Consider the following 72,089-nt stretch of genomic DNA (forward strand, 5'->3'; position numbering starts at 1 on the left):
TACAGAACACTTGTTCGACCCATTCTTGAGAACTGTTCATCAGTATGAGACCCTTACCAGGTAGGATTAATGGGAGAAACAGATATGTTCTAATGAAGAGCGGCACGTTTCGTCATGAGAGCATTTAGTCAGTGAGAGAGTGTTAACAGAGATTTTCCATAAACTCCCGTGTAAGACGCTACAAGAGATGCATTGTGCATCACAGAGACGTTCTTTGCTGAAATTCTGAGAGAGTATGTTCTGGAAAGAATCGGAAAGCATATTACTTTCTCTCACATACGTCTTAAAAACTCTCCACAGAGGAAATTCGAGAAATTAGAGCTAATACACAGGTTTAACGACAGTCATTCTTAACATGTGCCATTCATGAATGGAACCAGGAAGGGGGGCAGGGGGAACCAGTTAGTGGTATTGGAATTACACTCTGCCTCACACTGTCAAGTTTTTTGTGGAGTACTGATGTTTATGTAAATCTAATCCACCTGACCAGCGATAACATACTTCAAAATCCTCAAAAGTCACAAGTTTGGATTGCATAGGAGTTATGTAACTGAGAATGCTATATACGCATTCACCCATCAAATTTTACAAGCATTGAATAACAATACAGCACCGTTTGGTATTTTCTGTTGACTGTGTGAATCACACTATTCTACCAGATGAGCTGAATATTTAAGAAATTTATGCTGTAGGCAACCTAGGAATAATGCTATTTCCAACCAAAAGAATACAGAAAGTTGTACTTAATAAATAATTCAACCAGTGTAAGCAAGGGAGATTTTTCTGACTGAGGAAAAAAAATGTTTAAGAGGTTCCACAAAGCTCTACCCTGGGTCCACCATTATTTCTCATAGATGTAAATGACCTTCTGTCTAATATACTATACAAAAAACAGAATTAGTTCTTTTTGTGGATAACACTAGTATTGTAATCGATGGAAACATTTATACAGCAACTGAAGAAACAGTAAATAATGTTCTGAAAATTATTATTGAGTGGTTTTCTGCAAGTGGCGACTCCCTCAATTTCAAAATGACTCAGCATATTCAGTTCTGCACGTATAGATGCTACTACACTAGAGATAAGTGTAACACAGTAGTATGTTGTATCTTGCATTTACTCATTGAACAATGTCACATGTAATAATATTCTAGGGTAACTCATCTTTAACGAAAAAATTCGTCTTTGCTCGAAAAGATGTTGTAAGAATAATGAGTGGTGATTACACACAAACATTTGTTTAAGGTTGTAGGTATTTTGACTTCTGATTCAAAGTGTATTTATTCCCTCATGAAGTTAGTTGTAAATAATCCACTGCATTTTAAACGGAACAGTGATGTACAAAATTTTCAATGCCAGAAGAGGAAATGATGTCATTACTCCACATTAAGGCTGTCTGCAGAACAGAAAGGTATGTACAGTGTTGCAATCAAATGTTTTGATCACTTTCCCAATGATATAAACTGTCTGACAGACAAGTTAAATCGGGAACAGACTGCAAAAGTTTCTCCTTGACAATTCCTTCTGTTCTGTACAATAATTTCTACTTTTGTAAGGTGTAAAAGCTGGTACATATAAATCAACTAGCTCACAACTACATCTAAAAAAATCTTAAATGGTCAGCATGTAGCCATATTAACACTGAATATCGTATGTAATGTGAATGTAAAATGACTTTTTCCATATCATTACGATTAATCTTACAAGTAATCCATAGAAGATGAAACTAACCAACTAAGTAACTAACTCTGCTCTCATAATTTGTATAGGGGCCTTTCATTATTCAGTGCCACTGCAAATAATTTAGGTTTACTCTTTATAATTACTTCTTTTTTTTGGAAACAAGGAAAATAAACACATTTGGATCAGACTGAGAATAAAAATGTCCTTTGTTACAATGAGAAGCACATGCAGCGTTAACTGATATTACTTTCAGTTATTGCGCTGACGAGGACTATCCAATTACGGAGAGGAAGATCGACCTTGTGCCATTGCTGCCTGTCCGACCAAACGTTTCACACTCCATTCCTCTTAATCTCAGAATGTTGTGATTACCGTTGAAGTTCTACTGTCTTTCTTTTTCTTCTCTAGATAAAAATTTATTTTTGAACATGTGAACTGGATCAGGAGCGCGCATTGGCTTGAGGTACGTGTTAAACTTTATACCTCAAAATCCAGGCTCTGTGATGACGATTTCGCTGAAGTTCAATGAACATCTCGCTTTTAGGATGTTGTGCATCGAGGGGCTGAAGCGTTCAAGGCTTTAATGAGAATTATACTTGCAGCGAAAATAATTCCCAGCTGGTCTTATCTTTTTAATAAGGGACTCATACTCCTCACGGTATGATTATTTACGGTATGGACTTCCATTGTCGTTTGAATTTTGCCGCCTAGTCAGACAAAGATGGAAATTTAATGGTCATTCATTTTTCTTACAGTCCAGCCAACGTGTCAATTGTCAGAATTTGACTATTAGTGCCGTAAAAGTGCATGTGTGTGTTGTGCATTAATGAAGTTGTAAATTCTAACTAATTTCTGCAGTAGCGAAAACATCTTCTGAGACTGTTAACTAGTAAGCGTCCAGGCACAATAGTTCAAATTTATGTTTAGTTTCCGGCACTAATCATCTGTTTCGGCATCTAGAAGAACTGCATCTCGGAAGAATAAACAACGAAGATACTGCATTTCGAAATTCAAGTTAATGATTGGTTGAGCTTCGTCAAACTATAAGTTAACCAATATGGAGTGTGTTGGTATGAATATATTTATTTGCATAGTGATCTATTGTAGCGTTTTCTCATACGATTGCTCGTCTGTTCGGCAGCGTAGTTTTAAAATGTAAACAAATTAGACCAATAGTTAATTCTTTTTATCTGCTGTTTCAATCCTTTGTCAGTCATGCAGCTTTTCAAATAGTGCATGTCATTTTAGAGTAATATCAGGACAAAAGCAAGACGATTTTTACTGTAAAATTAAAATTAATTTTAAGTTGTAACCGATTATAATTTCGTATTTACACGTTACGGACGCTACGGCTGAAATAATACGCCGTAGTTGATGGGCTGTTTTTTCCCAGTGTTTGTACGTTATAACGCATAGTAGGACTGAAGGGTTACTTTCATTTTATTTGCATTTTTAGGGGCAGAAAAGGGTGATTGTAGTAGTGAAAACTGTAGGCCTAATGCAGAATGTTTGCAAGAGACAGAAAAGGAAAGTGGTACTGTTCCTGATGGTGATGTGAATGTTGAAAAAGTGGACTTCAAAGTAATATACAACAAGACGAAATACGATATTAGTTTTGGTTTAGATAGCACTGTCGGGCAGCTGAAGGAACACCTGCAGGATGTCATAGGTAGGTTCTGTGTGTTTTATTACGCTTAAATCTTAGTACTATGTTTTGGCATGATACATGTAGGCTAGGTTATTTTTCCCTGTTTAGTGTTTAGCACTATTTTCTCTCATATTCATAATATTTATAAGATCAATTGGTTTAGTTCATTGTGTTGCTGACGAATGTTTAGAAACTTGCTCATTTGTGCCACCTGTAGTTTCTAACCCTTGATTTATCAATTTTGCAGAGTCATTGATCATACAACTAGTAGTTTTATAAGAATGTGATCCTTGCTTCACCACTCAAATATTTTGTCAATTGTAGCAGGAAAACTGACGGTAAAAATGAGGTTGGGTATAGGTATAGATCTACTGTGGTACAATCTTGTGTAATTCGCGAAAAAATGACACATATTACATTAGTATAAAATTAGTATCTGTTTAAACCAACAAACTTGTGGGAACAAAATGTCAGCATCTGTATTTTTCTGACATTTAGTCTATTTGTGTATGCTTTCCACAGTGATATTTTGAACATTATTGTTGAAACAAGAACCATTTGTTTCATTTATATTGATTGCTCTTTCGAACAGAACACTTTTGTTATCCACTTATTGATATTTAGGCTAGAGTATGGCATGCTGTGTTTTTACTGAAATATTTGTAGATCAGCCATGATTTGATATTTTGTGTTAAAGGCCTATGCAGTTAGCGCACACACCCTACTATTTTGAAAACTACAACACGTTTATAAAACTGATGGGGAAAATAAATGTTTGTCAGCAGTCATGCTGTGGTTTCGGTTATTAGAGAAGTAATAAGTAACTGAACAAGTTTTGCAAATATTTTTTGTTATAATCAAATAAATAGACATCATTGCTTGGTCATTTCAAGAAAGCCTTGTAGTGCACTACAAGCACAATTAATAATTAGTGTTAGGCCTTCCTCACATTTGACTGACTGTAAGCAGAGAGATACGTTAGACTGCTTTACCAGTTTTCTGTAATGAAATGATTTTGATCAGCTGATAAATTGCCGCACTTAATATTTAGTAATTTCTATTTTTCTTATGTTGAAATTGTGTTTTCTTCTATTGATAAAATGGAAATAATTCTGTGTTGAAATGAGCATCTGATAAATTCTGATACATCGCGGCCGAAGTAATCATGTAATTTCAACACAGTTAATGGTGCAGAAAAGGTAATAACTGGGTTATGAATTTTCGAAGCCAGTGAATGTAAATGCCAAATACGTGTTGTGGTAATAATGAACTGAAGTGCTCTGGTATGTTTACATTCTCTGTGCACTTTTCATCATTAAAACAAAAACTGCAGAGTACTTTTCGAAAACATATGTTAGATAATGGACGAGTCTCAATGTACTTCGGTGCTTATTATGTGCATATATCGTACATAAACTACGACAAATACAAGGGCAGTACACTACCTAACTGTTTCCTAGTTCGGGCTTATAAGTTAATTGGAATGTTGTGGAGTTCAGTGTGTATTTAAATAGGGTACAACTTGTTGTGGACTGTTTCAGTTAACTTCTACGCTTTTTATGGGTAAGTCAAAAATTACAACTACCATCTTAAAACTGACAACAGTATTGAGCATATATATCGATCAGTTGGATGGAATTCAACTTGTCATTCTGTGTGTATTTTCCACAGTAAAAACAAAGATTTAAAGATCAGCAAATACCAGACTTTAACATTTCTATGGAAGCAGTTGTCGAAATTTTTGACGTAAACGCCATACGAAGTGACAAGCCAAAAAATGTAATACCATATGATAAATAATACAACAAATATTATATGAAAGTGATAAGGTTTAAAAATTACCATTTGTGGTGTCTTTGTTTATACTCTGTGGGGCCACTGGGGTGATTTTTAAATAATTCTTGAAAGGTTGCGATGATATTCAAATATTTTTTGACTTAGTCCCAATTTTTTATTCACAGCTTCAAATGGATAACAGAAAGCAGGGAAGCTTTTTGAGGGTCCCTTGTGTTCTGAATCACACCGAAATTCCATGTATTTGTCTGCCTGCTCAACTGAGTGGTAATGTGCTTCCCTAACATGCAGCGGGCCCAGGTTCGATTCCCAGCCAAATTGGATATTTTCCCCAATCGTGGACTGGGTGTTGTGTTGTCCTCATCACTGCACACATGTATTTATTGGTTGAAAGTATAACTTTGGGTTGGGCACCAACAACTTTTCTGTGTTTCCATGGCTGAGAGACTTTTCCTCTAATGAGTTTTTGATAATTGTTTCATCCTCTTGTAACAGTGTTTCTTAAGTTTTATCTTTGTTGTTCGAAGATCTAAAATCTTGATCATTGGTAAGAAGCAGATCGGCTCTTACAAGAAAATAATGTGTTATCTTGTTGAAATGCCAAAAGTCTGAGAGAGGGAAAATTGAATCATTGTGGTTACATTTGTGTCCAGAGCAGCCATCAGAAAAAATATGTACTTAATGAACATGCTACGAACTTCTGTTTCCTTTCTTTGCTTCAGTTTCACCAAACAGAAAGAACATATTTTTTATTTGTTGAATTTTTAAAATTATTGTTTTCCATTGTTTATATAAGTAGGTGACGTCTAGAGGGAGTATTTTTGGTCATGATAGATTCTACATGAAGTCAAAATTGTGCAGTGTCACCATGTTGTAAGCACAATTTAGTTCTGGGCTTCAGTTTCAGACGACAGTTCATATCAGTTCAAGGAGGAAAAAGGGAAAAAAATATTTCTTTAAAGTGTCAGGTGTTACTGCATTTAAGATGTATTAAATGAAGTACTAAACATATATTTTTACGTTCGACCCAGAAATATTCCTGTCCTGGGAGACAGGCTGCAAACAGTGGCACCTAATCAAATTCAAAAAGATTTTTTCCCGGTAAACTGCTTTTATTTTCCTTTTTCTCTTAATCAGTATTGTGCAATATTACTTTCCATATAGCAGTGAACTTCAGTTTTTCAATGAAACGGATTTTATAAAAATGGAAAATAATTCCACTCATTAAACCAGTTCCATTAACATATCTTCACATATTGAGTGTATGAATAAAAATAGAGTTTTATTTGACATAGCATTTTAATCCTTGTTACATACTGATAGACATGGTTGTTGAACATACAAAAACTTCAAAAACAGGTGTGCAAATTGTAACACATGCTGGTTCCAGACAATAGCACTTTTATGATTCCCACTTAGGACTGAAATTATCAGTTAAGTGAATTCAATGTAGCTTTGTCAGTTTCTTCCTTTGATAGTGTGTGATGCATAATCAGTCTTCAAAAATGTCTTACCAATCTGGCTATTTCCTCGGTTTCTCACATTAATTACATCCTTTACTTTTATCTGTTATCCTTTGCAGTTTAAAGTCTACTGCTCACTTTCGTGTTTTTTGCTCACCTTTCTTTCTTTTGTCAAAATTTTCGATAGTAGAGCAGTTTGTTTGGGAAGGATTGCATCTTATTCATGATGTGGTCACCTACACATTCTCAATACACGGAAAACTCCTCTGGCCTAGAAGCCAACACAGTAGCCAATGGACTCTGATCAATGGACAGCACAGTGACTGGGTGATGCCCATGAGGAGAGCCCTCAATCAAAGTAGATGACATTGTGGTTCACACCTCACAAATTAAAAAATTAAACTTACACCAGATAATAGCTGTCTAGAACTGGCTGTTGCAGTGGCTGGAAGAAGAAAATTTATTGCAGCAACCTGCAATCTCTCAGCCTTCAGTTCTATGGCCATGTCTTATATATACAGATTGCAGCTACACAGGGTGTTACTGTGGTTTGCACACTGTGGTAAAATTCAGGTGGAATGGGAATCAAATCCCTATTCATTTTCCCTGTTGTAAATTTTCAGTATTTTGACTAAATCACTGACACACATGTCAGAATGGTTCCTTAGACAAAACTGCTAATTTTTTCTCCCTGGGCCAATTGTAAAGACTCCATAGGGCCAGTCCATGCCAAGTGATCTAATTTTGGAAAAAGTTACTGCATGACCATCACAGATGTTGCTGAAGTTTTGTGTGAACATTCACACATAGTCCCAATGAACATAGGTAAGATTTTACATTTGCCAATATAATAGTTACAGAGAGATAATCATTTGTTTGTCCCTGTAGTACAGTATTTAACAGTGTATCCCCTGAGTTTTTTTAACTTTGAGACATAAAGTCTCTGGTAGTATTTTCGTGAAAGAAACAAAACTTGGCAAACTTTTACAGCCTTTTGCACTCTTGGAAAATAATAAAAACAAATTTCTTGAGCAATTTTCATATAACTTACCAGGACAAGATCTTAGAATATAAAATTTCATTCTCCTACTGCATTCTCATAGTTTACAAATCGAGGAGGGCAAAATTGGCTTTTTTTTTTAAACACCAAAATGGTTATTGTTAAATAGTTTAAAAAATAATAATAAGATGGAGATGCACTGAAAATGTGTCCATATTTTGCTGAAACTCAAATTAAATCTGACATCTTTGAGTATGTTCTAAAATTGTTTAGTAATCTCCGGGGAAGGCAATATAAAAAAAATGTTGATGACTCGGAAGTGAGATAAAGCATGACTAACTAGAAAAGCTTCAAAGAAAGATGTCTTTTGTCATGACTCATCATGACATATTTCAGTCTGTTATTCTGCTATGATTACTGCAGCTTCAAGCTGATTATAAACTTCAAAATTTAACTGTGCATTACCAAGGTACTGGAGATCATACCAGTAAAATTCTTGAGTAACAGTTGCAACATACATATTCCAAAGTGCTGAAAAGTTTTACATCATCGTTACAGTGTGTAAATTTATATGAAGTTTTCACAATGAAATGCGGTTCCAAGTTTGAGTCTTGGTCTGGCGCACAGTTTTAATCTGCCAGGAAGTTTCTTATTTGAAGTCCATATCAAAGTGAGAAAAGCAGTATTCCCACTGCCATGGTGGCCATGCCCAACAGCTGTCAGTGGGTTTCTGTATCAAAGGTTCCCAAGCCCGACAAGGGTTTTGTTACACAGGATCACAAGCATGATGGTATATTTAAATGTTAAGAGGCCAAAGTTAGAAAAGGTCTATTTTTGGATCCTAAGCTTAAGCCACTTTAATTTTTTTACAGGTTTCACTAACATGCCGTTGAATTTCGACGAAAAACATATTGCCAGCCAGATGATGTCACTGATGATGTTGGAATAAGTGTGATAATGTGGTGATGTGATGTGATGTGCTGTGCTGTTCCAGAACCCAGCACTTTTCACTCCTTGGTGGCCAATGAAATGAATTTGCTGGGCCATGTGGGTGCATAAAGCTTTTTAAAGCATACTTCTACTAGTGGAAGCTCCACAGATATTTGCAATCCACCACTCTTCTTGTTAAATGCATGCAGCATACCAATGGTAGGCCATGAAAAGCATAAACTCCATTTTGTTAAATTTTACAGATGAAGCAAAAATTGTTCCTTAAAAAATAGTTTAAAGTGACCCAGAAAGTTGCTGCATGTGTAATGGTACAGTAGAAGCCTAGCTATTGACAGATTAGACTAATCCACCCACTTTCAAATCTCTTTGTAGTTATGGTGTTACTGGGCACTGGACTTGCAAGTTTTCACAGACGGATGAGTTAGGCAACGAAAACCTACCATTAATATTGCTGTGGCTAGAGGTCTGAGGTCACCTTCATCACTGTCACTAATTTTGGCCAGAAAAGATAATGAATTATTTGGAAACTTGCTGACCTGATTTGTTTTATCAGTTGGCAAAATGGCATTAAATTTGCTTTCATCAGCACAGCAGAAATGGAATGAAATCAAGGAGTGACAAATCCTGGGTTCCAGAATAGCATATTACTAAAATTATTCCAGCATCATCTGTGACATCATGTGGCTTGCAGTGCGGTTTTCATCTTAACATCCAACAGCAAATTAATGAAACCTGTAAAAAAAAAGGGGGGGGGGGGGGGAGAATAGTGGTGTGAAGTAAACATAAATGTAGGATTGTAAAAGAGACGTCTTCTAGCTTTAGACTCTTAACATTTAAATATATCATCAAGATCAGGATCCTGTATAAAGAAGCCCTTATTGGGCTTGGAACCCGTTTGGTAAATTAACCCACTGGCAGCTGCTGTTGCACAGCTGTTGAGTGTGGCCTCTATTAAAGTGAGAAAGCTGGTTTTCTCACTTTAAAAGAAACCTGCAGTGATTAAGCATCCATAGACCACTGTAACTCATTTATACAATATTTTATCAGTACAGTAATGTTCCACAAGAACTACAACTACGCAAACACAAATATGCTATATTTTAAACCAGAATCAAACTAGCAAATCAGTAGCATTGTACAATAAAAAAGATGTATCCAGAATTCTTTACAGCATAAATTTTATCAAAAAAAAAAAAAAAGAAAAAAATCTGGCAGACTGCTGTGAATTTTATCAAAATCATACAATGTGACAGTAGTGTAAAACTTGAAGGCAGTTTATAGGGTGTATGTTGCAGCTGTTATGCAATAATTTTTCTGGTATTATCTGCAGTGCTTTGGTAATGTACAGAAGTTTTGAAATTATAACCAGTTTGTTTCTGTAGTTGTCGTAGCAGAAAAACAGGCTGAAGTATGTTGTGAGGAGTTGTGACGAAAGGCACACTTTCCTCCTCCCCCTCCTGAGTTGTTCCGACTCAATCTCACTTCGTAACCAACATCTTTTGATATTACCTTTCCTAGAGGGTACTAAACAATTATAGAACATAACAAAAGACATCAGATTTGAGTATCTGTGGAATATGGGCACACTTCTAATTCACATCCACCTTGTTATTGCTTTTTAGGGCCTTATATGCTTGCGTTGCAAAACCAAATCTAATTTTTTTGTGGTTTAGAAATCGGCTTTCTAATGAAATTGGTTTAAAAGAGTTTTCGGAATACTCTTTTTGTAAAAGTGGGGCATTTTTGCAAAAAATAAGAAATGTAAAGTTTTCCCTTAATTTGTAAACTGCTGGAAAGCAGTGGGAGAATGAAATTTTATTTTCTAAGACCTTGTATTGGTAAGCTGTTACACACAAAGTTTCAGATTTATGTCACAATTGCTTCCAGAGATACTTTGTATTTTTTTTTCCAAGCGTCTGTTTTTTTTGGCTGACTTTGCTTCAAATCATCTATATGAAAATTGCTCAAGAAATCTGTTATTATTTTGCTCAATAGTGCAAAAAGTTTTACAAGATGGCTAAGTTTTGTTTCTTTCAAGAAAATATTGCCAGAGATATTGTGTCACAAAGTTGCCAAAAAAACTCAGGAGTACTTTTTGGGATGAAACAAATGAGTATGTTGCTGCAAGTATTACATTGGCAAAAGTAAAACTGTACCTATGTTCATTGGGAACATGTCCAAATGTTCACACAACATTTCAGCAAAATCTGTGATTGTCCTGTGGGGAGCTCTATACCACTTGGCATGGTATGACTGGTAAAGGTTGAATGAATCACATTTTCCAACAGTGAAAAATATCATAAAATCATTAATGTAACATGATCGCCACATGGTAAGTTTCATGCGTCCATGTTTAATTCCAACAAATTTACTTTTGTGGAGAGGAACATCAACAGTATTTAAGAGGGTGTGATAGGTACCCTTTAGAGGCTCATTGCTGGAGTATAGATCAAAATTTCTGTCATAGTTACTGCAAATAGCAATTGGTATACAGATTTCAGTGGTACCACATTGAAAATTAGCTCAGGTAATTGTGACAGCAGTTTGATCAAAAGTAGTGCCTATAATTGCACTTTCCTGTTCAGTGTTTCTCAATTCAAATTCTTCCAAACTTGTGATCTGTCTCCAGGTCACAGTATGATCATTTACAGTATGGTGTGACACTTGATTTATAACTATGAAATAATGTTAAAAATGTCAGACAACAGTTTATGAAGTTGTGGTAATTTGACTGGAAACTCATGTTAGGTAATACCTGCTAGTGCAGTAATTGTAGTGTATTGAAGTGCTTTGTTGCAGATTGTCAGGTGCTACCTGTCTACTTTTAGACTTCAGGAAGCTCTTCAGTTGCTGTGAGTTTAGGATATATTCTTGCATCTGTGATAGCCAGGTCCACATGGATCCAGCAGTAATAATGATTGCATGTGGCTCAATGTGACTTGGGTGTCCCTAGCATCCCCCAATTATCCGCCCCTTGTGCAGCACCTACTTCCTTTCTTGTTCTGGAATCCCCCATCTCAGACTGTCCTTGTTTCTCATATATGCCTTCCCATGGTGACAGTGTTTGATGTTAACCCAGCTCTGTCTCTAGCTTCTGTTGCTTTACATCTTTATGCATTTCCTCTGCATCAGTTTTTCAGCAGAAGTAATTTCTGGTCCCTTTTTGCCTTTGACCTCCATTTTCAAAATTTTTTCTATAGTGTTTATCGGATGGGGGAAGAATAGCTTAAATAGCACAAACTTTTTACGCCGCTAAAGATTCCCTGCCCACAGTGACTACCTAGGCTCATTTATGCACTTAAATGCCAATGCAGTAGCCAGTCTAATTTGATAGGGATCATTAATGTACCACTTTGACAGGCTTGTGACAACACAGGGATCACACTTCTGATGCCTGAGCTGCTAGCTCCCCATGCATGTGTAGAAATACATACCCAACTTCTTGGGGCATTGGGACTCCTGTCAACAACCTTTAAGCCAGATGACCTTTGCTGTGGCTAGGTGGCATCTGTGTGGAGAGCCCTTTATCAGAATATGTGGAATCAGTGTTGATGTTTCACACATGAAACATTTCAAACTACATCAATGTAATGGCTCTATTGATATGGCTGTCTCAACTAATAGGTATTGCCACTTTATTACAGTTATGTAGGATATAACATACATGGTAAAGCAGAACAAACACAGAACAAGCAGCCAGAGGTGTTCACACACTTCTCAGATTAAACACCTTCTGTGAACAAATTCCGATAAACACTACACTCGAAACAATAGGTCATTCCATTTCAAATCAACCAATAAAAAAATTTTAACATTTATGTTTTACAGTTTTGTAATTTTTTTGTCATACTATTCAACTTATCAAACTAACGTCAAATAAAAAATTAGAGGATCTGACAATGGCTTAAGAAAGCTGAAAGCCGGTTCATAACTAACTAATAAATAGTGTGCACCACCAACATATGGTACAGTATTTTTTTTTATTTACACAAGGTGTTTGATACAACATGGCATTTTCACATTTTGTCATATTTGCATGAATAGGGTTTACAAGGAAATTTACCAGTCATCATCTGTGTGTGTTTTTTCCCCCCCAACTATTTAGAGCCTGGGTTGGCTTGACCCTTAGTAACAGATAAATGCAGGACAGTAGAGTCGCATAAGGGTCAGTGCCACACTTTTTGCAATTACAATAAACGGCGTTGAAGATGTGATGGCACAGAGTCACACCAGAATTATATTTAGTTGATCTTTGTTTATGTTATAGCTCCATATCACTATGTAAAGCAGAATGCCAACTACAGACAGCTATATGGAAAGCAAGAAAATGGGCACAAAACCATGAATACCATTTCTCTCCAACTAAATCAAGAGCTGTGTACATTTGTAGAATATGGCCTCCCCATCCTTGGTGAGAAGTACATGTTGAAACCCAATGGAAATAAAGGACCAATACCATTTTCTAAGACTTCTTTTTGATGATAAGTTTATATGGTTGCCACATACGCAACAACTCAAGACTTCCAGCATGAAGGAACTCGGTACTCTCCATTTCCTCACTAACAGTACCTGGGGTGCGAATCACAGTTTCATTAATATTTTGTAAAGAACTCATTTTATCCTATTTGGACTACGGAAGCAGATGTTGCAACCGGAACTTTCCAAAAAAGTTCAGTTGATAGCCTTCTTGTAGAAGCAAGAATACAGTCACTGAAATACAATATCAACAAAATTTATTTAACCACACAATCGTGATTAATCAAATAACGAACCAGCCTTGGCATTCAATTTTATTCCACAATTCGAAGACGAGTTACTCATGAACCACATTGTAACAGGACATCCGGCAGCATAGGGCTGGGAGACATCAGACACGAACTTCAACGTCCTCCAATTATCAGTATGCAACACTCCACCACAAACACCTCCATGGTATGTTCCCCAACCAGAAGTAAAGATAGACCTAAGTTGTGGCACCAAAGACAATACAAGTTCCAATTTTTATCACTTTGTGCTTTATTCAGTCATCAAGAGTATTCACATGTTAAATCTCCTTTAGGCCGTTTGCCCATTGGTGCAGCGCACCTGCAAGGAAATGTATGAGCATTGGACAGCTGTCACTTCAGAGTCTGACCCATTGTGCTGCATTGTACCTTGGTGTGACTTCCCGCATTGTATGTTCTTTCTTGGTTATTAGTTATGTCAGATTGGGTCCAATAATTTGTGCTAAGCTGGCTGTAACAATGGAGAGTCATCCGTGTCTATATTGTCACAGTTTGCCAGTATATTCAAACAAAATTGCTGTGGAAAAAGCATGAGAAACTGTAGGAAAAGAAACTGATGCGAGTGGTAAGTACATTGGTTGTTATTTCAGTAGTATCAGCATTGAAGTGTTTCAGGTTGGCTTGAGCTGCGTGATGGTTTGTTCTACTTCACCTTGTGCACCAAGCACTTAATAAGTTGCCACTTCAACATAAATAAGTTGCCACTTGAACATTCCTTTTATATACAATGAATGTTGCTTACTGAATATTCGGTTGCTGTTAAGTATTATTAATCAAGGTCCAACTAGCCTGTGTCCTGAATCTGTGTGCCTTTGTCCCCAAATTTGGCTCAGACTTCGCCTCCTTATAGACTGCGGATAAAGCTGCAGAAAATTAACTTCTCATTTTTGTTCACCTCACCACCTAAATAAAAAGTAAGATTCAATTCACCTTCTTGTGTATTATCTTCAAAATTAGAACTCAATACATGATAAATGAGGATAGCTACCAACCCGTATACTGCCTATCTGTGCTATGTACATAACAAATCTGATATTCAGCCAGGTAGTTAACAAGTATAATACCTTTATTATCTTTGAGATTTCGTGTTCTTAGATTTCATAGAGCTCTTTCCTTCTGCACTACCTGCTCTATGGAAATCCTATTTCCACTCAGCATGTACGATTGTCTGACTAATACCCACTTCCATACATTCGCTGGATCATTAGCTCTGGTATCATCACCTACAATTTAAAACACCTCCCAACAATAAGGTGCTCACCACTTATCGATTACTCTCTGACATGTGTATTTAAATATGTTATACCTCGTATTTAGGGAATGGGATGTATCACTACAGTGTACATATGATATCGTGGCGATGTACAGCAATTTAACTGTGTGTAGATAATGTATTGTTCAGTGTTATCTGTTTTTTAATTATTATTGTGAAGTATTTTCATTGGAGCAAAAAAAATCATCATGTGTTTGCATAGCTGATAATTGTTTTTATTTTGACTTAATTATTATTAATATAATACTTCCATAGCCAAGGTAAAGCAACATTTGGTGTCAGGAAATATTACATTAAAAGATTTTGTAATTGTTGGGCATTCGAGGTCATCAATGGGAGTGATGCCAGCTACTTGTACTGGCTGCCCAATTTGATCCTGGTCAAAGCCATATTTGCTTACTGAATATGTTTTCTCTTCTCTGTTTCTGATATTGTGTAGCAGGCGTACGCACGCGCGTGCGCGCGCGCACACACACACACACACACACACACACACACACACACACACACAGCTTTTATGATTCTACTCACTGTTGAGATTCTTTTGCAAGTTATTAAATTTTGCAAAATGCAGGCTTATCATACTCAATGCATGACCCTGACTCAATCTACAGTTGAATATCCATGTGAGGTGATTGTCTTTTTTATGAAATGGTTGCATGAGATATTTTTGCAAAAGAACTACTTCATCAACAACAACAAAATAAAATGAGAACTTTCGTCTTGTAATGTCATGAGGTAAGGTACAGGTTCAAGCAAACCAAGAGTTCATTGTTGTAGCCTGTGGTTCAGGCTTGAAGCTTTTAGAATTCCACCATCACCGTTTCTTCCCAAGATATCCTGTTTCATTTGCAGTGACATTTGCCATCGGAATTGGCTGCAGCCATCAGCATGATTGAATGGTATGACTTACAGCTGAAATCTGTTAGTCCGCTTCTAAGAATTTTCTTAAAAGTGTATGTGGGTTCCATGTATCGTGCCTATGCAGATACGTAGTTCCAAAGAGACTGAAAATGCTGTTTGTTTCCAGAGAGTTTTGTCTGAGCTGGCATGCATTGCTTCTGCAGCATGTTCCAAATAGCTTCGCAGAATTTCTTTGTTGTTCTTCCAATGGTACAATTCCCATGAATGAAATAAAATGATAGTGAGGGGAGACTGCATCCACTTCCCAAGTGCCTAAAACAAAACTATCTGTTAGAAGGGGAGTTGTAAGCGAAATTACACTGATAAATTTTATAATTTTTTCTTGAGCTGTTATCAAACTTAGAAAACTGAAACTTGGCAACTGAAAACACTGTGCTTAAAGGAATACTACTTAATATTTACAGTATTTTTAATGGTATTAAATTAAAATTGAAACACTGAAAAAAGTGATGTACCTGTTTCTCCAATACCATTGCTGATAGACATCTGAAATTTAGGGCAGCTTTAGTTGATGTAGGTACAAACAAATTGGTGGAAAGAATTTTTTAAAATAATGTACTTTCCTTTATATTTTCTTTACCTTCTGTAAAGAAACATGGAGAAATGGGGACTGTATTTTCAAGGAGTCAAAACCAGGTTGTACTGGCGGCAAATGAAAGAAAGAATCTTATTTGTATAAGGAGCTACAGTTTCTAGTTCCAGTCATGAAACCTTAAGCTAGCAGATGTTGCTGGAAGTTTGCCTCCAGCTCCCAAACAAGAAAGTGAGGCTCTCAGCAGTGCACATATCAGTAATGATGAAGAAGAAATTGATGATGATGATGATAATGAGTTGTCAAATGAATATGCTTCCCCAGATAATAAAACTCCAATACAGGCATCGCAACCCAGCACTAAGTCTCAGCCTACCTCAGTGTTTCTGAAATGAAGACCAAACACACTGTGAAGAAGGTAAAAGTCTAATCACTAACATCTGCAGCTGATAAAGCTTTTATAGACTTTTGTAATCAGCAGATTAATTTGACAGAAGACAGTCTGAGTAAACATGTTTCAGTAACAGATGTGAAAAACATGACACACAATTTCGTCTGTTCAGAAGTGAAGTGGTACTGTTGACAGATGGTATTCTCGACTCCTCCAACTCGTCAGTTATCTCCGTGCCCACATATGACTGCTTGAAACACCTCTTCCATATAAAACTCACAAACATGTATCCTCAGTTGTGTGTGCCACACCCCATGAACCATTTACTTCCCAGGATTCCCAGTACCCATCAGTCATTTGGTGGCAGTTTGGTGCAGGCAGCCCAAATGTTTAGTTGTATGAACTCACATTGTTATTTTTCCTGTCTTTGTGTTAAATTTTTTTTAAATACCATAGAATTATAACATTTGTAATGAGCTTAAATTTATAAATACATGGATTTGCATCACGGTAAATTTCTTTTATATTTTATAATGATTAATAAATGCAACTTACCTCAAAATAAGTGGTCTTTCTTCAACTGAAATACTTTTCCTCCATTTTATGTCCTTTTTTGTAATGATTGAGCGAAGATTTTCAGCCAGCTCCTCAGCTTCTTTGACATTCTATAAATTCCTTTGAATTTTACTTAAAATTTTTCGAATTCTTGCACTAATACAAAAGCTGAACATGTCTGATTATTGTGAATGAGAGGATGAAACCAGGATTTGTTTTCTTCGAAGCTTCCTCAACTACTAATATGCCACGAGAAAATTGCAAACTGCATAGCTTGGCATTGTTGAGCAAACTGACAAAATTCAGCACTTTTGAGATGGTTGCCCATTGCAAAAAAGTTGCATCAATGGACAAAGAATGTGCGATGCAATTCAACTTCAACTGTAGCCAAAACGTTGTGTTGCATCAGTGGATGAACAGCCCTACACAGACAGCTCCAGAGATAATGATAAGTTTTCTGTGCATACATAAACAACTGCAGTTGAGAACAACATTCTCTGTCAAAAGAATGCAGCATACATTCTGCAGAGTTGATCGCCATACATAGAACATTGCAAAACGTGATAATTTTTCCTTGACAGATTTTCATTGTTTTGCGAACAATAGGTAGGTGCTACCCAAAACATCCATTGGTCTCTTCTGCCACCCATGACAAACTGTCGATCTGTATGCCCTCAGCATACAGTGCTTTTTCTTTTTTTTTCTTTTTTTTTTTTTTTCCTTAACCATGTTGGCATTCCAGGTAATGAGCTGGCTGACAAACTAGCCAAAGAATCAACAGGGATGGAAGCACTCAAATTCAATGTCCCAACTGATGAACTGAGGACACACATTAGACCCTGCATCCTGAAGAAATGAGAAGACAAATGGCAATTTAGTACACAATACAATTAACAACGGACCATTGACACACTGCTAAGGCAAACTTTGCTACAAAGCTCAAGGATGAAGGTATTGCCTTATGCAGATTACGAATTGAACATACCAAAATAACTCTTAACATCAACATAGTTGAGTCTCTTTACATTTACAATAATCTTGAACATCCCAATTATCCAACGAGGGAAAGGAGACCAAAAGTTTAACATTGAATCTGAACCATTTGTCAATCCTGGTAGCTTGTCACATTGTTGAGAGGTGAAGGTTAGATTACAGAGAGATTGAAAGATTCTGTGATCCAAACCTGATTCTGTCCTACAACCGCTGTTTCCACACTCTTGCCTTAGCTTTAGATCGCCAAGCCCAAAAATACACTCCTGGAAATGGAAAAAAAGAACACATTGACATCGGTGTGTCACACCCACCATACTTACTCCGGACACTGCGAGAGGGCTGTACAAGCAATGATCACACGCACGGCACAGCGGACACACCAGGAACCGCGGTGTTGGCCGTCGAATGGCGCTAGCTGCGCAGCATTTGTGCACCGCCGCCGTCAGTGTCAGCCAGTTTGCCGTGGCATACGGAGCTCCATCACAGTCTTTAACACTGGTAGCATGCTGCGACAGCGTGGACGTGAACTGTATGTGCAGTTGATGGACTTTGAGCGAGGGCGTATAGTGGGCATGCGGGAGGCCGGGTGGACGTACCGCCGAATTGCTCAACACGTGGGGCGTGAGGTCTCCACAGTACATCGATGTTGTCGCCAGTGGTCGGTGGAAGGTGCACGTGCCCGTCGACCTGGGACCGGACCGCAGCGGCGCACGGATGCACGCCAAGACCGTAGGATCCTATGCAGTGCCGTAGGGGACCGCACCGCCACTTCCCAGCAAATTAGGGACACTGTTGCTCCTGGGGTATCGGCGAGGACCATTCGCAACCGTCTCCATGAAGCTGGGCTACGGTCCCGCACACCGTTAGGCCGTCTTCCGCTCACGCCCCAACATCGTGCAGCCCGCCTCCAGTGGTGTCGCGACAGGCGTGAATGGAGGGACGAATGGAGACGTGTCGTCTTCAGCGATGAGAGTCGCTTCTGCCTTGGTGCCAATGATGGTCGTATGCGTGTTTGGCGCCGTGCAGGTGAGCGCCACAATCAGGACTGCATACGACCGAGGCACACAGGGCCAACACCCGGCATCATGGTGTGGGGAGCGATCTCCTACACTGGCCGTACACCACTGGTGATCGTCGAGGGGACACTGAATAGTGCACGGTACATCCAAACCGTCATCGAACCCATCGTTCTACCATTCCTAGACCGGCAAGGGAACTTGCTGTTCCAACAGGACAATGCACGTCCGCATGTATCCCGTGCCACCCAACGTGCTCTAGAAGGTGTAAGTCAACTACCCTGGCCAGCAAGATCTCCGGATCTGTCCCCCATTGAGCATGTTTGGGACTGGATGAAGCGTCGTCTCACGCGGTCTGCACGTCCAACACGAACGCTGGTCCAACTGAGGCGCCAGGTGGAATTGGCATGGCAAGCCGTTCCACAGGACTACATCCAGCATCTCTACGATCGTCTCCATGGGAGAATAGCAGCCTGCATTGCTGCGAAAGGTGGATATACACTGTACTAGTGCCGACATTGTGCATGCTCTGTTGCCTGTGTCTATGTGCCTGTGGTTCTGTCAGTGTGATCATGTGATGTATCTGACCCCAGGAATGTGTCAATAAAGTTTCCCCTTCCTGGGACAATGAATTCACAGTGTTCTTATTTCAATTTCCAGGAGTGTACATGCACTCTTTGACATTACTTAAGAAAGGTATGTTGTTTTCAATATTTTGTAGTCATTTGACACTACTTGGACATGTATCTTCGAACTGCTCTCTGAATAGCGCTTCTACACACATTTGCACATTTTATGCCATTTTCCCACTTGATGTTATTTCAGATATCTGTTTTGCCATTCAATCCATATTTGTTGTCAATTTTACCCTTTTATCTCATTGAGAAATCTGAAGTACTTACCTTACTGTGATATGTTGACCATTCAGCACCATAAAATATACCTAATCTGTTCTAGTTTGACAAATAATAAATTTCTTGTTTACTGTGAGTGCATAGTGTGTGGACCTGAAAGCTCAGTGTATTGTCGTTGAAAAATGAAGTGCTCACAGATGTGTTGTGGAAACTGCGTTGCGAATATGGTTTTACAGCATGTGAATGTCAGTATTCACAAAGTCTGGGGCGAATGGGCAACTTAGCTTCTGAAGAGTCTCAGATATATTTTAGATATTTTGCAGTACACTAGAGCAAACCCTCCTATAGGATACATTTTTGGGTATGAATAGCTCCCATCGGTTGCAGGATCATTTTCAAAGTGTATATTAGGATTCAACTTACATACAAAATTTGCAGCTTTCAAGAGAGATATCAGTGTACATCTAACAAAAAAGTTGTTGAAGGGAAAAATGCCCTAATCTGTTATAGTTCCCTGGATAGTTTTGAATAGTTGTTCCAGCAGAGAAAATTTCTCTTCTGTGTAAGAATATAAGTTAGTTTATGCTTTGTTACATTGTTTGCACACACCCACAGCAGTCCATTATGAAAAAGTAATCTACACCTCTTGCTACAAAAGTGTCGAGATGTTGATGTATCAGTAAGCAGTTTAGGGGGCACACGAAAACAAGAAATATGATGTAACAGTCAAAGGGAGTACTCCGTGTCTAAAACAACTTGTCGTTTGATATTTGTCACACTGCAGTACAGTACCATCAGCTGCACCTCTGTTAAAGCTCAAACAGCACATTGTGGCGGGTGACCAGCACTGGCGCTTCTCCAACCTGCCCATCACTCAGCAGAAGGAGAATGGACTGCTGTCAGATTGTGTCTACACTGCACTACTTGAAAACTGTATGTGATCTGACATTTGGCAGTGGCTAGTCCGTGTCGTGTTGTAAGGTTTGTTTAGATCAATTAAATTCCAAGGTTTTGAAAGCTGACAAATTATTTTAATCTGACTATTGTGATGTTGAAATGGACTAGGAAACAGTCAGTGATTAAAGGATCACTGCAGGTGAGGGGAAAACAAACAGCCATTGTTTAGAGTCGTTATGTCAGTGTCTTAGGACAAGTTAACTTTGATCCACATGTTATAAAAAACAGTGTTGATGAATAACGAGTTTTATGGGTAACTTTTGTGATTGAGGACCTTTACTCTTCCACAGAATAACACTTTTATCCACACATTCCTTCCTCCTCCCACCCAGTGCTCAAGTGATTTCTGATTGTTAAAGATTTGTTTGTGTTTCTATATATGTTGATTACTTAAAGATCCCCAATGATCTCCCCTCAGTGGGCTCACAGCTATCTCATTAGGGAGTTGGTGGGTAAACAAGGGGCCCAAAGTTACTGCAGCACTTCATTCCTTTCTTGTGATGTGTAACATGCCACACTATTATTTATTAATTTATATTTAATTGTTGCTTGCTGTGGTCTAGCTGTTTGGAAAATAAGGTGCCGGACATTCATACATAGCCGGTTTTGGAGGATGACCTTACCCCAGACATACATGCGTCGATAAATAATGTTCTGAACCTTTGCCTACAGCACATGCCTTGTCTATTCTCTCACATTGTTCTATAGCTTGGTTCCTTCCATAATATTGTAATAATAATAATGAAGATATTGTAATATGTAAACATTTTGGGCAACACAGTTAATTTATTTTCGCTTTAATTTCAAGTATCACATCCATACTTGTTCTGATCGCATTCACACTATAATTACAGTCTCTCATTTTCCTCAAGCTTATATGAGTTTATCATTACCAATTCCTTGCAGCATGGTTGCATTTTAATTACCTGTCAACTCCTTTGATAAGAAATGAAGCCATGCTTTAAAATTGTTGTTTTACCACAAACACTTTTCTCTCATACATATGTGTCCTACTCGTGTGAGGGCACTGGTGCAATTGACTCATTCCTTCATGCCATATGACTCCAGGCGCCAGCCTGTTCCTTTTAGAACTATGGGGCATCTCTGTCAGTGATGCTGCTGCACTGAAGCAAAGAAGTGTAAGAATAGATTTGATCCATCAAGTACAGGATCAATATGTATCTCCCAACTAATTATTCTCAAAATCCAAGTGAGATTTTGAAATTAAAAGAAAAATTCTCCCAAATACTGAAAAAGAAAATTCGCCACTGACTGAAAATAATTGAAAATGGCAGTGGTGCCCTCCTAGCTTGGCTACATTAATTCTCTCTCTCTCTCTCTCTCTCTCTCTCTCTCTCTCTCTGTCTCAACCACTGTTATGTGCTGCGAGCTCACTCTTCTTCCACGCCACTCAGGTTTATGTTACGTACACGATGACTAGGTGACCTATTGACAGCTGGCTCGCCCCTGTTGTTGTTAGCTGATAGGACCAATTTTTGTGCTTGCTGAAGACATCCAGCTGGCTGTTGAATTCTCTCCAGTCCATTGGCTGCTTCATTCACTGCCTGAAGTCTCACCACACCGTCAGGCTGCTCTCCACAGTGCCATTCGTCAGGCTGCTCTCCGCAGTGCCATTCTGCAGTCAAATGCAGCACCTTGCTTCACTGGCTCTTAGCATGTAACAACCCATCACACTGTGCGAGCCCCAGCTTCTTCTAGTAATTTCTTTATGGCTGCTTGCACCCGTTACACTGTCTAACAAGTGTTGTTAGTGCTGGGCCCACTCTTACTATCTCTTGAATTGCTCTGCTTTCAACACAACACGCTAAATAAGAGGCTGTGTAACTGAATATGTTCAGAGCAGCCTGTCACTAAACTACATACACTCTTAATTTTTAGACATGTCCATTACAAAAGTCACAGTAAACATTCATAAACTTAAATAGAAGGAAATATAGTCGAATTAATGTACCAATACAGTATTGACATGTTCATTATTGGCAGTTAGATATATTACACTTAATTACTTCATCAGCACTGTTAATTTTACTTCCTATTTTCCTCTTCTTCTGGGGGGACAGATCTCTAGTAAAGTATTTCTTTACATGTGCCATGTTGCATACCATTTATCTGTTCTTAAAGTTCCAACGTGTTTGGGAGTTTCAGTGCTGTAACCTTATATTGTCCTTTATATGCATGATGGAACTTTCAACACTGAATCCATGACATCCTAAATTGTAAGATGCTCCAGTTTATCATATTGTCTTCACCTAGCATCAGGTCTTCAGTAACTGTTTGTTCCACTATTTTGACCTTTTCCTTCCATGTAACATATATATCGTAGAGATCGGTAGAGTCCTGAGCTGGCAGGGAATTAGACCAGTCTTCTGCCACCCAGGAAGATTAAGGAAATGATGCGACCCATGAAAGATAATCTTGGCCTGAGAGTACCGGAAATTTACAGCATTCCTTGCGAGTGTGGCAAAATTATATGGGCCAGTCTATAAGAACTGTTGCCGATCGCTGTGTGGAACATCGGCGTCACCTGAAATACAGGTATCTAGAAAAATCAGCATTGGCTGAGCACAGTTTGTTAAATAAACATAAGATTCTATTCGATGCAACAAGTATACTTGCTCACACTTCAAACTATTGGGACTCTGTCATCAGGGAAGCAGTTGAAATTAGACTATGTGAAAATAATTTCAACAGAGACTCCGGATATGCACTCACCAAAGCATGGAAGCGCGCAGCTGATAAAGAAAGAGCGCAAGGGAGACTTCTTACATTCCTCCCAGTTCTCCGCCTGTTGCGATGGAGGGCACTACAAGCAACACTGGATAAAGCGCGGAAACAAAATCTATGGACATAGAGGCCACCACCTCCATTTTCACCGTGACGTCATCCAGCCAATCGGAAGCCGTCCCCTGCTTATAAAAGCGGAAGCCTCACTGGTCCACGACAGTCAGTTTACCCCTGATGATGACGACGGAGGTAGTCCTCGAAAGCTCAGGATTTTATCCAAATTTGACGCGTCAAGTAAACAGAGAACTTTTTATGCAAGGACTCTGTCGTGAAAAACTTCGTAGTCATATATATGTGTGACTTCTTTGATCAAATCTACAGTGAGACCCTATTACACCATCAAGTTTCTTTGACAAAGATATTCGACAAAGAAATTTGATAGTGTATCACCGGCCTAAGCAAAGAAGGGAAAGCAGAAAGGTGGAAGGAGTATATAGACACTCTACACAAGGGTGATGAACTTGAAGGCAATATTACAGAAGTGGAAGAGGGTGTAGATGAAAATGAAATGGGAGGTATGATACTGTGTGAAGAATTTGGCAGAGCACAGAAAGACTTGGGAGTACACAACATTCCATTAGAACTACTGATAGCCATGGGAGTGCCAGCCATGACAAAACTCTTCCATCTGGTGAGCAAGATGTATGAGACAGACAAAATACCTTCAGATTTCAAGAAGAATACAATAATTCCAATCCCAAAGAAAGCTGGTGTTGACAGGTATTGAAGTTACTGAACTAAAAGTTTAATAAGTCACGGCTGGAAAATATTGACATGAATTCTATACTGATGAATGGAAAAACTGGTAGAAGCCAGCCTTGGGGATGATCAGTTCAGATTCCATAGAAATGCTGGAACATGTGAGGTAATACTCACCATTACAACTTATCTTAGAAGATAGTTTAAGGAAAGGCAAGCCCACGTTTCTAGCATTTGTAGATTTAGAGAAAGCTTTTCACAATGTTGACTGGCATACTCTCTTTCAAATTCTGAAGATGGCATTGGTCAAATACAGGGAGCAAAAGGCTATTTACAATTTGTACAGGTACCAGATGGTAGTTATGAGGGTCAAGGGGCATGAAAGGGAAGCAGTGGTTGGGAAGGGAGTGAGACAGGATTGTAGCCTATCCCTGATGTTATTCAGTCTGTATATCGAGCAAGCAGTAAAGCAAGGAAAAGAAAACTTGGGAGTAGGAATTAAAATCCATGGAGAAGAAATAAAAACTCTGAGGTTTGCCAATGACATTCTAGTTCTGTCAGAGACAGCAAAGGAATTGGAAGAGTAGTTGAACGGAATGGACAGTGTCTTGAAAGGAGGATATAAGAACATCATCAACAAAAGCACAGCAAGGATAGTGGAATGTAGTCGAATGGAGTCAGGTGATGCTGAGGGGATTAGATTAGGAAATAAGACACTTAAAGTAGTAGATGAGTTTTGCTATTTGGGGAGCAAAATAACTAATGATGGTTGAAGTAGAGAGGATGTAAAATGTTGACTGGCAATGGCAGGAAAAGCGTTTATGAAGAAGAGAAATTTGTTAGCATCGAGTATAGATTTAAGTGTCAGGAAGTCTTTTCTAAAAGTATTTCTATGGAGTGTAGCCATGTATGGATGTGAAACATGGACAATAAATAGTTTAGACAAGAAGAGAATAGAAGATTTCGAAATGCGGTGCTACAGTAGAATGCTGAAGATTAGATGGGTAGATCATGAAACTAATGAGGAGGTACTGAATCGAATTGGTGAGAAGAGGAATTTGTGATACAGCTTGACTAGAAGACGGAATCGGTTGGTAAGACATATTTTGAGGAGGGATCACCAATTGTATTGGAGGGCAGCGCGGAGGGTAAAAATCGTAGAGGGAGACCAAGAGATGATTACACTAAGCAAATTCAGAAGGATGTAGGATGCAGTAGTTACTAGGAGGTGTAGAAGCTTGCACAGGATAGATTAGCGTGGACAGCTGCATCAAACCAGTCTCTGGACTGAAGAGCACGACGATGACGACGACAACAACAACGACAACAACAACCACCACCATGTAGTTAAGCCCCTTCAAAATTGTCATCGTCTTTTACTTTGGTATGTTGAACTTTCATGATGGTTATATTTCATGTGAAGATAAAGGTAAACATAAAAAACCAAGTGTACACTGTAGTAAAACTATCATAAATGTGCATTTGTATATTTACAGTTGAGAAAGTATGTATGTCTTGGCATCTCACATAATTTCTGTTACACATTTCTTGTATAGTTAATATCTACATAATCTGACTGGAACAGAAATAAGAGGATTATGGTTTATTTTGCAGGTGTTCCACAGGCCATGCAGAAAGTTATGATAAAAGGACTTGCAAAAGATGAAAGGACACTGAGGGAACTTGGTGTTGTTAAAGGTGCTAAAGTAATGGTTGTAGGATCAAAATTGGATGATGTGCTGGCAGTGTCTACCCCCAGCAAGCAGGTATTGTGTTTGTAGTCACTGTTGCATTGTAGCTTATTTGTGTAAGTTTGTAAGAAAAAACAAATAATGGAGAAAGGAATTCAGGGAACTTGTTTACCTCCAGATTAATGTGGCTGGCACAATATTATCTTGTTCTAGTAAAAGTACAACTCATGCCCGCCCCCTCCCCCTTTGTACCCTAACCCCCACCCCCCACCCCACCCCCACCCCCAGTGTTCACTAGGAACGTGGGATGGTTCTAAGGTCAGTGTGATTTTGAGAGTCCATAGGTACTTTCTGTCATTTATTCATAGAACAAGAGAATTCGCAGCTGCTTGTAGGTTTGTTGGCTGATGCTGACACAACAGAATCAACTATTAGCATTGGTCTGCTCACCATGCTAACAATAAGACAACTGATGTTTGCTGCAAGCACTTCACTACTTGTGTTGCATGTGGCATTTTCCTCTTACCATGCCCCTCACCCCTCTGACAGCGGACTTTGTATGGTACAAAAAGAAAAGGATTGTTCAATAAATAATGCCCACACTTTGTTCGCAGAACTTGTTTATTCTTGATGTTCAGAATCTGGTTACACTATCAGTTGATAATTCTTTTACACGTACTATTTTTCTGCATAGTCTCCAGGACATTGTATGGCCTTATGCCAGCATTGTGTAAGATCACAAACATGCTGTTGGTAAAAGCTCTTGTCCTGTGTTTACTACCATGAATTACGTTCTCATTGTCTTCAAAGTGTGTTCCACATAGAGAATCCTTAAGTGGTCCAACATATGGAAATTCAAGGATGAGAGGTCTTGGGCAATGGGTTGGATATGTTCACATTCCTGAGGCTTGCGTGTAGTGGCGATAGAGCAATGTTTCTGTTGGGTTCTTGTCACACTATTTACTTTGGAAATGGATCTTGAGTTTTTGTCAGGGTCTTCACGTATGACTCTTAATTAAATGGTAGGCCTTTTGGAAAAAGATACACGAGAATGGCACCACCACTACACCAGAAGACTATCATGACTTTGCCAGCCAATTGAGCTACTTTGAATTTCTTCATTCCAGTGATTGGCTTAAAATTGTTTCTAGCTTGAAGTGAGGCAACCAGGTTTTGTCACCTGTAACAGTCTTCTGAAAGGATTCTCCATTGGTCTGAAACTGAATCTTGTCATTTGTTGCTAGCATTCATGGAAGCCATCTTGCTTTGAATGTTAGAAGAGGCTCACCCCCCCCCCCCCCCCCCCCACACACACACATTCTTCCAATGCCCACCAATAGCTGTAGAGCCAATTGTCAAATTACAATGTACCGGTCTGCACGAATAATGGCAGCTGCACGATTCCCTATATTGGAAGCTGTAGCTCTGATGGGGCTTCTCAAAGGTGGCTGCTCTTAGAGCTCAGTTTCTGCACTTCCTGTCACTAACACTTTACACATCTCTCACTACAGTTATTGTTGCTCAAAATGACATGCATTATTCAGCAACAAAAATATTTGATCATTTGCCCAACAACATAAATTGTCTGGCTGTTAGCAAATCAAGTTTTAAATCTAGCTTAAAATCATTTCTTTTGGACAACTCCTTCTGTTCCATTGATGAGTTTCTGTTTCAGGACTGGTAAAAAAAAAATGTACCTCTAAATGTAGTTGCATGTGTAGAACTAAACATTTCAGTAATATTAATATAAGCACTATTCGTGTGTGTGTCTGTGTCTGTGTCTGTGTGTGTGTGTGTGTGTGTGTGTGTGTGTGTGTGTGTCTAGAGTCATCATTTAAAAGTTATATATATATAGTAATCTGATTTGTTCATCATATCGATAAAATAATTGTGAAAATTATCTACAGAACATGACATAACTAAACTAAACTTAAAAGTGTATTGCGTAGATGCCATCTTGATGGTTTGTTATGCCTTTGCAATCTATCAAAACTTCACACACACGGAGGGGAAATGTCATATTTGAAGCATATTGAAGGACAATGCCGAATGTGTATTAATTACTGTAAAAAAAGGAGACATTATTTATTGAACAGCTCATTCATACACCTGTATGGCTACATTTTATTGGCACAGGTTTGATAGGGGTTTGTGTCGGGTGTGAGAGGGAGAGGCAGCAGATGCACAGGGTAGAAATGTGGCACCAGTGAGCTCATTCTGGTTACAGGCATGGGGGTAGTGTGGAGCACACAATTGTGCTGGCCTCAAATTATGCTAGCCCTTGACCTGCACTAACCACCTCTTCTGATCCATAACCCTAACTTCTGTCATACCACAATCACACCCTATTTCCCACAGTATCTTTCTACCTCTGTAGTATTTCATTCTCCCAGTGAGCTTCTCTATATCGTTAGTGTCTTTTGCACAATTCATCTTGCCTGCAACCAGAAAGAGTTCTTCAATGCAGTGTTGCCATACTGTGCATCTGCTGCTTCCTTCTCCCCACCCTTCCCCACATCCTTTCTTACCCGACCCACTCTACCTGGTACAACCCCCATTCCAGTTGAGCTGCCGTGCTGGCACAATTTAATCAGCCAGAACAATGAACTCCTATACATGTATGAATGTGTAGACTATTGTTCTGAAGAGGGACTCATCCAAAACCAAACAAAGTTTTTAGTCTTGTTAATGCATATCAGTGACTTAGCATGCAACTGTTCTCTGTGTTGTTACATTTAATCCTTTAATTTAGAGTAGTTTTCCACACCACAGTAGTACTGGTGTTGACACCTGTGATGAAATGTTGACTGTGAATACCAAACATACATTTCTCGTCCACAGCTCTGCAGAGCACAGTTAAACATTGTAAAGATAAATCTAGTACAGGCTGACAGGTGTGAATGGTTGTACTATGGTTGCTTTAGAAGGAAGGTACTGTACAATACGTGCGGGCTCTAGCATATTCCTAGAGTCATCATTTAAAAGTTTATGTTGAAACTTTGTTAATAGACTTTCTTGGAATAGTTATGTCAATCTTAAAGAGTCTTCCAGTTAAGTTCCTTCGTTATCTGTGTGACACTCTCCCATGGATCAAACAAACCTGTGACCATTTGTGCAACCTTTCTCTGTATTCGTTCGATATCCCCAGTAGTCTGCTTATTACGGGTCCCACACTGTTGGATCACACGAGTGATTTGTAAGCAATCTCCTTTGTAGACTGATTGCACTTCCCCAGTATTCTACCAATCAACCAAAGTCTACCACCTGTTTTACGCACAACTGAGCATATGTGATCATTCTATTTCATATCCCTACAAAGTTTTATACCGGGTATTTCTATGAATTGGCAGATTCCAACAGTGACTCTTTGATATTATACTCACAGGATACTAAGTTTTTCCGTTTTGTGAAGTGAAGTGCAAAATTTTACATTTCTTAACATTTAGAGCAAGCTGCCAATCTCTGCACCACACTGAAATCTTATCAAGATTGCATCATCTGCAAAAAGTCTGCAAGGTCATTAATATACACTATGTGATCAAAAGTATTCGGACATCAGCAAAAACATACATTTTTCATATTAGGTGCTTTGTGCTACCATCTACTGCCAGGTACTCCATAACATCAACCTCAGTAGTCATTAGACAGCATGAGAGAGCAGAATGGGGCACTCTGTGGAACCCATGGACTTCAAACGTGATCAGGTGATTGGGTGTCACTTCTGTCATAGATCTGTATTTGATATTTCCACAATCCTAGTGATAGTGAAATGGAAACATGAGGGGACACATACAGCACAAAAGTGTACAGCTCGACCTCGTCTGTTGACTTACAGACACCGCTGACAGTTGAAGAGCATTGTAATGGGTAATAGGCAGACATGTATCCAGACCATCACACAGGAATTCCAGACTGCATCAGGATCCACTACAGTTACTATGACAGTTAGGTGGGAGGTGAGAAAACTTGGATTTCATGGTCGAGCGGCTGCTCATAAGGCACACATCATGCCGGAAATGCCAAATGATGCCCTGCTTGTTGTGAGGAGCATAAACATTGGACGATGGAACAGTGGAAAAACATTGCGTGGAGTGACGAATCACGGTACACAATGTGGTGATCCGATGGCAGGGTGTAGGTATGGCGAATGCCCGGTGAACGTCATCTGCCAGCATGTGTAGTGCCCACAGTAAAATTCGGAAGCAGTGGTGTTATGGTGTGGTTGTGTTTTCCTGGAGGGGGCTTGCACCCCTTGTTGTTGTGCATGGCAGTATCACAGTACAGGTCTACATTGATGTTTTAAGCATCTTCTTGCTTCCCATTGTAGAAGAGCAATTCAGGGATGGCGATTGCATCTTTCAACACGATGTTCATAATGCACGGCCTGTGGCGGAGTGTTTACACAACAATAACATCCCTGTAATGGACTGGCCTGCACAGAGTCCTGACCTGAACCTTGGGGATGTTTTGGAACGCCGACTTTGTGCCAGGCCTCACTGACTTATCACCAATACCTCTCCTCAGTGCAGCTCTGCATGACAATTGGGCTGCCATTTCCGAAGAAACTTTCCAGCACCTGATTGAATGTATGCCTGCATGAGTGGAAGCTGTCATAAAGGCTAAGGGTGGGCCAACACCATTTTGAATTCCAGTATTACTGAAGGAGGGTGCCACAAACGTGTAAGTCATTTTTAGCCAGGTGTCCAGATACTTTTGATCACATAGTGTCTGTGCAAGATGAACAGCAAGGATCCCAACACGCTTCCCTGGGACACAGCTGAAGTTACTTGAACATCTGACAGTGACTCTCCATCCGAGATAACACGTTGCATCCTGCCTACCAAAAAGTCCCCAATCAAGTCACAAATTTCACTTGATACCTGATGTGATCGTGCTTTTATCAATGAGCATAGGTGTGGTACTGAGTCAGATGCTTTTTGGAAATCAGGAAATACTGCATCTACCTGATTGCCTGAATCCAAAGCTTTCAGTATGTCTTGAGAAAAGTGTGAGTTGGGTTTCATACGATCGATGTTTTTCGAATCCATGTTGGTTGGCATTGAGGTCATTGTGTCCAAGATACCTCATTATGTTTTGGCTCAGAATATGTTCTAAGATTCTACAACAAATTTATGCCAAGGATATTGAACAGTAGGTTTGTGAATCACTTCTACTATTCTTCTTGTAGAGAGATGTGACCTGTACTCTCTCTCTCTTTTTTTTTTTTTTTTTTTTTTTTTTTTTTTTTTTTTTTTTTTCCCCCCCCCCCCCAAGAACTGGCTTCTTTTTTTTGGGGAGGGAGGGGGGGGTGCTGTGATAGATCATACTTAGAAGAGGATTAACTCAGCTGCAAATACAGTATACAATCTGACAGGGATTCTGTTGGGGCCTGGAGTTTTGTTCAGTTTTAACGATTTCAACTGTTTCTCAACACCACTGACTGCCACTAACTTTCGTTGTGCTCATCTTTTCAGTAGGATGAGGATTAAATTTGGGCCATTCTCATAGGTTTTCCTTTGTAAAGGAAAATGGAAAACGAAGTTAAGCATTTCAGCTTTCGCATTGCTACCCTCAATTTCAGTTCGTGTCTCACTCACTAGGAACTGGACACTAATTTTTGTGCCACTAACAGACTTTATGTATGACCAGAATGTCCTTGGGTCTGTGAAAGATCACTGGACAATACTATGCTACAGTAGTAATTGAAGGCGTCACACATTGTGCTGTTGACAGCCAAACGTTTTTCATTCAGCATCTGTCTGTCTTCAGCCCTATGCTTTGTTTTACACCTATTATGCTGTGGTCTCTGTTTCTGTAGAAGCTTCTTTACAGTTTCTGTATACCACGGAGGTTCCCTCCCATTATGAACTGTTCTAATATCTATCCAGTGCATGGTCAACTATCTTTTTAAACTTTAGCCATAGTTCCTCTACATGTGCCTGTGCTCAAAGTTTCAGGTTCCTTATTGAGATATGACACTACTAGACTTTTTATCTAGTGTACTGAATTTATAAATCTACATCTATATCTACACAGATGCTTCCAATCGCTTGGGACTTTGTGTTGGGATTATTACAATGTCACCCATATGGGAGTCTCTCCGATGGTCAGAGGATGTTATATTCGTAGGATTCTCGTGTACAAACAATTTCTTGAATGCAAAATTTAAGACTTTGGCTTTTGTTTTGCTGTTTTCAACTGCCACACAGACTGGTCAACACGGGTCTAAATGGAAGCCTTAGATGTGTGAAAGAAGGTTGTATACATGGAAGAAGCCTGGAGATACTAGAAGGTATTAGATGGCTTATATAATGGTAAGACAGAGATTTAGGAAAGAGGTTTTAAATTGTAAGACATTTCCAGGGGCAGATGTGGAGTCTGACCACAATCTATTGGTTATGAAATATAGATTAAAACTGAAGAAACTGCAAAAAGGTGGGAATTTAAGGAGATGGGACCTGGATAAACAGACTAAACCAGAGGTTGTACAGAATTTCAGGGAGAGCATAAGGGAAAAATGGACAGAAATGGGGGGAAAGAAATACAGTAGAAGAAGAATGGGTAGCTTTGAGGGATGAAGTAGTGAAGGCAGCAGAGGATGAAGTACGTAAAGAGAAGAGGGCTAGTAGAAATCCTTGGGTAACAGAAGAAATATTGAATTTAGTTGATGAAAGGAGAAAATATAAAAATGCAGTAAATGAAGCAGGCAAAAAGGAATACAAACGTCTCAAAAATGAGATTGACAGGAAGTGCAAAATGGCTAAGCAGGGATGGTTAGAGGACAAACGTAAGGATGTAGAGGCTTATCTCACTAGGGGTAAGATAGATACTGCCTACAGGAAAATTAAAGAGACCCTCGGAGGAAAGAGAATCACTTTACGAATTTCAAGAGCTCAGATGGAAACCCAGTTCTAAGCAAGGAAGGGAAAGCAGAAAGGTGGAAGGAGTATATAGAGGGTCTATACAAGGGTGATGTACTTGAGGACAATATAATGGAAATGGAAGAGGATGTAGATGAAGATGAAATGGGAGATATGATACTGCGTGAAGAGTTTGACAGAGCACTAAAAGACCTAAGTGGAAACAAGGCCCCGGGAGTAGACAACATTCCATTAGAACTATTTGACAGCCTTGGGAGAGCCAGTCCTGAGAAAACTCTACCATCTGCTGAGAAAGATGTATGAGAGAGGTGAAATGCCCTCAGACTTCAAGAGGAATATAATAATTCCAATCCCAAAGGAAGCAGTTTCTGACAGATGTGAAAATTACTGAACTGTCAGTTTAATAAGCCACGGCTGCAAAATACTAACATGAATTCTTTACAGACGAATGGAAAAGCTGGTAGAAGCCGACCTCAGTGAAGATCAATTTGGAACACGTGAGGCAATACTGACCCTAAGACTTATCTTAGAAGATAGATTAAGCAAAGGCAAACCTATGTTTCTAGCTTTTGTAGACTTACAGAAAGCTTTTGACAATGTTGACTGGAATACTCTCTTTCAAATTCTGAAGGTGGCAGGGGTAAAATACAGGGATCGAAAGGCTATTTACAATTTGTACAGAAACCAGATGGCAGTTATAAGAGTCGAGGGACATGAAAGGGAAGCAGTGGTTGGGAAGGGAGTGAGACAGGATTGTAGCCTATCCCTGGTGTTATTCAGTCTGTATATTGAGCAAGCAGTAAAGTAAGGAAAATAAAACTTTGGAGTAGGAATGAAAATCCATGGAGAAGAAATAAAAACTTTGAAGTTTGCTGATGACATTGTAATTCTGTCAGAGACAGAAAAGGACCTGGAAGAGCAGCTGAATGGAATGCACAGTGTCTTGAAAGGAGGATATAAGATGAACATCAACAAAAGCACAACAAGGATAATGGAATGTAGTGGAATTAAATTGGCTGATGCTGAGGGAATTAGATTAGGAAATGAGACACTTAAAGTAGTAGATGAGTTTTGCTATTTGGGGAGCAAAATAAATGATGATGGTCAAAGTAGAGAGGATATAAAATGTAGACTGGCAATGGCAAGGAAAGCGTTTCTGAAGATTAGATTAGATTAATTATTCAGAGATGCTTATGCGTGTACGCAGTTAAGTCGCATATGAGCAGTACCTTCTCCTGCTTCTGGCTATTTGAAGTGCGGCTGTTAGCTGCATCCAAGGTAACTGGACACGAGCTGTTCCAGCAGTAGCAACAAGCAGCCAGTTGCTACCCGGAAACATTTTCTTTGCGCGCCCAAGTTGCCAGATTCGCACATATGCAGAGCAGTCTGATTTGTAGTGAGGTGAGGGGTAGTCTCCACGTGAACCGTGTTTACATTTAGTGATTTTGTTGTTTCCTCTTGGTTGACAGCTGTCAAGTCAAATGACAACAAAACTGATTTCTGTGGCCCATAGCTATGAAGTGAATTAAATATGTTCACGTAATTATGGAAGGGTATAATATGGTATTAGTTTCAGTTTTCTGATTTGATTTTATTTCCAGGTTTTTTTCAGTTGGGCATTAATTGCCTTACAGAACACTGAAGTTATTTTTGTTGATTTCATTTTAAAAAATGGCTTTAATTAATCTTTTCCTCAGAGGCAGTCAGTTTATTGGAAACACTATTGGCTATAGTTCAATTCTTTTATCTTGGCGGCTCACACATGCCTGCTCAGATGCGTGAGTTGCTGCGTTGCCAGTTGCAAATGACGCACACGCCATGAGAAGCAGCGCCATAGTATAGTATAGTATAGTATAGTATAGTATAGTTCACAAACTTACGTTTAGGGAGGAGCGCGCAGTTTATGAAGTAAAGCCACCACGGCCACGTTATCCCTTTCGCTGTTGCAGAGACATGCTCCCCGCATTTTGTCATTACTGCACTGCTCGCCTGTGCAGACGCATGGTGTTCCGACTGCTTTGACACACTTGTCATTCAATTTCACAAGAAGTATTTGGCTCAAAAATTTGATTTTTACACTTCTTCTTGACTGATACCTCCCCCCATAAATGACTTAATTTTGTTTTGGTGTTCAATGCAGTTATTTTGCAGCATTAAATGTAGTAAACCATTGCACGAAATTTTGAATAGTTTGCAGAGGTAAAAGTCCGTAGAGTATACTTTCCGTATGGTTGATTTTAGTTGCTACAATGTTGAGAATGAAATGTGGACAAGATACCTAAATTTCATATAAAATTTACTGTTTAACAATATCTCATTTAATTTAAGTACCAGATAGGTGTCGTATGTAATATTGAGAAATATTCAATCTTTCTCGAGTGTAATAAAAGTTTTATTTACACTGGGCGTGTTTGGCTTTATTTTAAAGCACTTCAGTCAATCAAAAGAAAGTAGACAAAATACATTAAACAAAACTGTGGACTTAGAAAAACAGGACTTGAATATACTGTGTATCCGTGAAGTGCTCTGAGCTATGTCAAATATAATTTTTGTGTGTGGCACACATAAACAGCATTTATTTGCTAAAACACTGATAAGCCGACACAAACGTTGAATATTGTGTTACCGCAGCACAAAACTACCAAAGGTGACTTGGCAATTGAGGAGACAAAATACTGTCCACTGGAGATGCTTCAAAAGGGAAAAACACGTCTGGTCTAAATAAGAGACTTATTACAGTTACAGAAGAGGAATGTATTTCAAATTCTGCTCTAAATAATACTTTTAATACTGTCGCAAAAGAATATATCTCAATATGAATAGTAAAACAGCGACTGCGGAAGAGAAGATATACAAACAAAACAGATAACATGAATATTGTATGTGTTCCTTTTCATTGTTTTTAATTTTTGTGAAAAGAAATATTGGAGGACAAAATTAGAAAAACCGAAAATTTATAATGAAGAGACAAAGTACTAGAAATTACAAAAAAATTATATTCAAGCGAATAAAATTCATGAAGTAAGACACTTCGATGTTGTTTTTAAATAAAGAAAATATTAATCACCGAACAAGGCTTGAACTCAGAACCTTTCGCTTAGCAGTCAAACACCTTGACCATTATGCTAAGGCAGCTCGTTGTTCACCTGAGCTTCTGGAGGACTATAAGATGTCACGCAAAATACCGATAAACACTGTTGGTATGACTATGAATTACTCATGTTTCGTCAAAGTACAATAGGAAATAAACAATTACCGCTGTTCTTTATTGCGAAAAAGTGTTTCATGAGAATGATACAAACACCTTTCCTTGCTATCACCTGAATTAGGAGGCTTATTGCTTTTTGGTTTAATTGATTAATAGAATATGGAGCAATTGGTATAAAGAATGCTTTTTCCAAACTTTCTATAAAAGAAAGTGTGCTATCAAGACATTGCTTTTGTTCAGTTATTTTATTTATGACTGAATGTTTCTAAAACTGAAGACACTCATCCGTGCTCTGCACTGCAGTCGAGCTCTGGCAACGTCGTTGTCTGTTCATTGGCTGACTGTGTTTTGTGACGTCAGATGTGCAGAACGAACCTAAACTCGGCCACCGTTGTTAATGACGCGCGCTATAGTGTCAAATGTTTGCAGAATTTCAAGTGCACATTGTTATCTTTTGGGACGTATGGCATTATGCCATAATAAAGAACTAAACATGAGATAATATGGTACTGGTACTCAAAGAAAATTTGCATTCCGAAAACCACACCGAAAAGATTAATATCAGCTTGGGGCGTACGTCTTTGTGAATCTGGACATACGAATGTGCTATTTAAGTCTAATTATTGTTTACGAAATTCTGATGCTCATGGAGTATCCTCTGATGTCTTGTTTTGTTTTGTTTGTTACGCAATGTAAGGTCTCTTAATGCTATATATGTACGAATATATGGACTACCTACATCATCATAGCTGCACAGGCACAATAATGCTGTTTTCTGGTCTAATAGGTCGCGGGAAAACATTGTGATTGGTAGTTTTAAAAGCGTTACTTTCAGAGTACATTTCATTTTACGCAATACGAGTTATGTTACATGTGCAAAAGTGCTTTGAGTTTCTTAAATCGTGGACCGTTTGATTCTCATTTAAAGCTTAACACTTTGAGGGCCAGCCACTTAGAAGAATTTAGAGACCAGACATTTGTGGCATTACTTAACATTTTACTGGCACATTTGTGTGATGTATCGAAGTGTAACACATGCAAAAAAGACAAATATTATATGTGAAAGCTTAGCTTTTCTTGTAGCTACACTATGTGTGTTAGTTTATACCAATAACTTTTTCTATTTGTCTGTTCGCGCTGCTTAAGAGTGATGTTGCTATAGGCTGACTACATCACGTGTCCTATGCTCTGAATCACTACATTTACATGCGACACATCTTCTGAAAGACAAAAACTGAATTTCTGAAACCATTTTTTGTTGTCTGAAGCGGATTTGCTAGACCAGTTAACTACGGCGCCTGGAAAACAGCAGACATAGTTGATGATTTAGTCAGCACAATGACTATTTCTCTTCAATTAGATGAGGTATAAACAGCTTCAGTCTAATATTTCCACTTATCCTTCACTGTACAAAGAGCCACTCTGTCAATATTTGCCAAAATTTTGAAAAACAAGACAAAACCTTACACTCCAATCACGTTTCAATACCGACTGCGTTTACGTGGGAGCGAAAATCAATTGTGGAATTGGAAAACTGGCAACCAGAAGTGGATTTACAGAATAGATTTTGAAATGTTTACTTGACCACCCTCAAGCAGTATTGGGAGATCACTTTACAAAATCCAGTTTTGGGTGCTCCATGTAAACGCGATGAGTATATGCTACCATCGGCTGGCGAGATCACATGACATGAGCTATGATTGGCTTACAAAAGCACATCGTGATCTCCAATTTCAATGCTTTGGGAACAAACATTCTGTTGTGTTTGGTGGAATTTGATTATATACATTCGTAATACGAAAATATGCAGCATACTTGTTGCTGCAAATCAAGTGTCTTTCGAAAACTCATTTTTTTCTGGGGTTTGTTTCTTAAAGGGGCGGGAGGTTCTATGCTAGTGTACAAAACCTTGATCATTCAAAGGATTGATAAGTTTTCCGATTCTGAAGGAAAGTATACTGTCACTTAACATGAAAAAGTGTATTTTTTAACCAGCAAAATTCCAGGAATTTTTTTTTCCTTGTCCACGTATACACCCTGTAATCATAGGTGGTGATCGAAAAACACATTTCACATCATATTTCCACAGAAAACTAGCAATGCTGTAGGAAGTATATTCTGTGCAGGCAAAAGGACAATTGACGTTGGTGCCACATCATTATTAACATCACTCGCCGAATTCACAATTGATGGTTGGTGCAACTGATCTGTCATTCACTATGCCGTTCATAGTAAGCCAACACGCACTGGTTAGTATATACAGGCTGATAGTTAAGCCAGTACGCATTAATTTGTATCCATAGGCTGACAGTTGTGTCACCATTTGCTTTAGCATGAAGGGGTTCTTTGTACCTTGGTTTGTAAGGCCCACATCATCTCGAAGCCGACCTTCCATCAGAATGGCTACAGCAAAAGACAGAGCAGTCGCACTTTGCACCAGTGACCAACAGTGAATCTTGTGAGAGGTGATAATAACAATGTTGCACTGTAGACTATGGCCTTTTAGTTTTACACAGGAAGCATTTCCAACAAGGTTGGTCATGTTCTGCAGAAAAATGATGTGAAATGTGTTTTTTGACCAAAATCCAATATTATAGCCTTTTTAGGAACTTAAAGGATGATTTTGCTGTGTGTATCTATTGCATTCATTGCAATTGTAATACGTTGTATATTGGTCAAACTAGTATGACTGTGGACGAATGGTGTACTGAGCATAAGTATCGAACATTTAAAACAGCTGAACAAATCTATTGTTGCAGAATACTTGTCTTGGAACAAGTCATCCTATGGAATATCACAATAGTGAGATTCAGGCATGCTCTTCCAGCTATTGGGATAATATTGATAAGGAAGCAGCTCAAATCAAATTAACATGTAACCTTGTAAATAGAGATGGAGATTTTGCTTATATTCTGCTTGAAATCCTGCTCTATCTCTGGTCAAACAACAGAGCAACAGAAGTTTATTAATATTCATTATCAGTAACTTCTGACATTGGTCATCTCTAGTTTTGTGATGGCAGTAGTGTTTAAAGTGTGTGTGTGTGTGTGTGTGTGTGTGTGTGTGTGTGTGTTTGTACATTTCTGCATGTGATCTGCATACCAAGGTTTTAAATTTTCCTGCACAACATTTTCTCAGTGCATTTGTATATTGAAAATGGCTGAGTGTGCACCTATCAAGAAAGTGGTTATTGTCACAGATGTTACTCAGATGCATTCTTGTAAGTTATTTGAATATTTCACCATTGTTTTTATTTTTTATTTTTATATACACAGCTTGACAGCTTTGTGAGGGTATGTGTGCGTGCAATCTCTTTAGCTGTCTGTCTATACATAATTCCCACTGCCTTTCTGTCCATAGATTTTGAAGCAAGCATCATTTGTATTTGTCAGCACATCCATTAGTCATCATAAGAAGTAACACTGTTCTTGTTAATAGGAATTGCTAGAAGAGAAAGCTGTATCCACAAGCAAGGAGCCGTTTTGCAAACAGAAACAACATCGGAAGGTGTTGGATAAAGGTGTTCCAGAAGATGCAATGCCTGGAATAAAAAATGCAAAGGTGAGATCTAATTGGGTAATGTTTTGAGATCCCTGATATCACTATTAATAAACATAATTTTCATTTTCCTGTTCTGACATTTTGCTCCAGTATGTAATAACTAAACTCCATCTGAACAGGCCTCAAAAGGTCCTACGGTGCCAATCGACCGGTCACTGGATGCATCCATTGTTCAAGACTGCTTTAAAATTCCTCACAATTGCTTGATCTGAAACTTCTTAATAACTGTTGATTTATGTCTCTGTTTACTATTGGCGTCAGTGCTGGGGGTGGTAGTGAAGAACAAAAGAAATGTGGCCTATTTCTCTGTGAATTCCCTGTACTTGGTGCGTAAAACTTCAGCTATGTTGTGTATGTTTCCTTTGAATATTTCATACAGCTTCCAAATTGATTTCAGGTTTCGTTCGCCTCTACTTATGATTTTTCAGCTGTGTGTCTTTGATTTAGCACTAACCCACATTATTTTTATGCATATGTTTGTTTAGTATGGTGTTGAACATTTATGTTAAAGTTGATGACCTTCAAATAATATGTAATTACTATTTATTAAGAATGCTGTAAGTGGAGTAATTTTTGTAGCAATAAAAGGCTGTATTTTGGATTTAATGAAAAATCGCTGCAAGATGGCATGTTTTAACATCTGAAAATAACTGATCCTTCTCACTTTTAATACAGCACAAAGTTACAGAAACAGGAATGAGGGTTACATTTTTATGACTGCGTGCCTAAACCCTATGTATATGGTTTCCCCATGGTGTCAGTTCTCTTGCTTGTCTCACAGCCAGCTAAAGATTTGTTCCTGTAACATTAAGTAGTCATGGCGGATTGGGGATACACAATGAGGTCCATTGTTATTTGGCAAGATCCCTATACATTCTGATATTCAGACACTTCAAGTTTTGGGCCTTCCTATTTAGAACTAAAACATTACATTATGAGTGTAATTACTCATTGTCATTTCAACTACGTAGTCTGTTGGAATGGATTGTCAAACAATCACTCGGTTCAAATGCCAGGACCACACACACTAAAAATCCACTATTCAAACAACAAAATTTAGATGAGCGACACAGTTCTTGATCCCCCCCCCCTCCCCCCTCCTCTCCCCGCGAGGCTCGTCGCTCTTTGGTGGGTTCGGGCTTGGCTACCACGGAGCCCCTGCCTTTGCAGCATCTTTTCCCTTCCGTGCTGCATGTCTAATAAGATGTCTCTCTCTCTCTCTCTCTCTCTCTCTCTCTCTCTCTCTCTCTCTCTCTCTCTCTCTCCCCCCCCCCCCCCACCCCCCCTTTTTTTTCTCACACTGTTAACAACAGATGTTAGAGTGATTCTCCAATTTGCTGGTGCTCAGAAACGGCACATATACATATAGGCTTGAAATGAATGCCAGTATGGTGCCTCACAACTCTGTTCTGAAGGGAGACTCCCATACGTGCTATTCCACGCTATGACATCAGAAACTCGGCACGCTCAACGTTCAGATGCACGGTGTGTGTGCCGACGGCTGAAAACCAGTGCATCCCCTTTGAGGGAGGGGGGGGGGGGCAGAAGGAGCGCGGCAGGGGAGATACTGGCAGTCGTGGGGAATGTTCTCACTGTGAGCCAATCATCTTCTTCACAGTCATTGTCTACTAAATGTAAACGGAATGAGGCTAATGATTCAAAGATTCTCCCAGCTGCACCATATTTCCACATGGTCTCATGTGCTGAAGGCAGTGAGTCCCTTGCTACAGTAAATATGCTTGTTACTCAGAAAGATGATAGAATTGCTGGCCCAGAATTGCTGGCCCTGTGAAATCCTGCTCTCATTTACGCAATGGCACTTTGGTTTTAGAGACTACTTGTGATTCTCAAGCACAGCAACTGCTTGCAGCTTTGCTCCTCCATGGCTATCCTGTTTGTGTTGAGACCCATCGAACCCAGAATTCTTGCCATGGAGTTATTCACACTAGGCTGCTCGATGGTGTGACCAAGGCAGAAATCCAAACATACCTCTCCGATCGGGGTGTCATTGCAGTCCATTGGGTGATAAAAAAGGTGGATGCATCCCTAGTGCCCACATGCATTCTTTTTCTCATTTTTGATGGAGTGGTGCTTCCGTCCAAGATCAAAGCAGGATATGAAGCTATCACAGTTCGACCACACATTCCGAACCTGATGCACTGCTTCATTGTTACAACCACACTCGAATGTCTTGTTGACACCGGCCCAAATGTGTAACCTGTGGTAGGGATGCTCACGAGGGCGATTGTCCCTCCCCTGCTCCCTGCTGTATCATTTGCAATGGCAACCAGGCCACCTCTTCCTGAGATTGTCCCTTGTATCTCGATGAACGGCCATCCAGGAGGTCCGGGTGAAGGAAAAAGTGCCCCACCCGGTCGCTTGCAAGTTCTTGGTGAGTCGGATATCCTAGGATATCCTACGTTCTACCATCTGGCACTTAAAAGTACTGCTCTTGCTACATCTCATTCCACGAAGGACGTGGCAAGGTGGTCATGTGACATCTAATTCAGCATTGCAGTTGTAAAATTGCCCAGTGTCATGGTAGCGTCCCTAGCTCCCTCAGCTGTGCAACAACCCATTAAACTATCACCTCACAGGGCAAAGTCACCTGCTACAGAACTGGCAAGCTGGAAACGGCAGAAGGAATACTCCCGTGAAGACTTCTTACATCCCTCGAGCCAACCGGAAGTGCTCCAACAAAACAAAGGCAAGTGGTCTTCTTCCTTTGCCGACTTGAAGGTCCTCTTCAACGGTGTTGCCACGTGATACCATTGCCTGGCTGACCTCTCTATTGCTGGTGCGCACCTCCAACCATTTTTCTGCGCTGGACTCCACAGACCGACAGAAGGAAAATGCCGACGCCTTTGTAGATCTCATGGAGCAGGATCCCCCAGCATCTACATCTATATCTACATCTACATCCATACTCCACAAGCCACCTGACGGTGTGTGGCGGAGGGTACTTTGAGTACCTCTATAGGTTCTCCCTTCTATTCCAGGCTCGTGTTGTTTGTGGAAAGAAAGATTGTCGGTATGCCTCTGTGTGGGCTCTAATCTCTCTGATTTTATCCTCATGTCTCTTCGCGAGATATACGTAGGAGGGAGCAATATATTGCTTGACTCCTCAGTGAAGGTATGTTTTCGAAACTTCAACAAAAGCCTGTACCGAGCTACTGAGCGTCTCTCTTGCAGAGTCTTCCACTTGAGTTTATCTATCATATCCGTAACGCTTTTGTGATTACTAAATGATCCTGTAACGAAGCGCGCTGCTCTCCGTTGTATCTTCTCTCTCTCTTCCGTCAACCCTATCTGGTACGGATCCCACACCGGTGAGCAGTATTCAAGCAATGGGCGAGCAATTGAACTGTAACCTCCTTCCTTTGTTTTCGGAGTGCATTTCTGTAGGATTCTTCCAATGAATCTCAGTGTGGCATCTGATTTACCGACGATCAACTTTATATGATCATTCTATTTTAAATCACTCCTAATGCGTACTCCCAGATAATTTATGGAATTAACTGCTTCCGGTTGCTGACTTGCTATACTGTAGCTAAATGATAAAGGATCTTCCTTTCTATGTCTACATTGAGATTAAATTGCCACTCCCTGCACCATGCGTCAATTCGTTGCCGATCCTCCTGCATTTCAGTACAATTTTCCATTGTCACAACCTCTCAATATACTACAGCATCATCTGCAAAAAGCCTCAGTGAACTTCCGATGTTATCCACAAGGTCATTTATGTATATTGTGAATAGCAACGGTCCTACGACACACCCCTGCGGCACACCTGAAATCACTCTTACTTCGGAAGACTTCTCTCTATTGAGAATGATATGCTGTGTTCTGTTATCTAGGAACTGTTCAATCCAATCACACAATTGGTCTGATAGTCCATATGCTCGTACTTTGTTCATTAAACGACTGTGGGAAACTGTATCAAACGCCTTGTGGAAGTCAAGAAACATGGCATCTACCTGGGAACCCGTGTCTATGGCCCTCTGAGTCTTGTGGACGAATAGCGCGAGCTGGGTTTCACACGATCGTCTTTTTCGAAACCTGTGCTGATTGCTGCAGTGTAGATTTCTAGTGCCCAGAAAAGTCATTATACTCGAACATAATATGTGTTCCAAAATTCTACAACTGATTGACATTAGAGATATAGGTCTATAGTTCTGCACATCTGTTAGACGTCCTTTCTTGAAAACGTGGATGACCTGTGCCCTTTTCCAATTCTTTGGAGCGCTACACTCTTCTAGAGACCTACAGTACACCGCTGCAAGAAGGGGGGCAAGTTCCTTCACGTACTCTGTGTAAAATCGAACTGGTATCCCATCAGGTCCAGCAGCATTTCCTCTTTTGAATGATTTTTAATTGTTTTTCTATCCCTCTGTCATCTATTTCAATGTCTACCATTTTGTCATTTGTGCGACAATCTGTAGCAGTGAGTCTTCAAAGGCTGGCAGTTGCCAGTTGCCAAAGTGGTACCCCTTCATTTTTCCCCTTGTCCACTTTCCTCGTCATGACTCTCCTCCAGTGGAATGTTTGCAACATCTACTTGTTCTCTGCCTCTAGGAAACAAAATTGCATCTTCATGACTGCTTTGAGCTCTCTCATTTCTCCTCGATCCACTTTGATCTTCCCCCTGAGGAAAGCATTCCGTCTCATGGGGGAGTCATGCTGCTCATCTGGGATGACATTCGTAGTCAACCCATCTCCCTGACAACCGCTTCAAACTGTTGCACTCCACATTTTTCTTCCTAACTTGACCTTTTCCCTTTGTACTGTTAACATTCCTTCATCATTTGGTGTCACCAGGGCAGACTTGCTCCAGCTTATTGGGCATCTCCCTCTCCCCTTTTCTGTTGGTCAGTGACTGACACACACACACACACACACACACACACACACACACACACACACACACACACTTTTAATATTTACATGGATAATTGTTCAGTGCATGTTACTTGTCCCATAACTGTCTGATGCTGTGTATTGTTCTTATGTCAAGTCACATGATTTTGGTATTATCATTCTGAAATAAATCGCCAGTACTAAGCCATCAATGTCGATATGAAATACCCAACTTATGTGGCAAGAGTCTTAATTACTTTGACAGATTTACCCTAAATTGCGTCCCGCAGCTGTGGCATCAACACTGCATGATAAATGCACTACAGGAGCCAAGCCATGACTCCTCTGCACTCACACTATGAGTTCGCCAGAGTTTCGACTATATATATTCGCATGCATGGTAGGCTGCAGTACTACAATATGTTTACGCCACCTTGCTGCCAGCAGTAATTCTGCAGTTTGTAAGACTGCCTCTACCAAAACTGGAGAAAGAATTAACATTGGATGGAGGGGTGTATTGCTTTTCCACACAGTTGTTAAACTTGATGTCACTGTTGAGACAATGACCAGTAGTGCATAAATCGGGTTACCTATCATATCGTTGCACTTACATAAATCTCCAAAACAAAATACGGAGTGTGGCACAGAACACAGCTCACATTTACATCATGTGTCACAGTGATCAGTGTCTTGCAGTAATTCATCGAAAGAAAATTACCCAGAGAGAGTTCATATGATCCAGTCCTTAACGGATGCTGTAACTTGAAAAAATCAGTTGTGCCAATGACATTGATGTCCCAAATTCGCTAATATATTCTTAGGAATCAACATTACTAAGTTTTTTCAATACTTGTTCTTTTATGGAAATGTTGACATGTTTACATTAGAGTGCTTGACCTCTTTTACTCACAAGAGTAATGCGGATGTTACCATACGGTAAGTCTCCCCTGACCTGTGGTTCTGGATGAATTTCCCAAAGTCTTCCCCTTCTTCCTTCTCCTTCAACCCTTCTGCCTGAAGGAGGAGCCACTGGCTCCAAAAGCTTGCCAATTACAACAGTCATTTGTACTGCCATCGCTTGGTGAATAGATTTTTTGTCTATCCGATTAAATAACTTGTAAATCTTGACATTTAGCTTTCTAATCCTGTCCACAAAATTCTGGATGGCTTCCCTTTTGTATTCGAGACAAATTGTTCAGCTGTTCCCAATACTTACAGCTGTTTCTGCTTCTATATTGCTGCAGCAAGCCTACCTTCAGAATTTCAAATCTCTGCACGTTCCTTAACTCTTCGTGATACACTGCCTATGCCTTAGTGTCTCCCACCAAACAGTTAGCCAAATGTAAAGCTGTTCCTGTGACCCACATCCCAGGTTTATGTATGTTAACAGGTTGTTTATAACTGCTAACATGACCTCTCCTGCTGGGTACTTGAAAAGAGAGAGACTAGGATAGCGATACTAGTGTGGAGGATGGCTACTGATATTTCCAGTATGTCAGTATTGATCCTTTTTGTCTTCTCCGTGAGGAGGACATAAAGTTAACTCATACGTATGTAAGATTATCACATAATAAAGATGTGGTGCCTCTTCATCCAAAGTACATTGCTCGCAAAATATACATAAGGTTCGTTGTGAACAAAGCAAATGAGGGTAGTAACTTTAAAACACCGTACCTTCTCTAGGGTTGGCCAGTAGTGCTACTTGATGAATGACACAGGGCAAGTGGGACATACATTTCCTTCTAAATGAACTTTGTGTGTGCTGCTTCCAACATCTGAGCATGGATACCCATTCCAGCCAAAGGCAGTTTCTGGAGGTCATGCTTATAAACAAACACCATTAATCATTGGCCAAACAAACAAATCGAAGAGGAACTTTCGTATGAAAATTGTTAATATTTTCTGCAGGTGACCTCGAAAGTCAACCAGCATGCACCTGTGAACTTGGTTTTGCTTCAACTGTTATGCCAGCATATGAATCTGGTGGCCAAAGCAAATTCCCCATTATGAGTACTAGCCTGCTATTGACCGTATGTCTTTCTCCAAAAATTCCTCGTACAGAGAAAATTTATTATTTTTAGTTGCCATTTTCCATATTCAGAAAAAACAACTTAAATTTCCAATAAAGTAATCTACTTAACTTACATAAAGCTGCTATAATTTTGTCAGTAATGATTCCAGATCCAGCTTTCTACTGAAAACAAGATGAGCAGACATAATTTCCTGTTGCAGGAAAATGTTTGTGTTTGATAAATGTAAAGCATGTTGTAATTATTTGGAACTTAATTTGCATTGATGAAGGAAATTGGCTGATTTTAAATAACAGCTTCTTGGTCAGCACATAGAACTTGTCCAACTGTAAAACATTGATGTAGCAGGTTGGAGATTTGTCAAATACACAGAAAGCACTCGGTGTGCTGATTTCATGTGATTGGCATGACCAAAAATATCAGTAAATCCCAAAGTGAGGACAGTGTTTTCTATAGCAAATTTCCTATGATTCAACCACTTGTGCCCATTTAGTTCCCCTTCTTAATCCTGTCTTGTTTTTTAGTTTTTGTTTCCCAGTTCCTGTCTGTCTGCTCCTAGCTTTTGTTGTAACCCCCTCCCTTGCAGTAGGTATGCTTGACAGGTAGCCTACACAAGCTGCAGCTGCCTTAGAGAGAATGGAAGTGCACCTGCACCCTGTGAGGACAGCATTAGAAGATTTGGTTCCAAACACACAAATTTTTCATTTGTCTATTTTTCAGTTACCATTCTTTTTTGAAAATGTTTTAAACAAAAGAACACACACATCCGTTTCTGGGGTGTGACTTTCTTCCTTGGACGTTTCCTGCTGTTGAAAATGCACGTGTTTGCTTTAAATAGAATTGTATTGTATGAAAACAACTCGTATCACTGAACTTTCCACAATAATGCATTTACTCGATTATAAGACAAGTTTTTTTTCCCCCCCAGTTTGTTGTTCAAAAAGTAAAGAATCATCTTATATTAGCAAATTAAACTACTGCTGCTGATGATACTCACCTTCGAACAGGCTCAGGATTTCCCGATATGCCGAAACGTTCAATGCAGTATTGACATTGCATGAACAATCATGTGGCATTTGACTGGCTCAGCACTGAGACTCTATGATATAGCCATTACAACAATCTATTGGTGTGCTTAAAATTTTGTGAAATGCAGGAGGAAACAGCACAAAATTTTATCATCTTACAAACTCTTGTTCTATTTGAGCAGGCTTGCAATAAAAGTTCTCATACATGTATGAGTACAAACATTATGCTGCTTTTTAAGTAAACATTCAAAAGCAGAAATGCTGTCCTTAAAAAAGAAAAAAAAATCCTTGGTTCTGAACTTGGATCAATATTTTATTTGATTACAAGAGACTGTCATGATTTACTAAGTGGGTTGCAAACGAGAAAGTCGGTCACTGTTCATTATTAGAATACCAGGTAAAAATGTTTCCAGCTTTTAATCAGCTATAGAACATGATGCTGACATTCAGATGAAACAAGAAAGAAAATTTATTGAGAACGAAACAAAAGAAATCATATTAAAATGACTTTAATTGTTGTCACAAGAAAAAAGTACAGCGGCTAAATCTGTTGTGTGGAGATGGTACCAACAGACATCAGTAAATGGTGGGACGAGCACAGTTTTGAGAATTGGGCTGAATCGTGATTGCGATCTTTACCTATGTACTAGTTGCTGTTATTACATATGACTTGCACCCTAAAAGATATTGCAGTCCGTGTTCAGTTGCTAAAGCATAATACCACAAAAGGGTCAGAGGAGGAAGTGAGCAGGTAGCAAATTACGTTGTGTTGCCAACCGTGGGAATCTATACTGCTAGTTTAACGTTTCAGGAACATCTACCATGTTTAAACTGCAGTATCCCTAAATCTGTTTAAACTGCAGTTTACCTGAACACAGCAGGAGACGATAAAAGTCTAGATGGGGGCCCGTGGTGGTCTTACTTGTTTCATGCTGCAGTGTCATCTATGCTCATCGTGACACATGACAGGAATGAAAGGGGGTGTGTCAGCTGTTGGCTCTACACAGCCAATGAGAGAGAGAGAGCAGCAGGCAGATGATATATTTTGAAGCAAGAGACATTGTAACATTCCCATGTCAGTATAGAAGTGAAATCGAACATGTAATAGGAATAAACAGCTGTGTTCCCAGGTCCCACAGTAACCACAATCGCAGAAATTGCCACATATTCAGAAGAAATAGCCAAATATTTGTGACAACAAAACTATAAATTTCACAGCTGTGCTTTGAGTATGACGAAGATTAAAAATAGTGATACCACTGGTGACAAGGATAGTAAGTGAAAAATTTAGAAAAGAAAACACCTTACAAATTAATGTAAATAATTTCTTTTTCATTTTATTTCTCATAATATTATCTAAATGTAGATAATAAATGGCATAAATGTAGAATATGTATAATATTAACTTTTTAGACCCAAAATATGTTAAAAATTAATTTTTCTCAATAAGCCTCATGGAAAAAAAGAGGGTTGTCTTATAATGAGGGTCGTTTTATACTTAGGTAAATATGGTAATTACCACTCTTCCTATTTATAAGTAGCTCTGCTCCTGTTACACCATTTTGTGCTGCTGCTGAAACTACACCTCCTTCATCTGACTGGAAATCCTTATGCCTTATCTTCTTTCTGATTAACTTCAAATGGTCTCCCCCCCCCCCCCCCCCCTTCCACCCCACCCCACCCCACACCGAAGTGATGGTCTTTTAATTATTGTGTATTTCATTATGTGTTACTTCATTTAAAGGTTCATTTTACACCTGCCAAAATATCTCATTAGTACAGGAAATTTGAACTGCATTTGAATTCTTTCTGTTCCAAGACACAGACCTTATTTGTTTCACCTGCCAGCTGGTAGAAATAGTGACAGTGAAGGATAATATGGTGTAGAAAGTTTATTTCTTGTGAAACTTCCTTCTTGTGCTAGACTATCTGTGTTCATTCACATTTGCATCAGTGAATGAGTGGAAGTTGTTTGTATTGAAAAGATCAACCATTTGTTGGTGATAGATATCAAATCATAATCTAGATGTTCGTTGGGAATGTTCATGTTAGTTTGGTTCACAAATAAATATGAAAAAATCTTAAATTGTTTTTGAAGGAGTATGGCATACATGTATACATTGTGTTATCATTTGATGAGTGATGTAGTTACAGGTAACTGCTGATTGTGATGCTGTAGTAATTAATCTATAAAATGAAGAAAGTTGCATAATATTAGGAAATTCTAAATCTGTTCTGTGTTTTTCATACTTTCAGATAAATGCAGTTTTCATTAAGATCACCTTCATGATCTGTTTTGTATTTAAAAGGGTGTTTTTTTTTTTTCTTTAGGATCCATTGCCACCATTTCCTCTGTCAGGAATGTTAAATAAATCTGGTGGAAAGGTACGTCTCACTTTCAAAATGGAGCAAGATCAGGTGTGGATTGGCACTAAAGAACGCACTGACAAGATACCCATGACATCAATTAAGGCAGTTGTTAGTGAGCCGATTGATGGCCATGATGAGTATCACATAATGGTAATAGCCTCATTTCATTCATTATATCTTCATAGTTGTAGCCTATTTGTTTTGTTACTACACACAGGAATTTGGAAAATTCCTAGGTTACATCTTAAAATATATCACTCCAATGTTTAATGATTTTATTTCACAGTCACCGAAAGACACAAAAATTATAGAAGATACTAGTTCATAATGTTGATTTGGTACATATTTTCTAAATAGATTGAGATTTTTGTTTCGAGTAGCAAATATTTTCTTGCTCACATTCACTAAGATTTTATCTGTCAAGGTACTGAAGAAAGTGTGCTGTTATAAATGGAAGCAGTATAATTTTGTAATGACTTTTGCTGACTCCTGAAAATACTTTACAGTGATAAAATCTATATTATTTGCTAAAAGGTAACATGTCAACATTATCTGTATAAGGCTGCACTCACGTGGCCACTTTCTCTCTCTCTCTCTCTCTCTCTCTCTCTCTCTCTCTCTCTCTCTGTCAACGCCTTGTTGTACAAATTGTTGATCAAGACATAACTCTCTTGCAGCATGAAACAATCTTGACACTCTTTGTATCAGTTTGTGTTCCTTGCTTGTTAAATCCCAAATTTATTTATTTATACACAATTTCTGCTTGCTGCTAAATGCCACAGTTAAAGTCCTTGGGAATTAAAACTGCATATTTGTACTCCATATTGGACATCTCATATAAAATCAAAGATGCTGTAACTTACCAAGCGAGAAAGCGTTGGTTGTTGTTAGGCACAATAAAAGACACACAAATTTCAAGCTTTCGCAACCCAAGGTTGCTTCATCAGGAAAGAGGGAAGGAGAGGGAAAGATGAAAGGATGTGGGTTTTAAGGGAGCGGAAAGACTTAACCTTTCCCGGGACTGGAATGACTCCTTACCCTCTCCCTTAAAACCCACATCCTTTCATGTTTCCCTCTCCTTCCCTCTTCAACCATTGGTTACGAAAGCTTGAATTTTGTGTGTATGTTTGTGTGTCTATCGACCTGCCAGCACTTTCGTTTGGTAAGTCACACCATCTTTGTTTTTAGATTTTTTTTTCCCACCTGGAATGTTTCCCTCTATTATATTCATATAAACATTCCACGTGGAAAATATATATATATGAAGCAACCAGGGGTTGCGAAAGCTCGAATTTTGTGTGTATGTTTGTGTGTCATCGACCTGCCAGCGCTTTTGTTTGGTAAATCTCATCATCTTTGTTTTGTTTCCCTCTATATATATATATATATATATATATATATATATATATATATATATATATATATATAATAGAGTGAAACATTCCACGTGGGAAAAATATATCTAAAAACAAAGATGATGTGACTTACCAAATGAAAGCGCTGGCAGGTCGATAGAGACACAAGCTTTCGCAACAAATGGTTGCTTCATCAGGAAAGAGGGAAGGAGAGGGAAAGACGAAAGGATGTGGGTTTTAAGGGAGAGGGTAAGGAGTCATTCCAATCCCGGGAGGGGAAAGACTTACCTTAGGGGGAAAAAAGGACAGGTATACACTCGCACACACACCCATATCCAACCGCACATACACAGTCTTTGTATGCGCAGTTGCATATGAGTGTGTGTGCGAGTGTATACCGGTACACACACACACACACACAGATATATACAGGGAGAAGCGAAATTCGCGCACGCAGGCTTCGCAGTGCGGCTCCTCACATGCCAGCTATAAAAAAAACTGTCTGTCACAAAATTTCGTCCAGCGAGTACATCCGGCAGAAAAAGGAAGTTAAAGAGTGGCAATCTGGCAACACATTGTATTTGTGTTGTACTGTTGGTGCGCAGTGGATAGAGTTTTGGGTTAATATGTAGGAGGTCAAGGGTTCAATCCTGGGTTCAAGCGTATGTTTTTTATTTGGTAAATGTAGTCCAAGTGGTACGGTATCTGACATCTTAAACGTCAACAGCGATTGCAGCAGGTCCTCTGGAAAACATTTGCACTTACATGCGGCAATCATAGAAATGAAACATTATTCAGCTTTGAAAGATGCCCTTTCCACATCATGGGATCAAATTTATTTGCACCACTTCCTCTACTAGAAGCGAAACCTGTTTTCCTTGTACCCTGCTCTAATGGTCACATAGATTAGTACCAACTATTATTCTTGCTTCGTTCAGGTCCATTACATTTCGTTAGGGCCTTACATTACCAGTAGGACTAGCAACGTGCTTTGCAAATAATGTCCAAACTCAGTTACTACACCACTGGCCATTAAAATTGCTACACACGAAGATGGCGTGCTACAGACGCGAAATTTAACCAACAGGGAGAAGATGCTGTGATATGCCAATGATTAGCTCTTCAAAGCATTCACACAAGGCTGGATGCGTACCATCACATTTCCAACTTTGATAAAGGTTGGAGGGTAGCCTATTGCGATTGCGGTTTATCGTATCGCGACATTGCTGCTCGCATTGGTTGAGATCCAATTACTGTTAGCAGAATATGGAATCGGTGGGTACAGGAGGGTAATACGGAATACAGTGCTGGATCCCAATGGTCTCGTATCACTAGCAGTCAAGTTGACAGGCATCTTATCTGCATGGCTGTAAAGGATTGTGCAGCCATGTCTCGATCCCTGAATCAACAGATGGGGACTTTCACAAGACAACAACCATCTGCACGAACAGTTCGACAACGTTTGCAGCAGCATGGACTATCAGCTCAGAGACCATGGCTGCGGTTACCCTTGACACTGCATTGCAGACAGGAGCGCCTGCGATGGTGTACTCAACGATGAACCTGGGTGTACGAATGGCAAAACGCCATATTTTCGGATGAATCCAGGTTCTATTTACAGCATCGTGATAGTCGCTTCCGTGTTTGGCGACATTGCGGTGAACGCACTTAAGAAGCGTGTATTTGTCATCGCCGTACTGGAGTATCACCCGGCGTGATGGTATGGGGTGCCATTGGTTACACGTCTCGGTCACCTCTTGTTCGCATTGACGGCACTTTGAACAGTGGACGTTACATTTCAGATGTGTTACGACCCGTGGCTCTACCCTTCATTCGATCCCTGCGAAACCCTACATTTCAGCAGGATAATGCACGACCGCATGTTGCAGGTCCTGTAGGGGCCTTTCTGGATACAGAAAATGTTCGACTGCTGCCCTGGCCAGCACATTCTCCACATCTCTCACCAATTGGAAACGTCTGGTCGATGTTGGCCGAGCAACTGGCTCATCACGGTACGCCAGTCACTACTCTTGATGAACTGTGGTATTGCGTTGAAGCTGCATGGGCAACTGTACCTGTACACACCATCCAAGCTCTGTTTGACTCAATGCCCAGGCGTATCAATGCCGTTATTATGGCCAAAGGTGGTTGTTCTGGGTACTGATTTCTCAGGATCTATGCACCCAAATTGCGTGAAAATGTAATCACATGTCAGTTCTGGTATAATATATTTGTCCAATGAATACCCGTTTATCATCTGCATTTCTTCTTGGTGTAGCAATTTTAATGGCCAGTAGTGTATTTGTATCTGTTATCACCATGGTCCCATTAATTGTTTCAACTGTCTATTTCTTATTTGTCTAACCACGTATTTGTTGTGTTCAGCATTACAAAATGTTATAAACTTAGGGTACATATGACATAAGAAATGGTGTATTTTACAGTATGAAATGTCAGAATGAAATTAACGAATAAAAAAAAATGCACCCCAACCCAGGATAGAACCCTCAGCCTTCTGCATGGTAACCCAAAACTCTAGCCATTGTGTCAACTGTGCAGCAGGATTAAACTGTCCTCTCAGATGTAGCTACAATACATGTTGTTACAGTGTTGCCAGAGTGCCACTCTTTAATGTCCTTTTTCTGCCAGATATACTCGCCAGACAGAAATTCTGGGAGAGACGTTTTTTTATCGCTGGCGTGTGATGAGTTATAGTTCAATCAAACACAAAAATCCCATAATTTGTGTGAACAATATTACGGACAAAGATAGATTGCTACTCACAGTAAAGCTGACACATTGAATGGCAGATACACACGACAAGAAGACAGTTACACAGTTACATTGTTCAGAAAAGAAAATGTACCCCCCTACAAACACACACACACACACACACACACACCAGGAATCCGTCACTCTATCGCAGAGGAATTTTGGAAAGTAAGCGAGAGATACCAGCAGATTTAACCATTAATCAGACTGTTAAATGTGTCAGTAGAATAGTTAAATTGGTTAGATCATTGTATGAAGGTTCTGGATTTAATTTCTAGACCAATAAATAGTTTTAAAGGATTTGGAAGTTCTTTTACAGTGTACAAGTTGCCAGACAGTGGAGTATTCATTTGGCAGTTTACCCGAATATATTTAGCCATAGCCTTTAAATTATCTGTGAGCCAGAACAGTTTTAAAATGTGCTAGTGACATTCAAAAACTATTCTTGCAGGGAATTCAGCTTGGGCCAACAGAGGCCTCAAGATACTGGGTGTACTGGGTGCCAGCTCAGTATGTAGATGCCATCAAGGATGCCATTCTTGGAAAGTGGCAGTACTTCTGATTCTATTCTGTGGTGACTAAAAATTCAGAGTCCATTGTGGGTGCTTCTGCCCTTTCAAGTAAAACAGTTTTGTGATGTGACTGTAATAAGACATGATATGTATTTTTCAGCACGATTTTTCATTCAATTCGATTGAAGTGGAGGCGTGCATCTGCAGTGAGAAAGTTACCAGACACTGATGTGAATATGTGATTTATCTGTATTGAGACTTTTAGGTCTTTTTTATGTAAAGCAAAATATAATACTCTTACTGTTGCTAGCACAACAGATTGGACTGATATATGTATTTATGAGTTATCAACCTCGCCTTTGCTTTCGATAGCTGGACTTTATGGTATGTCAGTTTATGAGATTGTTTAATTATGTTTTGTTGATTGTAACAATGATTGCTGTTAAATTTTTATGTTTTGATTATATATGTATAATAAATGCACAAATGAAAAACAGTTTTTCTTTTAGTATGAACTGAGACTTGTTAATGGAATTACCAGGGCAGCTCAATCAAAATAGGCACTGTTTGATCTATATACTTTCCCAGTGTGGTGTACTAGTTAAATACCTCCTTACTAGTGTTTGATGAGTGCTTCTTTAACTCTTTCACTGCTGTGAGCATGTGTATACATCTTGCTACACCATTCCCCAGGTGTTGTGGACATCTATATGTGCGCCTCTTAGATTTTCCTACAGTGCTATGGGTGTTCCATATCTCAGCGAATAAAATAGTTTATAGCATTTATCAAACAACATGTGCCGCATTGCCTGCTATCATTTACTGAAAGAAAGGCGAAAAACTCATTTCGGTATCTTGAATCATTTAGGAGATATGATGATTTTTATGACCATGTGGTTCATGATGCACAAGAGCATAAATAGGCACTTCGTGAATGACTGCTCTAGTATGACTTTTCCAAGTTTTGTCTCCTGTTACAGTGTTGTATACAGATTTAACTTTCCTCTCTCAAATTTTCTGAGCATTTCATTACGCCAGCTGACAAGCCTGTTTTTTGAGCTTTGGTCAAATTGTGCTGAAAACATCATCTTCAGGGTTAAATATTCATTCAAAATCAAATCTACTGCTGGTTTCAATTTGTCTATTATGCCTCCATTTCACAGTAAGTCACATGCCAACCATCTTCAATTGTGTTGGACTAAATTCATCACTGGAAGCCTGACTCGCAACAAAAACCTGCAAACCACTATACTAAACAGTCTTTGCTGAAGGTAGTTGACTGCCAAATATAGAATGACGTGATTTCAGACATTGTTGTTGAGTTAGGCATTTACGAAAATTATGAAAAATCCTTGGAAAACTTTTACATCAGATTTCCATATTTTTCCAACATTGTTTCTTTGAACATTAATTGTAAACAAACTACCCAGCCATTTTCTGAGATGCCACATATACTTATATATTATTTTATAGGGTGGTCAGAAAAAGTCTCAAAAGCTTGTAAGGATGTTCCAGGGTAGGTTGTTCTCAGAAATAACTTTTAAGAAAAAAATTGGTACATTGTGCCATTTTTAAGGGAATTTGTATTGAAGTTAGCCAGTCAGGCTGTTGTGTACGTAAATTCAAGCAGCTCATCTGAGATGGTGTCGCCAAATATGTTCTTCATCAGTTTCCTATAACTGAGCAAGAGAGCGATACAAAAATTGGAAATAGGACAGTAGTAAGGATCAGACCCAAGCCAAAGGCTGAGCAGTCTCGTGTGCAACATCTATTCTATGGTAACAACTGACACTAATTTCGTCTGATGGGCTGCTCAAATTTACACATGCAACAGCCTGATTGGCTAACTTAAGAGCGAATTAACTCGGAAGGCAGATATTTTTGTCTGAGTATGTTAGGCTGAATGACGGATAGCATTTTCTACTGTGGTATTTATGAATGTTACTGTTGATTTGAACTGCAGTAAATTTTTGACAACTTTGTGAGGGAATAAATGTACTGTGCCTATTATCCAAATACCCAATCGATAAAGAAGTGAATCTGATAGACTAAAAATGTGTACCACACAGACAGAGTGAAAGACTGATTGTGGAAACAGTTTTCTAGGCTATGGCTAAGTCATTTTTCCACAGTATCCTTTATTCCGAGAGTTCTAGTGCCACAAGACACAGAACAACTTCTGTGAGGTTGTAAAGTGAGAGGTATGTGCTGGCGAAAGGCAGGTTAAGAGGTGGACCTAATATTGATTATTCTCCATTTTAAATATGCTTCACTGTGTGCACTGCCTAGGTTTCTTAATACAACAGTTTGCACCCCCTCAGATAGTACAGGATGTTTAAAAAAACTATATACATATTAGAAAGTATTTATAGCTTTACCATGGCTAGGTTATTGGAGGAATGAATACATTGTCTAGTGCCCGCATCTCGTGGTCGTGCGGTAGCGTTCTCGCTTCCCACGCTCGGGTTCCCGGGTTCGATTCCCGGCGGGGTCAGGGATTTTCTCTGCCTCGTGATGGCTGGGTGTTGTGTGCTGTCCATAGGTTAGTTAGGTTTATGTAGTTCTAAGTTCTAGGGGACTGATGACCATAGATGTTAAGTCCCATAGTGCTCAGAGCCATTTGAACCATTTTACATTGTCTAGTTTATATACATTCCTGCTAGGCATTGTCTTCTGTTTGCTTAGTTACCTGTTGTAAAACGGCTATTCCACAGCAGTAATCATTTGTGTTCTGTAATTTGCAAAGTGTAACTCCGTGAGGACAGTGCAAAGACGTTTCTGGTTGGTGTGCCAAACTGATCCTCCAAATGGGTGGAATAAGTACAGATGGTGTGAACAGTTTGTAGACACAGGATGTGTATGTAAAGGAAAGAGTCCTGGCTGCCCTCATGTTTCCGACAAAAATGTCACGTGGATTCAAACGGCTTCCCAACATAGTCCTGCAATATCAGCTCTTGTGATCGGGACTTTTAACTGCCTACAACAATAATTTGGCATATCTTATGATGTCAGTTGGTTATTAAGCTGTACAAGTTACAGCTGTTTCAGGCTCTGCATCACGATGACAAACGCAAACGTGGCATTTTCTGATGAGTTTCAGAATGATGTTGTCAATGATCACACTTTTGCACAGCAAATCATCTTCAGTGATGAAGTGACTTTCCATCTTAGCGGGAAAGTAATCAAACACAATGTTTGAATCTGAGGCGTACAGAACCCACATGGACACACTGAACATGTAGGAGGTTCTCCCAAATCAATTCATTTTGTGCAATATCCCACTTGTCTGTTTACTGCCCATTCTTCTTTGATGGAAACTCGGTTAACAGTCAGTAGGATTTTACGATGTTATAAAAGTGGCTGGTTCCGAGGCTGAACAAGGACAACTTAATTTTTCACTGCAGTCACCAAGTGCATGAGTATATGAATGAAACTCTATCAAACTGTTGGTTTAGTTTTCAAACAGCTGGCAAATTACCACTTCTCAGTTGGGCTCCATGGTCAGTGGACTTGATTCCCTGTGGTTTTTCTTGTGGGTTTTTGTTAAGGATAACGTTGATGTGCCAATAGTACCACTGAACCTGGAGGAGTTGAAGAACTGGATCTATACTGGCTTAACATCAGTGATAATATACATGCTTACCCGAGTAGGGGAGTAATTGGAGTTCTGATGTAATATTGTTTATGTTGCTGATGGAGGATATATTGATCATTCATAATCTAAACGCGAGAGATATGTAAATGTGTCCCAAGTTTCACAGTTGTATGTCTTAACATTTTAATAAATATATACATTTGAAAGATGTTTATTCTTTTTGAAACACCAGCAAATTTGTCTCAGCCAATGAAGATCAAAAATTAAATGTCTAAGAATTTTGACTAATCTATTTCATTGATTCCTGTATCATTATGCATTATTTCTGATAGCATGGTCAGGCCTTGTGCAGTACTGAATTGCATGTATTGTGTTTTATCATAATTAAGTGACAGTCCATATGCAGATAATCAGTTATTAATTTTCAAGAAAATAATTTGTATTTTTTCAGATGTTGAGATTTCTGTATTAGCCATGTCCATGATACTACTTCTGTCATCATCAAATTGAACTATTTCTGCTGCTTGGATATATGACAGTGTATCATTTACATATTGAGAGAACAAGAATAGACCGAATACTGATACCTGTGCCGATAAGTCTCCATTTCAAAGACTGTTTTCTTGTGGACACTCCCTGGGTTTTTAAAGCAACAGTTTGCACTCTCTTAGTAGTATTAAAACCAGTTATGAACAAGTACTTGAATAATGATGATTGAAACAAACAGCTGTATTGTAATCCAACGCCAGTCTGCCATCGACATACGAACCACAATGACAAAGACCAATGAAGACTTCAAATGGAAACATTACAACTTATTAAGCATGTTACGCCAGCATGTGGGATCAACAAAGTTGAGTGCAATGGGGCCAAAATCAACTGGATTCCATAACTCCCAGTAAAATCCCTCCAATGGTCAGGTGACACTGCATTTTGGAGTCTCTGATGGAGTGGCAATGTTCAATGAAGGAAATCTTGCAAGGTATGAAGTCCTGAAGAGACTTCTACAAACTGTTTATTCTTTCACCGTTAAATTTAATGGAAATGATAGTTGCTACGTACCATATATTGTAGATGCTGAGTTGCAGATAGGCATCACAACTATGTTGTGAGTAACAATTGTCCTTTTCGAACATTGTCATTATTCCATCCTGGATTTTCCATTATTTAAGTGTTAAATTTAGCTGAAAGAGTTAGAGCATTAGACAGAGCTGTTAGATACCTTGAAAACAGGTCAAGACAGTGTGGACAAGCAGGAAAAAGGAATTTGCAAGATGAGATGGAAGAGGATGCAGACAAGCCATCATACAGAGCTGGGATGCATTGAGGACTTTAATGGCCATTTCCGAGAACTTCTGTTTTTTTAGGAGTAAAGTGTACTTTTTCTCAGCTTCTAATTTGTTCAAAATCGCAGGGTATACTTATTCGAGTGTTGTCCATATTTTAACATGGGGGATTTGTTATTTTGTAAAAATCAAAGAAGTTAGGGCCTGACATAAATCAAAAAGTGTAGGCAGTTTTTGTTTTAATGTTTTACTGAAATAACTGTATACTCAAAACTAATAAAAATAATTTTAGGGATCCCTCTGTTCAAGTAGTTACAAATGTATAACCTACAAGCCTCTTCTTCTTTCTAAATTTTATTCCTAATAGTTTTTGAGAGAAGATACCTTTTATATGAATAAATTTTGCATTGTTTAAGATTACTCAACCTGTCCCTTCCGTTAAGCCTATGTAACTTCGTATCATGGTACAACTTAACATAATATATACATAGAATTGTCAAAACATACTGTAGTATAACATTTCCAGCATTGAGATGACTGTATGGGCAAGCCAATAAACTAAAAGAAATGACGAAACGTATTCTTAGATGTCTTCTCATTATGAAAATAACAAACATGCTGTGAAAGCTATCATTAAGGTGCAGCACGATCTACAGGGTACTGCCTGCCATGTAGCACTCGGAGCCCGCAGGGGTCTGTGACCTGGCCTGGCCCAGACCACTGCATTCGACGCAGCTAGGTGGACATGCCACACTACCGAGGGGGCACATGAGACACGCCGCACACCATATGTTAGTATGGGGGATGCACTTCCCACTGCACCATCTACTGCCCTCACTGAAAGATTTTTTATTCACAGATGTCTTGCTTGTGTTTGTTACATACATTTTAAATTGCTACTGTGGATGTTTGATGAGAACTGTGTGTCTTACTTTTGTAACAATACACGGGATTTTTAGTTCTGTGACTCATTACAGTTGAAACCTTATATGATATCTATGATCAAGACACTTGTAAATAACATGACATATTTTTCTAATTACTAAATTTAGAACATAAGCTGAGGCTGAAATAAAGCTGCAAATATTTTCCCTGCTGCTCAGTAATAATTTGGCAATAAACAGTGTTTTAAAAAACAGTGTATGTAAATCAAAAACATATGCAACAAAATCTGCAATAAATGAAAACTTTTGTACCCTACAAACAACGGAAAATGAAGCCAAATGTCTGAAAAGAGTTTCAGCATTCATTTTCACTCATTTGTGTCGGACAGATTTACTATAAATAAAAAGAAAAGCATCAACATTTTCCAGTGTAAAAGTGACAATCTTGTGTTGAGAATAAAACCGGCAGAACTAAAATTTCTTTCAGAACCAGAGCTAGATGCTTGTATACACAATATTTTTTGTTAATCTTCTGAAGAGTCAAAAAAATTTTGCCCACTTGTTTTCCAGTAAGAAGCCATGTTTCCTTCCATTTTGCAGTTTTGATTTAAATATCCCCCCAACTCATTTATTGGAATATGACCATCACTGACATCTGCAAACAAATCAAAGTTCTGTATTTTTTACTAGTAGTGGAGTTCTTGTGGAATTTTATGAAAGAATTGCCTCTTCGGAGCTTGCACATGCCTTTTTCATGATAATGCTTTGTACTTTTATTGAAAAAGTATAAACTCTTAAATACATCATTTTGCAAATCCACACATATGTGAACCCTACTCCGAATCAGAAAGTTAATTGAAAATAAAACCAAATGTTTTGTTGTTGAAGGTATTTGAATTAATTCACTCAGTTTCAGGACTCTACCAAGTTCGCTAACAAATTTGATTGGGTAATCTGATAAAGTTTTCTTATATAAAAAGTCTGCTCAAAAATTTTTTGTAACTTTGTCCACAAAATTTGTCTATGATCCCCTTTTACATATTGTGCATAGTCTCTTCAAAATATTCTTCGCCACAGTTGATACACTGCTCCTAGCGCTGTTTCCATTTCCGGAATCAGTCTCGGGACACCTCTTTCTGGATCGCATGAAGCACTGTATGCAGATTTTCTTTTGTCTCATCTATATTGCAGATCTTCGTCCTTTCAGCAGGGTTTTGAGCTATGGAGAAGATAAAGGTCCACTGGGGCGAGGTGTGGAGAGTATGGAGGATGAGGTTGCACAGTGATTTCGTTTCTTGTGCAATAGTAACACACCAACAGGGATGAATGTGCGGGTGTGTTATCGTGCTGCAAGAGGCGTGTCGCTACATTTCAGGCCATTTCCTTCTCACAGGCATCATAACACATTCCAATAGTACCATCAATTAACATTTTGTCCCTGTGGCACGAATTCATGATGAACTAATCCTTCCAAGCCGAAGAAAATACCACCATAGTTTTGACATTTGACGTGACCTGATGAGCTTCTTTTGGTCTTGGAGAACCGTTCCCGATCCATTGTGAAGACTCTCAACATCGTAATTGTAGACCGACATCTCATTACCAGTTATGATTCTCTTAAGGAATATCTGATTCTCATTTGCGTGGCCCAAAAGCTCTTCAGATTGCGAGGCTGAAGACCTCTTGACTCATGAGCTGTGGGGCGAACTTGAAGATGATGTGTCAGGATTTTGTGACATGATCCAACTGAAATGTTATATTCTTCTGCCATTTCTGTCAGTGAGTCAGTCTGTCTTCAATTGGCTTGGACAGTTTCATTGACATTCCTGTATGAGTATCATCGGTAGATGCCGAAGAGAATCCTGAACGAGGGTTATCTTAACTTGCGCCCGGCCATTTTAAACTGTGTGAACCATTCACAACACCAAGAACAGCTTAAGCACTCATCACTGTAGGCTTCCTGCGTCATTTGTTGTGTCTCTGTAAAAGTTTTCTTGAGTTTCACACACAATTTAACGCAGACGTGTTGCTCTTGTAACTCTGCCATCTAGAAATTTGCAAACTGTACGACATAGCATTCTACTCATTACTGCCCCAAAGAATAACTAACAGATGTAACAACAATGAAACTTCCAACAGTTACACATTAAACACAGGCGTGTGCATGGATGCCAACCTCATTTGTGCAAAATTAAGAATGTTCTGCAATTTTTTGAACAGATCTGGTGTTCGGCTGCTCTTTAAGCGAGGGAACACAACTCTGAACCTATGAGGCCTATACTTGATTCTGTGACTGACCTCGGTTTTGACAGAGAGGTGTCAGTTCCCTTTGGAACTGGCCACTTAGGGCCTACTAACATAGCCATAAATGGATTGTACGTCATACCTCTGCCATGACTTCGCAGCTCTTACCTTCAGAGATGACTTTTAAATGACGAAATGGTGGCCAAAGAGAAGTTGCTACCTCATGCCACCTCTGGATAATTAACTTTTCCTTTAATTATAATTTAAAGGGTCCGTGTAACAGTCCTATTTCAGAGGCTTCTCCGTCCTGTGGCACCTGACTCAAATGCTGTAGTAGTATCATCTTCCATTCCTTGAAGGACTGCAAAGATTCTCATCTTTTAAATGCTATAAAATAAACTACAGTGTGTAAAAATTCAGTAATAGTGTAGCATACATGCCATAAGCAGAGAAATTAGTTCATCACCGTGATATCAGTTCCTTCCATTTGGGCCATTTCTCCCTTCTCAGACAGCTTTTTGCACAAAGCTGAATATTGGCTTCCTACCAATTCTAATAATGTCAACCGTTTATTCTATTATCACTGGACAGTTCTAGGGGTCTGTCAAGAGCATAAAGGAGGCAACTTTTCTTTGCATAATTGACAAGTTCTTTCGCCGCAGTCTAAAGACCATGAACTAAGGGACGATGCACATACAGAGTGTCTTAAACCTTTTGGGTCAAAATGAAAGAGGTGATAGTGGGTCGACAACCGATTATATTGAGATAGGGGACCAATGATCAGAAATGCATATTTATTCTGTTTACGGACATACAAACAGTACACCGCATGACGATGATGTAGGTCATTGTAATTACTCAAAGTGATGACTGCCAGTTTCAATTCACACATGGCAACGGTGCATGAAGTTCTGCCGCACTCTCTTGAAGATCCCTGGTGTCTGTTGTACCAGGAGACAGGTTGCTTGGACCCCAGCAAGCAGGTCTTTATCCATTTCTATGCGGGTTTCTCACATGCACATCTTGATGTAACCGCAGAGGAGAAAGTATAGAGGTGTGAAGGCCCCCCCGTAAATGATCAAAGATTTTGTCAAACTTGTCTATGCTTGCCAAATATTGATCGAGTAGGGTGCTGTTTGACCTGCTTGTCAAGTATAGTGTGTTTGCGAGAAATTTTGACTGACAGAAAGTTTGACAAGATGGTGGACGTTGTTTATGTTGATGATTTGCCACATGTTTAGTGAAAAATTGTTTTGTTACAATTTATCTCACTGTATCATGAGTTTCCACAACTATAGAAATAGCAGTCACTGATAAAAAAAAAGCATTGATAGCTGCCAAAATTGTAGAGGTATCACATCTTTCCCAGCTACATATTATGCCAGAAGAGGTTATGAAGAAGATCACTATTTTATGCATAAGATACAAGCATGAGTGCAGAAATAAAAGAAATCGAAATTCTCCAATTTTTCCAAGGACGGTGGGGTCTCTATGTTCCTGTGTTACGGTATTTTAATGAACCATCAATAGAGGAGCAAGTAGAAGAGAATAAATTTTCACATGCATATTTATTCTTTTTCAGTTGAGGGTGAAGTAACTCTAAACTACCCATTTAATGTTTCACTGTCCATCCGCAGAAAGTAGTTGTAAGCATCAGGTTCTGAGTGCAACATTTCCATTTACAGGTTTTCATGTGTATATTTCTCACTCATTTTAAATCTTTTTTCTCGACCAGCGTATTCTTCTTCTTCTTTAAAAACAGTGCCAGAGTCAATGATAGAAATGCTTTATCTGCATTTGTAACCATTCCCACTAGTGCCAAAATACAGGATGCATGAGAAGCGTCTGCGACTTTGACAGACAAGTTTTTCTTTTCTTTTCTTTTTTTTTTAACGAGGTCTTTAACAAGTTTTTAGAAGTATCATTGTCCATTTGAAGAAAGTTGATATAATCTTCTGGTTATGAGAGTAATATTTCCTTTAGCAGACTTTCATGGGTTAAATCCCTCTCTCACTTTAAGCCATTCTCTGGAACAGTGTCCTGTTTTCTTCTTCTTCAAACACAGTATCAAAGTCAATGACAGGACTGCTGTGTAGACATTTGCGACCATTGTCAGTACTTTCAAAATACTCACGAACATGAACAGCATCTGTTCAAAGTGAGGTTAAACGGAGAAACTTCGTTTGTACGCATACGGGCTTGTTTCAGAAATCCGTAGCTGGACAAGGACTCATTTGACAAACAGGTTTGATCGTTTGCGGGGGACTTCAGATCCGATGATCACGCTGGCCATAGCACAGGACCTCTACTTTCCATCCAATAATGAGGGTATGTGTTGGTCTGGTGCTTGTGAACATTAACATCGAAGTAAACTGGTGCACCAACGAGTTGAAACCACATCCTTTCACAGACAACAAGGGGTACAGTCTGCAAGAACTGTGGCAGTACATCTTGCAGGAACAGTAGATAACATGGACCAGTGAAATGGGGAGGCAGCAAATAAGGTGATCTTAGACAATGCCGGCCCATATGTTGACAGAGAATCGTTGCTGGCGGCCACCAATGTGGGTGGCATAGGGACTGCCCTCACACCAGACGCGGCTGTTGAAACTTGAAATGAGCATCACAGGTGAATGAGGCTTCATCTATGAACAATAAAAACTATAGGAAGTTTGGCATTGCAGCACTGAGGTGGATAATCCATCAACAGAAGTGAACACGGCACTCAAAATCCGTTAGTCCCATGCCATGTGGCATGAATGACCCTGTCTCTTGGAAGTTGGTATCCACGAAGATAAACTTTTTCCAGTTATGATTATGCCTGTTGGGAAAGCATTCTCTGCACATTTGTGCTGCCTTGTGGTCACTACATCTTGCTGTACCTTATGTTAAATGAATGTCTGCCAACTCTCGTGACGAATTACTTTCCATTTCTGACTACATGTCATGCAGTAATGCACATTATGTGGACACATCACAAGCTGTCTGATGTAATGGATGACTGACACCAAGGATAGCGGTGTTGGTGCGGCACAGGTTAATGGGTTGGTTTTGATGCATGCGGTCGACACGTAGCACATATGCTGTGAGCTAAGGTGCGTACTATATGTATGATGCACAGGGGTATGCACTGTTTATCAACTGCTGCCTGTTCCAATCTACAACAGATTCCCAGGATCTTTGTGAGAATGCAGCAGAATTGCATGCACCATTACAATGCATGAATTTATGACATTTGCCTGCTTTATTTCTTCATGATAGTCCTCTGTGTCGATGTACTGCGTTGGTATACTGGCTGAAAAATGAGGGGGTTGAAGTTCAACACTGACTACTGTAAATGATGTTGCCAGCAGTTGTGTTTCACAGTGCTTTAGTTTCATTGTTAACCCCCCCCCCCCCCAATATTACACAGTTATATGGCCAGTTCATTATTGGTTAATGATAAACCTTATTAGTACATTGCAGGCAAACATCAGCATACCGCTACAATAGTTTGCTGTAGAACATCTGTAAGCAACAAAAACCTAACCACACAATTCTTGAAGAATAATATGGTACGTTTGACACTATTTCCCAAATAAATTGAACACACACCGTCATTTTTTTAACACATGGCCTATTGGTGTTACACTAAATCCACTGTTAAGATAATGCATTATCATTACTCTACCTGATACAGACTTCTCGTCTGAAAATCGACCATGAACTGACCGTGTCGGGACCTAAAATCGGGCCTTTATACATCCTCACAATAACAGGCAGTGAAACTATAAATTGTTTGATGTTTAATTTACAGAAATTACAATTAAAACGTATCTCATTCAATTAACTGAATACATGGAAAAATTCTTTCTTTTTAACAGTTTATTCTGCCACAAATGTTAGGAAAAATTATTTGTTTAAATAATGAAATTAACAGACATATTTATACAAACAATGCTTTGACAAATCTGGTAATTATTTTGGAATTAATTAGGGACTAGCTTTGCTAATTGTTTTCGAATAGAGCCAAATAAATACTTCAAGAATCCTAGTAGTTCTTCTTCCAAATGTTTATAGGTAGTATACAATTTATACTTCTTTATTAGTCAACAATGGAATTTAAGTCACGAAACAATCACTGATTTCACCCTATAACAAAAGTATTAGCTAGGAATGGTCAAAATGAATTAGGACATTTATTACATACACAAAACTAAGCACAAAGTTAGACCTGGTGGTATATTTCTTAAGACTGAGGACCAACCTTTCTCTCTTATGAAAATACAGATTATACTCATGTATATTAATGGTAATTAGTCAAAAATGAAAAGAAAATTGATTTAAGGAGGCAGATGGCAAAATAAGAAAGGAAGTATATAGATCGTAGCTTGCTTCGTCATATTACCGCCTCATTGTGTTGACCAGATAGATATTGCAAATAGGTAACTGGGCAATACAATGACACAGGTGACACCAGAATGTGGGTTTAACAATCTACACATAAAAGAATATAACATAAGAAATCTTATCAAAAACTACAGTACATATGTTTTTCAAATTTCTACTTTTATGAACTGGCCATATGAAAATCCCCATACAAAATATTTGCATATTCTGTATTGTTGGAGGGTTGTTTGAAATGTTATCAGAATCACCACAAGATGTCAGCACTAGCACAATGAGTTGTTCACGTGATATTCATGGGCCTGTTGCCACATCAGCGCTTTTGGAAGAGAGCTGTGGTGGTGACGTGGCTCTGTTGTTGTTCCCGCGTAGTGATTTGCCAAGATCGAAAAAATCAAGATTTGATCAGTGATTAAGTACTTCGTAAAGTAAGGTATGAAAGCAAAGGACATTCATGCCGATTTCCAGAATACACTGGGGGGACTCTGCTCCCTCATTTTCAACTGTTGCCAAGTGGATAAATGAATTTAAATTTGATTGGGAGAGCTTGGAGGATGATCCACGTAGTGGTTGGTCAAGATGTGTCACTACTCCAGAAATCATTGCACAAAATGGTCGTGGGGGACAGACATCATTTGAGAGGGTATATCACATTTTAGTTGAAGAACTAGAAATGAAAAAATTATCTGCAAGATGGGTGCCGAAACTGTTGACATGTGTCGTTGCTATGGCAACATTACATGAACTAAAGTAAGAACTGTTGCCACACACACACCTTATTCACCTGATATGGCTCCGACAGACTTCCATCTCTTCCCAAACCTGAAAAGTTTCCTTGGTGGACGAACATTCACTTCAAATGAAGAATTGATAGCTGGAGTTGACAACTATTTTGCTGGCCTGTGGGAAACTCATTTTTGAGATAGGATCAATGCACTAGAACATCCCTGGACCAAGTGCATTAATCTACAAGAGACTACATTGAAAAATAAAAAATGTTTCAGGGATGTAAGCACTTTTTTTTTCTATTCTGTTCTGAGAACTTTTCAAACCACCTTAGTACAATGGCACAAAATATCCCCAAATTGTATTTTTAATGAAATTAAGCATCTTCATCATATGTGATTTCCTTTTTTGATAAACAAAGATTGCATTATAAGATACATATCACTTTATACAAGTCCTGTCTCGCTTCAAAAAATAAATGATCCTGGGTTGCAGAAAACTAAATTGCACTGCACATTGCAGTTCATTTTTAGACAGAAATTTTCACTTGCTCAATATTTAGTACTTTTCACAAGCATTTTCTCTCTTTTAATGAGCTTTAACACATTTCCTCACCAAGTCATCCACGCCTTCAGCAGGTCCAAGTGGCAGTTAGTTAGGAAACACACTGCCATCAGTTCCTTTGGAGGTGGTTCTCCTCTGCCGCAGTACATGAAAAAATTAGACAAAATACCCTACTTCAGTACACTCACTTTTACTTCTAACTAAGTATAAGGAAAAAATGTTTCACAATAATGGAAAATAATCATTACCTCATAAACATATAAATTACACGTTCTCATTATATCTCAATAATTAACATTAAATTTGACTATAGTACAAAAGGTGGGCACAAGTGAAAATTTAAAATCAACTACACATTACACTACAAAATATTACACTATGTCATAATTCTGTCTCAAACTGGTTAAATTCGAAAGATTTGGGTTTCTTCCCCATTTGCAAAATCACTAAAATGCCAAGTCCTGGTTTGAAATTCACACCGTTTATGGACTTAATATCCAAAATAAGTACATTAACTCTAGCAAAAACTTAAGATGTGCAGTAGTATAGATTTACTAATCATTACATTATGAAAAAAGAAGAGAGTCACCATCACAAGTTTACTATTCTAATCAAAATTAAGGGGATGAAAGTTGTACCAAATCATTGCCCTACTTCTTCACTCAACTCTGAGCACTACTCTCATTAAACAAGAACATAAAATCCTCGCAAAATCACAAAATGTTACCAAATAGTTAACCTGTCAAATTATTCACATAAATTTAGCACTACAGTTATCAATTAATCAGCAAAATTAGTTTTCTTCATTCCAGTGTTACCACTTTAAGCTCACTATTCATCAGAACACAAATAGAAGTTTTCAGATAATCTATAGATCCAATAATGCAGCATTATATGACTTGTACCTCACTAAAATATTGCTCTTTCTGTTACGCTCTCATTCCCAGCTGTAGTGTCATGAATTGCACAGTATACGCAGTACCCAATATTGCCTAGTTCAAAAATAGATCCTCCATATAGTTACACCACATTTGTTTGTATACAGTTATCTTTTTCATTACTCAATCATGTCTGTCAGCTCCATTATTTTACTTACATTTTTTATCCCATTAGTTAGTGGAGTGATTTCTCAAAAAATATCCCTACTGCAGCTAATAAATGAACACCTGATCTGCTTATCCAATGCAAAATTGATTCTACTGAAAAACACTCCACAGTAACAGATCCTTATTCTAAGGCAAACTTAACTCTCATCACTGATCAGACAAAATTACCACTTAAGAAAAACTATTATTTCACTGTATTCCATCCAATTGCTTGAGACTCTAGCCTGAAGGCTGATATACATACACATCTTGCATATTCTTTCCATACATTACTTCAGGCAACTATGTTTAAAGTTTTGTTTCCATAATGTTAGAAGAGGCTGTACCATGACACACTTCTATAGGTAGATAGTTATCGCCATATACTGATTGCACTGTACACTTGTATTAATATCACAATTAATATTAGGATGTAATATTCAAGATGATTTTTACTGTGTTTTGCCTCTGCTGCTGTATCAAATTATACTAATTTCACACAAGAGCTGATTACTTTAGATGTTAATTATAGTTTTCAGGTAATCTGCACCTTCTACTCCACATATTCTAACAATTTTTATTTTCTGTTTATCTTACCTCATTGTTTGACAGAAATTCCTTAACCGTGACACCAATTTACTTTCATCATATTTCATAAAACCAGAATAAACACAGTATCTCATACATTTTTACCAAATACCTGCCTTTTCTCCCATCCTCTTACGATTCCATTACTTATCACTAACAAAACATAATATATATAGATAACATTAGAGAAACATTTTCTAAAATATTCCTATGCTAAAGTATCCTGCTGTACAAAATCTCATGAAAGTCAAAGATAGAATGTTTGTGATTCACTTATAAACTACAGATAGGATAGGAGAAGAGTCTCTGACTGTCTCAGGAAACATGAAAAATGAGACAGACAGCTGGGGTAAGCATATGGAATCCAACAAAGAATGTTGAACCCCCTACTTGCTAACTGCACAAAAAATTCATCTCAAATATTACATCAATGCTGAGATCACCAGGAAATTGCACTCCAACAACTGTCTTGCCAATTTCATTGTTAATAGTATCTCTTGTTTCACACTCTTTGATAGCTTACCAGTAGCACCAATAATTTTTAATCCAGTCACATGTATCACTAGTATACCCTCTGTGTTCTTAATAGATTCAAAAAATTGCCTGTGAAGTGCCATTCAGATCACTACAGCTGTCCAGTAAGCACTTAACATGTGTACCTTGTACATTTGCAGTTATTACTGGGTGTCACACTTCCTTTTTGCTTTCCATGTGGTCTTCATACAACAAATCCACATTAATCCTTTCCCTGGAAAAACTACCATCCTGTTTAACAAAATAAATATCAGACACAATCAAATGACAGATAGCACGGCCCTCTTCCCTATTACCACTCTCTAACTCTAGCTCTTCATTAGGCCTAATATTTTCCTCCTTTATTCTTTCTTTACTTAACATATTATCATCATTATCAATTATAAGATCAAATTCCCCATGCTCATCACTACTGGATTCATCACTGCTATTATCATTACAACTACTGTCAGAATAAGACCCATTGTCACTGTCATTGTCCTCAAATACTTGGCTAATTAGTTGATCCTTGTTTCCAGTGTTAGATCACAAAGCAAAACACCTGAATTCCTTAGTTCTCTTAAAAAATTTACCATCCATTTTGATAATTTGGTCATTCTGAGCAACAGTAACACACACACTGTTTCATCACTTAATTTTATTATAGTAACTTCCTCCTCTCTTTTACCAGGATAAACAATGCTGCATGCACTATCATTCAACATCTCACTAGAATTGGAATTTACACTTGTCTTATAATTGTCATTTACATTACCCTTACCTTTGATTACAGCACATTTATATACATGTGGCTCTTCATCACTACCTGCTCTAGTGTGAGCTAAAACTGAAGCATTATAGAGTTTAAATGTTTTGATCCAAAATTACCATCTTCTCCATTTCTGTTACTTGAATTTTTCCTACAATTTCCGTGCCCATTCTGGCTATCCTCCACCCAACCATTCCTTGAATTCCTACTATAATTAGTTCTGTTCATTCTATTTACCTGAAATTCTCTCCCTGATTGATTATTCTCATCAAAATTCCTCCTACAATTTTCCAAAAGGGCTTCACCCTCTCCACTTTATCAACATAATTCAAAAAATTGCTAATATTACCCCTAGGGGCAGGTACAAGCAATTCTCTTAACTTTCTGAGGCAACTTGGTTTCTAAACTCATAATTATTGATTCACTACCTAGCTCTTTGTCCAAATATTTCAGTTTGTTTATTCAAAGCTGAGAGAAATCTTTCACAGTATCCTTCCTAGACTCAAATCTGTCTCCTCCCCAAAATTCTCTTATGCTTCTCTTCCGACCAATATTCACCTAAAAATGCTTTCTTAAAGCTATGCCATGAAGTACAACTATCAGCTACCTGAGCTGCCCATCCATAAGAGGTTTTCAAAAAACCTCTCACAAATGACATTTTCTCTTTGTCATTCCATTTTTCAGGCAAATCATTAAATTCCCTAATAAAATCCGGTGGATGCACTTCCCCATATGGTTAAAGATTATTAAATTTCTTACAACTAACAAATGAAGCACCCTTTGGGTCACTACAAACTCTATGCTTTAGATTTTGTACCTCTTCCATCTTTTTCCCTACTTCAGCCAATTTTGAATCTACAAT

At 38.8% G+C, this 72,089-nt stretch overlaps 1 protein-coding gene across 1 annotated transcript; it reads left to right on the plus strand.

Moving 5' to 3' along the window:
• The first annotated feature begins 2,438 nt into the window (after positions 1-2,438).
• On the plus strand, positions 2,439-55,077 carry LOC126176950 (ubiquitin domain-containing protein UBFD1-like). The gene is made up of 6 exons (XM_049924158.1): positions 2,439-2,753; positions 3,140-3,352; positions 25,937-26,088; positions 39,541-39,663; positions 49,910-50,098; positions 54,527-55,077. Exons 1-6 carry the CDS (start codon positions 2,741-2,743, stop codon positions 54,635-54,637), a joined length of 801 nt encoding a protein of 266 aa, XP_049780115.1. The 5' UTR covers positions 2,439-2,740; the 3' UTR covers positions 54,638-55,077.
• Positions 55,078-72,089: the final 17,012 nt, after the last annotated feature.

The sequence above is a fragment of the Schistocerca cancellata genome, chromosome 3 (assembly GCF_023864275.1).
Source record: "Schistocerca cancellata isolate TAMUIC-IGC-003103 chromosome 3, iqSchCanc2.1, whole genome shotgun sequence".
NCBI lineage: Eukaryota > Metazoa > Arthropoda > Insecta > Orthoptera > Acrididae > Schistocerca > Schistocerca cancellata.

Bases quoted from the DNA above. Each gene is read 5' to 3' on its own strand.
- LOC126176950 (XM_049924158.1), top strand. The intron at 39,664-49,909 runs GTGAGATCTAAT...TTTTTTCTTTAG, and splicing joins CTGGAATAAAAAATGCAAAG to GATCCATTGCCACCATTTCC. The intron at 50,099-54,526 runs GTAATAGCCTCA...CTATTCTTGCAG, and splicing joins ATGATGAGTATCACATAATG to GGAATTCAGCTTGGGCCAAC.